At 56.6% G+C, this 69,029-nt stretch overlaps 2 protein-coding genes across 6 annotated transcripts; both read right to left on the bottom strand.

The window, feature by feature from the left end:
• Positions 1-13,775: 13,775 nt before the first annotated feature.
• Positions 13,776-35,707, bottom strand: MMEL1 (membrane metalloendopeptidase like 1). Its single transcript, XM_066265191.1, has 22 exons — positions 35,554-35,707; positions 30,882-30,941; positions 29,807-29,968; positions 29,474-29,554; positions 26,563-26,658; positions 25,929-26,047; positions 25,342-25,407; positions 23,951-24,085; positions 23,768-23,857; positions 21,457-21,593; positions 20,982-21,075; positions 19,604-19,732; positions 19,021-19,119; positions 18,503-18,586; positions 18,016-18,119; positions 17,678-17,736; positions 16,522-16,641; positions 15,455-15,588; positions 15,260-15,325; positions 14,626-14,721; positions 14,241-14,317; positions 13,776-14,155 (listed from the first exon to the last, which is right to left on the bottom strand). Exons 1-22 carry the CDS (start codon positions 35,705-35,707, stop codon positions 14,056-14,058), a joined length of 2,262 nt encoding a protein of 753 aa, XP_066121288.1. The 3' UTR covers positions 13,776-14,055.
• A 4,525-nt stretch (positions 35,708-40,232) lies between these two features.
• On the bottom strand, positions 40,233-61,359 carry TTC34 (tetratricopeptide repeat domain 34). Of its 5 annotated transcripts, none has more exons than XM_066270645.1 (9): positions 61,304-61,359; positions 59,676-60,501; positions 53,232-54,090; positions 51,658-51,883; positions 50,337-50,541; positions 48,931-49,097; positions 47,629-47,899; positions 46,600-46,814; positions 40,233-44,211 (listed from the first exon to the last, which is right to left on the bottom strand). In XM_066270645.1, exons 2-9 carry the CDS (start codon positions 60,454-60,456, stop codon positions 43,684-43,686), a joined length of 3,252 nt encoding a protein of 1,083 aa, XP_066126742.1. In that variant the 5' UTR covers positions 60,457-60,501; positions 61,304-61,359; the 3' UTR covers positions 40,233-43,683. The 5 variants fall into 5 exon arrangements, with proteins under 5 accessions (XP_066126742.1, XP_066126743.1, XP_066126744.1 ...); XM_066270646.1 differs by having other exon boundaries at positions 61,312-61,358; XM_066270647.1 differs by lacking the exon at positions 61,304-61,359 and adding an exon at positions 61,218-61,297.
• Positions 61,360-69,029: the final 7,670 nt, after the last annotated feature.

The following is a 69,029-nucleotide window of genomic DNA, read 5'->3' as shown; positions in this document are numbered from 1 at the left end:
CTTGGAAGGAAAGGTTCTGGGGTGTTGCCTCCACTGCTATCCTCCAGGTAAATATGAGGTGCAGGAGCCCCATGGAACCTCCAACAGGCATGGGGCTCTGGGCTGAGGGAGGTGAGGGTGACATCCAGCAGATGCTGGCCAGCAATGGGGACACCTGGTGAGTGGGAGTGGCCCAGCTGCAGGTACCTCCATTGGTCTCACTTCCTCACTGGTGAATCTGGCACCAGAACAAGGCCTGGCCTGAGAGGATGAGTGCTGAATAAATGAATGGATGGATGGATGATGGATGGTGGATGGGTGGATGGATTGATGGATGGATGGATGGATGGATGGATGGATGGTGATGGACATAGATGGGTCCATGGATGATGGATGGATGGATGGATGATGGATGGAGGATGGATGGATGGACGGATGAGTGGATGGATGGATGGTGGATGGCATGGGTGGATGGTGAATGGATGGATGAATGATGGATGGATGGATGATGAATAGATGAATGGATGGATGAGTGAGTGACTGAGTGGTTGATGCAGACACCTGTAATCCAGGTGTTCTTCCTGGTGCCAAGGACTAAACACTCCCTATGCCCTGAGTCTGCATTGCAGGGGCTGGTCAGATAAGAATAAACAGAAGAAAGAGAGTGGGATCCAGGGTGAGAGGGTGGAGGGTGGAGGAGAGGCAAGCATTACACTCAGCAATCAGAGAAGGCTTCCTAGAAGAGGTGAGGTTTCAGCAAAGACCTGGCACAGGCAGCACTTTGGGGGGGCACCCCTCACTCTTCAGGCCTAATTCAGGCATCAGCACTCAGGACCCAGAGGCTTGATGTTGGGGTGTGGGGGGGAGGGTGGGCAGGGCTGGGGGAGGGCAGAATGAGACAGACCTGCCACATCCCACTCAGGCTTAGACTCGCTGATGCCTGTGGGTAAGTCCTGCTCCTCTCTGTGCCTGAGTGTGTCCCCTGTCCAGGGTGGGGGAGAGATAAAATGATCTTTCAGGGTGTATCTGATAGGATGGGTGTGTTGAAAGTCAGAGGTGTGGGTCCTGGGGGGCCTCAGCAGGTGTAGGGAGAAGGCCCTCCTCCTTCTGGCACACCCAGCCTGAGGAGGATCGTAGGAGTTGAGAGGGGAATGGGGGTGTGGCCGGGTGTGGTAGAGGTCCCAGCACCCCAGAGCCTGTTCCTGGTCCCTGCAGGGCGCCCTCAGGCAGTTGCATGCAACTGGGGTTGCTGGAGCATCACACAGCTCCCACAGGGCTATTGGGGCTGTGTGGGTGGTACAGAGTGGGCATGGCCTTTCACTGGATAACCTGCTGTCCTGTGGACAGAGGAGTGGCAGGGTGGGGGACCCTCTCCCAGGCACAGGGCATTGGGGCTGTGTGGGTGGTGCAGGGTGGGCACGGCCTTTCACTGGATGCCCTGCTGTCCTGTGGACAGAGGAGTAGCAGGGTGGGGGACCCTCTCCCAGGCTCTAGGGGGTGGGGAGGGATCCTGTGCTGCTGGGACTCTCGTGGGGGCTCCCAAGCCCCTGGTCCCACTTGATATCCACTGTGCCCCGAGGCCTGGGTCTGCATGGCTGAGCTGTTGTTCATCCTCGGAGATGGTGGCCAGCAGTGGACCCAGCCTCTGAGCACTCAAAGCTCTGCCAACAGGACGGGGGTCATCCCCACCCCAAACCCCATAACAGCACCCAGGATCTCCTTCCCAGGGTCCCCAGAAATGAAATTAGGTAGCGACTTTGAAAATATTGGTGCAAAAGATAGTCCCTGAAGGGGTGCCAGGTCAGCCTGTGCTGGGCGTCCCACCATCTGCTATAGGAGGGACAATTCCTGTGTCTGTGAGGGTCCAGGATGAAGGTGGAGGCCAGAAGGCTTAGGGGTTCAGTGAGGTGGGAGTGAGCCTCATGCTGCAACCACAGATCCCCCCAAGTGAACCCCTGTCCGACTGGGCTGAGCTGAGGACAGATGGCATTGAGGCTGTCCCTCTGTGGGCTCCCCACTGCCACTGCCTGTGGAGGGGGCTCTCACTGTCCTGCCGCTGCCATGTGACCAGCCTGGTCTGTGGGCTGGGAACCTGTCTGAGGGCGCGTCTCCAGGCTAGGAGGCAGGGCGCTGCGACTCACCTTGGCCTGCCCCAAAGCTGATTTTGATTTCTTGTTGGGGCCCAGTTTGGGAGGTCTCAGTCTCCCCTAAAGGCCGGGACTCCTATAAAAAAGACTCTCTAGGCCCTGGCTAGTTGGCTCAGTGGTAGTGTTGGCCCAGTGTGTGGAAGTCCTGGGTTCGATTCCTGGCCAGGGCACACAGGAGAAGCACCCATCTGCTTCTCCACCCCTCCCCCTCACATTTCTCTCTATCTCTCTCTTCTCCTCCTGAAGCCAAGGCTCCATTGGAGCAAAGTTGGCCTGGGAGCTGAGGATGGCTCCATGGCCTCTGCCTCAAGTGCTAGAATGGCTTTGGTTGCAACAGAGCAACGCTCCAGATGGGCAGAGCATCGCCCCCAAGTGACTTTGCTGGGTGGATTCTGGTCGGGCACATGCGAGAGTCTATCTCTCTGCCTCCCTGCTTCTCACTAAAAAAAGTATACTAAAAAAAAAAAAAGAAAAAAAAGACCCTTCTGCCATCCCCCCTGCCTCCTGACTTTTCCTGTCTGCTGCTAGTCATGCCCCTTGGACCCTTTGCGACTCACTTTCTGTGACCAGCACCTCCCAGTAGTATGTTTTTTTTGGCTGAGCCTGGTATGCACCTGGCAGGGTTCCAGGTGGAAGCACTTACCAGTCCCCTGGTGGGAGCCCCAGGCCTGCAGGTGCTGTCTAGCCCTCAGCTTGGTTTCCTTCTGTGACGGGGAGCTCACCATCACCAGTGGCAGCCCTTGCTGCCGCTCTGAGCTCCTTCTCTGTGATCCCAGACATGGGCCTGGCGACTAGGCAGAATTGCACCAGCACGGCGAACACTGTGTGCAGCTGTGCCCAAGGCCACTTCTGTGTGCATCATGACGTGGATGACTGTGCCGAGTGCAGGCCCCACAGTGTCTGTGGACCAGGCCAGAGGGTGCAGGGGACAGGTGAGCACAGCACCTCTGAAGACAGACCCCGACCCAAGCCCAAGGGGTGGGGGAGGGCCCAGGAACCCTCTGCCTGACACTATCAGTTGTCAGGCACCGAGTTGTAGGACATGTTGTATGAAGACTGCCTGCCAGGCACTTTCTCTCCCGGTGGGACTGTGGAGGTGTGTCAGCCCTGGACCAGGTAGGTGATCCCGGGATGGTCTTAGGAGAGGGTTCCTCAGTACTGCCCTGGGAGGTAAGGGCCCTCCCCCAGCGGGGAGACTGCGGGCCTCACCTTGGCCACATCTGCATAAATCCTGTGACTCACACAACTCATCATGTTAGCTAAGAACCCATGTCAAGGATGCTACTGCTGAGACCCCTAATTCTGTGGCCTGTGGTGTTCCCCGGTGTGAGGGCTGAGGTGCTTCCCTGTGACTCTGGAGTCAGAAAAAGACATAAAGGAGGTTCTCAAAGTGTGGACCTCACTCTCCCTGCAGCAGGAACCCCTGAATGTTGATCCCCAGGTTCCAGCTATGACCTGGATGCTCCGACTGTCTGGGGGAGGTTGGGGCTAGCAGATGTGGCTGCCACAGGGGAGAGTTCCAGGGGTCCCCTATCTCAACCCTGCCCTGATCCTCCTTGTCCCCCTCCCAGGTCGGTCCCTCTCTTTCCGTCCTCCCCACCCATCCTTGTCTCCTCGCCAAGTCTCTCTTTGTCCCTGGCACTGACTTGAACCGTTGTTCGTCCCTGACACCAGCTCTGTTTTCACCCTTTGTCTGTTTCCTTGCTGTCCCTCTCCATGTCCTGATCTCTGTCACTGTCCTCCTGCTCTCTCTCGTGTCGTGTCCCTGTTCCATCCTCGTTCTTCTGCCTCTTCCTCTCCTCCCTCGTCTCCTTGGAGCTGTGGGCACGGAGAGTCGGGCAGACCTTAGTTCACCCCCAACAGCCACCCCATCACCAGGTCCCAGGGCAGCGGCCTTCACCTGTTTGAGCCCAGCAGTGACGCTTGCAGGTCATAGCGAACATCAGACCAAGGAAATGACCACATCTGCTGTCCCACGTTCCCACCGCTCCTGTCTCTTAGGTGCAGCGGCCCACTTGAGATGGAGGTGAACCCTGGGACCAACAGCACAGATGTCACATGCTCCTATAGGAGACATCAGCTCTTCCTGGGCCTCATCCCTGTCCTGTGGTGTGTCATCATAGGCATGGGAATGATAAAGTTACAAGGTAAGCAATAGCCCCTGGTCCTATCAGGGCGCAGGCCCCAGCACTAGTATTCTAGGCAGCCTCCGTGGCTCTGTTTCTCAAATTTGGGAGGGACCCGAGGTGTCCAGGAGCATGGGACCTCCCATCCATAGCACGGGGACCTCCTGTGTCAGCAAGGTGCCTGCACAGGCCGTGGACCTGAGCTCCTGATGCCCTCAGGGGACAGAGAAGCTCACAGGAGGGCCGAGTGTCATTCTTTCATTCCCTCCCTCAGCCACAGTCCCCTGCACAGGGCTCTCTGTCAGCCCTGGGGAGACAGGGCAGGCAGGGGGAGCAGGCACTGAGCAGAGATGGGCAGGCTGTCGGGCTGCTGTGGGCAAGTCTGTCCTGTGTCCTCACCCCGGGGGGATGTCAGAGCCCCAGGTTCTGGCCGCTGGGCAGTGTCCCTTCTCCCCTGTTTCTGGGGCACCTGCTCCTCTGTGAGGTGCTCACCCCTCTCCCTGGTTGATGGTCAAATTGGAGTGAGTTAGGGACCGGTTATGGCAGCTGGGGAGGTGGCAGGGATGCCCCATGTCTTTTCACTTGTCCTGGCTCCCCAGGCACAGGCCCTGCAGAAATTCCGTCCGTAGACTTGCCTGCCTCTGAGGGGTCCGTCTCTCTGGGAAAGTGCACAGGGAGAAGTAGGCAGCACAGGGTCCCCAGCTGTTTGGCTCCTTCCTGACATGCCTGTCTCTGTTTTGCAGGAAGATTTACACAAAGGCGATTCTATCCTCAGGTACTGTTGCTTGTCCCCACAGTGGCGGTGAGGCAGCTGGGCTGGGTGGGGTCTCGGTTCCCTGAGGGTACTGAGTCCTTAGTGTACAACACACTAACTCCTAACTCAGGAAGGGAGGTCACAGGAGACAGATGGGCCCTGGGCATGGGGCCCCTGCGGAGGGAGCCAGCCACAGGGTCTGTATGCTGTATGTGCCTGGCAGAGAGAAAGACAGCAGGCAGCAGGGGACACAGCAGCCACTCAGGCCCTTCCAGGCCCTCGAGTCCTGCCAGTCGTCACCACAGACCCCGTAGAGGAGACAGCACCTGTATTCCATGAGAAGACCTAGAAAGCTGATAAATGGCAGCAGGATGCAGCCATCTGAACCCACTGAAAGCTGCCAGGCGCCCAAGGATCAAATGTGGAGGCCAGGGGAGCCACTGGGACCCGTGCTCCTAGATGGCATAGCCTGCACCTGGCATAAGAGACATGCTACTGCTCCGCAGGCTTTGGGGACCACACACTTGCACCTTGCGGATCCAGCACCATGAGGATGGACCCTCAGGACACGCTTGCGTGCACTTTGGCCTGTTCCCTGGCCCTCTGAGCCTCAGCCGCTCTGCTGCAGGGTGGGCCTGTGGGCACCTCCCAGGACTGGGCTCCAAGGGCCATGAATATCAGTCTTGGGAGTTATTTCCAAATTGTTTGTGTGCTGTGTAACTTTTTCATTAATTAAAAATTACTTTGATAAGCTGCTGTTCCTCATCAGATTCCTGGAGAAACCCGGAAAGGTGAGGACACTGAGTGTCACTATGTCTGCAGGAGAGGCTCTGAGACTGAACAGTTCCATTTCTCACCTGCGTCCGTGCATTGATTTTCTCGCCTGAACGATGGCATCACACTGGATGACATTCACTCACTCACTCACTCACTCATGGATAGAAATCTTGATGGCCTCACGAGTTCCTATTTTAGTCACTGGGTTCTAACCTGTTACTCTCCTATATTCTGGTGCTAAAATTTTCCCAGCAGGAGTCACTTTCAGCTGGCTCCTGGATTCATAGAACACACCCCTCTCATTCCATGAGCCTTTCCGTAACTTCTGCCTAACAGGATGTTCCGGGCATACTTGGTTCTTCCTGTGCCTTTATCCCAGGCCTAGGCAAACCTCCAAACACAATCCTGACTGGGCTTGTGGAGAATGGTGTTTAGAAACCAACCTTAGTGGGCTGGGAGTGCTCACTGTCACCCGGGTGTCACCTCTTCTGGGATTTCACAGGGAATGAATTAGGATTGCACACCCACACTCTCTACACACATGTGTATCAGAGATGTCAGCACAGGTGAGACAGACCTGTGTACGCAGGTATACTAAGATACAGGTGAGCACCAGTTTCCTCTGCGTGGCCCAGTCCTGACAAACAACCATGTGTAGCAGTGGGTCTGCACTGCTGCTCAGGGGCCCTGAGCTCCAGGAATCAACCCTCTCTTTCCCTCCTGTCACCTCCTCTTTCCTGCCCTTTTTCCTCTCCTTTCCCTGACCTCCTGGCTGAGGCTTGCACTCGTCTTCTGTGAGCATCTCCTAAGGGCCCCAGGTAAGACCGTTGGGTTTGTATTTGTATAAAACAGGTGTCTAGAAGAGCTTGGGCTGTTGTAAAGTGTGTTTTGAGATGTTACATTTGACCTTTGTGGTGCTCTCAAAGGTTACAAAGTGATTGTAATGAGCACATTTCTAAAGACAGAAATGACACCTTGTTGGCTAAAATATAAGAGTCTCGCCTGACCTGTGGTGGCGCAGTGGGTAAAAGCATTGACCTGGAATGCTGAGGTCGCCGGTTCGAAACCCCAGGCTTGCCTGGTCAAGGCACATATGGGAGTTGATGCTTCCTGCTCCTCCCTCTGTTCTTTCTATCTCTTTCCTCTCTCTGTCTCTTTCTCTCTCTGTGTCTCCTCTCTCTAAAAAAATGAATAAATAGCACTGGCCGGTTGGCTCAGCGGTAGAGCGTCGGCCTAGCGTGTGGAGGACCTGGGTTCGATTCCCGGCCAGGGCACACAGGAGAAGCGCCCATTTGCTTCTCCACCCCTCCGCCACGCTTTCCTCTCTGTCTCTCTCTTCCCCTCCCGCAGCCAAGGCTCCATTGGAGCAAAGATGGCCCGGGCGCTGGGGATGGCTCTGTGGCCTCTGCCCCAGGCGCTAGAGTGGCTCTGGTCGTAACATGGCGACGCCCAGGATGGGCAGAGCGTCGCCCCTGGTGGGCGTGCCGGGTGGGTCCCGGTCGGGCGCATGCGGGAGTCTGTCTGACTGTCTCTCCCCGTTTCCAGCTTCAGAAAAATGAAAAAAAAAATAAATAAAAAATAAAAAAATAAAAAAATGAATAAATAAAATGTAAAAAAAAAATAAATAAATTGTAAAAAATAAAAGAATTATTATAAAAAAATAAAATATAAGTCTCCAGCCCTGGCTGATTAGCTCAGTGGTAGAGCATCGCTTGGCGTGTGGATGTCCTGTGTTTGATTCCTGGTTAGGGCACACAAGAGAAGCGACCATCCGCTTCTCCACCTCTCCCCCTCCCTCTTTTCTCTTATTCTTGTCCTTTACAGCATGGCCTGATTGGAGTGAGTTCATTCTGGGTGCTGAGGATGGTTCCGGGGGCCTTGCCTTAGGCACTAAAAATAGGTTGGTTGCTGAGCAATGAAGCAACAGCTCCATATGGGCAGAGCATCTCCTGGGGGCTGGCATATTTCAGCAAACACAGTAGAGATGTCGCAGATGTCTGCATCCTGAAGCCATTTATCAGCTGGTCTCTCCTCTCAGGGAACACGGATGATGCCTCCTGCATAGCCACAGTGAGGACATTTGGCAGGACCTGGGAGACCAGTAGGGCCTAGACTGCTGCGGTGACCCCTTCTGCCTGTTGGCTTTTCCGCTTCCTGTTCCATTGCTGGCCTCGTGTTTGCTCTCATCTTGGCTTCCCCTGCATCTGTGCCCCAGGGTCAAGGGTCTAAGTCGGAGACACTCTGTGTGTCACAGCGCTTGCGTGAAGAATAAACAAGACAAAGTCTCCGGGGTCCTAGAAGGCACTGCTGTCTGCTTCCGGTCCTTTTCAACCAAAGTCTGTGGGATGAGAGCCGGCATGAATGGTAGTGTTTTATGATCAGAACTGAGACAGGCGTGGAGATGAGAAAACTCGGCATCCGCGGGGATTTTCTTTTTTCTTTTTTTGTTTTTTTTTTTTGTATTTTTCCGAAGCTGGAAACGGGTAGGCAGTCAGACAGACTCCCGCATGCGCCCGACCGGGATCCACCCGGCATGCCCACCAGGGGGCGATGCTCTGCCCATCCGGGGCGTCGCTCTGCCGGGACCAGAGCCAATCTAGCGCCTGGGGCAAAGGCCAAGGAGCCATCCCCAGCGCCCGGGCCATCTTTGCTCCAATGGAGCCTCGGCTGCGGGAGGGGAAGAGAGAGACAGAGAGGAAGGAGAGGGGGAGGGGTGGAGAAGCAGATGGACACCTCTCCTCTATGCCCTGGCCGGGAATCGAACCCAGGACCTCTGCACGCCAGGCCGACGCTCTACCACTAAGCCAACCGGCCAGGGTGGGGATTTTCAAGCTGAAAAAAGACCGCGAGGAAAGGCTATGTCCTTGGACCCGTGCTAGGCGGTGCCCCGCGGGACCGGTGCCCAGGATTCCCGCGCTCCCAGCGGTGGCCTGGACGCCGGCCCGCGAACAGCGTACCACGGCGCCGCGGTCATCGCCCCTTCCTTCTTTGGGCCGGGCCGGGACCGGGATCCCGGGAGTCCGGCCGCCCTCCCTGCGCAGCACAGGCTTCCCTGGGGCATAAGGCGACCAACTTTCTTTTTTTTTTTTAAAGCTTAGTTTATTTATTTATTTATTCATTTTAGAGAGGAGAGGGAGAGACAGAGAGAGAGAGGAGAGACAGAGAGAAGGGGGGAGGAGCTGGAAGCATCAACTCCCACACGTGCCCTGACCAGGCAAGCCCAGGGTTTCGAACCAGCAACCTCAGCATTTCTAGATCGACGCTTTATCCACTGCGCCACCACAGGTCAGGCCGCGACCAACTTTTTTACAATGAAAAGGAGGACAAAAATAAATGGAAGAAAACAGTATCGTAAATAAAAGCAACATTTTCTTCATTGCAACAATAATACACTGTAATATGATAAATACATAATAAAAACGTGTAATATTTTATATTGTAATTATGCTTATCTGCCTATTAATTTTTAATAGTAATTGTAAGAAAAAAGTGCTCATTTGATATAAATACGTCACATCACACGCAATGAATCGACTCTGCATCGATGGAATACGGACATTTACAGATTAGTCTTCCAATATCAAAAGGGAGGACATGTAGGAGGATACTTTTCGAGGGAGGACGGAATTTACAAAACAAGGACTGCCCTCCCTAAAGGAGGAAGATTGCTCACCTTACTGTTTCAGCGCTGTGCGCAGGCGTACCGCCTCCGGCGGCGCGCGAAGCCCCGCCTACTGAGGCGCCATTGGCCGAAGTAACATGAATATGCAAATATGAGAGTGAGGGCCTTTCTGTGGCCAGAATAAGGTCTTGGGCGGGGACCCGGAGGAAAGGCGGGACGGAGCGCGGAGGCGGTCTGGGGCGTGGCCGAGCCTGGAGCTCAGTGCGGGTGCAGACCCGAGGGGAGGCTGAGGGGGTCCTGGCGAGGTCCACAGCAAGATCTCAGCGGGGAGAGGCTGTCACGAGCCCCGTGCACCTTCCTCGCACCGGAGCCTGTGTCCTCACACGTGTGGGGCCCGGGGAGGGGAGGGCGGACCGGCGCAGGATGTTGGGCGCCCCCAGGTACCTGCCCGGGAGCCTTGGTAGCGGCATCCTGGACCTCATTGGGAATATTGAGAGGGATGTGAGGAGCAGGGTTGAGGGGATTGCTGGCCGCTGGGGTGGATGCTCGTTTGGGCGGAGCTGGAAAACAGGGCGAATCTGGGGCCGGAGCTGCCTGGGAGCTCGGCTGGGCGGAGTGAGGAGGAGGGAGGACCTTGCAGGGAAGTCGGGGTGGGGTGGGGTGGGGCGCAGCGAGACTTGCGGGATAAAGGTAGGGGCACGAGCGCGCGCAGTGGTCCCTTAGTGGCCCCGTGGCGTCCATACACCTGCCCACATTATGTCGTGGAGCTACAAAGTCTGTGGCAAAAGCAGGGGCCCGTGGCGGCTGACCTGTGGAGCTTTGGCTGTGTGGAGTGTCACAGGATTGCCCAGGACCTCAGCATCCTTACGGGTCACTTGGACCAGCGTGGCCTGCACGCTAGTGGGTGTGTAGCCCGAGGACGTGGGTCTGCAGCTATCTGGACCAGGGACCCGGGTCTACTGCGCTGAAGGAGCCCGCCTTCCACCCCTGTCCTCATGAGGTCTCCACTCAGCCCCCCACTTAGCTCTTTCCCGCACTGAGGACATTAGCGGCCCCCTCTGTGCCAGCCCCTTCTCTCTGGGAGCCAGTGAACTTGGTAGCTCCTGTGTCAGCTCCCCTCATCTCTCCTGCGCGCTTCAGCTGTGACCTCGAATCCCATCCCCCGTCCCGATGTCCTTCCTAAAGTGGACCGACAGTGTGTTCCCAGTGATGACTGGCCTGGAATCCCCACCAGAGTCCTTCCTGAGTTGCCTGCACCCCCCTAATCTTCCACCCCAATTTGATTACTGTAAATAAAACCTTGAACATCCTAGATTCTCTTTCAGGAAGAATAGTTAGAACAAGAGGCCAGGCTGAGCTGCCCCCACCTCCACCCCTCAGGACCTTCTCCGAGCACCTTCTCAGACCCCAGGGCAGAGTCCAGGTGAATCCTGCTTTTTCCTTTTCACCTATCACCTCTGGGCATCCTTTAATAGTGGGGACACTCAGCCCTGCCTGCACCTCTATGCCCTGGGTGGGCAAGCTGGGCACTGAGGGTGGACAGAAGGCTGGGTGCAGGAGGATGGGACAGGGTGGTGGCAGGTCTGGGGCACACACCTGGGACCTCTGCCTTCCAGAGCTCTATCTGAATGAGAGCAAGGGGTTCTACAAGGAGCCGAGCTTCCAGTGGCCAGGGAGGGGAGCACAGGCCCACCGCTGATTCCTCTTCTCTCTGTTGCCCTCTCCTTGGGCAAGTGGAATATGGTGCCAGCCTGTCCACCTGGCCCTCCACTGGTTGCTGTCTGTTGGTGGGCTGTGGGCCACGCTTCTCACCTAGGACCTTTCCCCAACAGCCTGCTGAGGGGGCTTGGTCCCCAGAGTCCTAGTCAGGGGCCATCCCAGCCATGCCGGGTGCCTGTGCCGCAGGCTGGCTGTCATCTCCTGATTGGTGGTGCCAGCTGAGCCAGATCCCAGAGCTTACCCAGCCAGGGCCCTGTCCATAATTCCACACTCTTTCCAGGACCCTAAGCCTGCCAACCCCTGGCTGGGTGCTCCTAGGCTCCAGCAATGACTCCTGGCTGGGCAGGTGCTTCTGAGGCTGGGATGGTTTGCTGGTCTGGCTGCTCTGTACCCCCCCCCCATCCCCATGAGCCCTTGGTGATATGGGGTGTGGCCTGCTTGTGGAAACTGGTCTGTGTGTTCTGAAAACCTGGGGGCACCGCTGGGGCTCAGTCTTCACTGAAGAGCCAGAACCCCGACAAGCCCACTGTGTCTTTGCGGGTACAACAGTTTGAGCGACCTGCTGGCTGCCCTGGGGGACGCTGTCACTGATGTGCTTGCCAAGGTTTGTGATGGCCGAAGTTCTGTGGGACTTGGGTCAATGGGAGCCTCCTGTGGATTGCCCTCTAGGGCCAACTTGAGCCTGTTCTCCCTCCAGGCCAGGGCTGTCATCCAGAGGAGCGCCTGTCATTCTAGGACCTGCCACTGGAAAGAGGGCTGCTGGTGGTCAACAAGATGTACTGTGGCCTGAGGGATGTCAGGAGCAGTGCCTGGTCACCTGGGGCTCTAGGGCCACACCCTCCAGGGCGAGGTCTTGCTGTGCTGGGTGTGGTGTAGCAGATCAGCTCTCACTTCCATACCCAGGTGGGGTCATGGCCAGCCAAGCTGCCTCCCTCCTCCTGGCACACGGGCACCCTGGCCACCCCCACTGCTGTAGGTAGTGACAGTCTGCAGAGGTCTGTGCCAGTCTGCTGGCCTCAGGTGTGCTCCAGCTGGAAAGGAACTGCCTTACAACAACCCCCCCCAACACACACACCCAACTCGGGGTCAAGTGCTTCGCATGGTCAAGGGCTGAGCTGGACCTTGCAGCTTTCGTTTCCCCCAGGATGTCGGTGTCACCCTACTTTGCAGAGGGGAAACAGGCTCAGACCAGCGAGGGCCAGAGTCAGGGTGTCTGGGCAGAACAACAGGGCCTTCCCCAGGCGCTGCAGGTGGAGGAACTTCTCTTCCCCTCGGTCTCGGGAGGGCTGGGTTTGTCCGAGGTGACTCTAGGGTAGTCCTGCTGGCTAGTGGGTGGGCCCAGTGCTCTTGGCTCTGCGGGGTGTGGTTGGCTGGATGGGGCCTCTGCTGCCTCCACATGTGACAAGGGGGTGTGTTCGAGGTGAAGGCCCAGGCTTCTGAGGGTCCGGGAGATGTCTGCTGCCCTGGACACATGACACAGTTGGATATGAAGAACCATGGAATCTCTGGGCTGGGATGCTGAGCCCGCCTGGTCAGCGGGCAGCACTGAGCATGATCTGCCGTCTTTCCTTCCGGGCAGTTTCTCTTCATCCTCTAGGAACCTGTGTCCTCAGAACCAGCAGGGCAGGGATATGTCCCTGCAGCCTCCAAGGAGCACTCAGGCCTTGGGCACATGAGTGTCAGGGGACTGGAGGCAGGTCCAGGATGGAGGTGATGAGTGTGGGGTTGAGTTCCGTGTGATAATGAGGGAGCAGGGATCCCACGCTGCAGACAGAAGCCCGGGCTGGAGAGGTCAGGTCAGTGGTCGTGTCTGGTAGGAGCTAACTGGGCTTCCAGGGAGGAGGCGGTCTCCATTCCACCGTGGGAGTTTGGAAGACGGTCAGAAACTTTGAGAGAAAGGGTTCGTCTGCCTGCAGGACTTTCACTGATGTGAGAATGGTACTTGCCCCTGCTCGGGGTGGCTGGTGGGGGTTGTCTCGGCCCAGTTGGCTCCCCCTGCACACCTTCCTTAAGGGGTGCAACAGTACTGCCAACCTCACAGGTCCAGAGCCTCACTCCCACCTCTATCTCCTCAGGTGCTCTGGTCTGGGTGGGTTCAGATGTCCTTCTCAGTAGCTCCCTTGTACCCCTGGGCTGGGGCCTCAATGACCACAGTGACCTCCTAGCTGGCCTCCCACCCGACCTGCTGCTGGATCCAGTCATCTTCTTCCTCTTCCTCCTCAGTGGTCATTTAAAGGCCCAGGACAGGTGAAAATGTCCTCTTGTGGTTTTATACTCTCCAATGGCTTCTAGGTCCCCAATCCCTAAATCCAGCTTCTGGGCAGTGGCCTGGGTCTCCTCCACCCACCTCTGACCTCAGCTCCTTCCTGTGAGTAGCTTTGCATCTGAATGCGTTGTCCCTGAAGGCCAAGGGCTATCGCGGGGGTCATCCTGATCACTGCTGTGACCCCAGCGCAAAGGCCCTGTGTGGGGTTGTTTCCTCACTGGGCCACCATCCTGACCAAGGCCAGCAGCAGTCCGCAGCAGAACTAGATGCGGTGGGAAGACAAAGCCAGCGTGTATCCTCTGGGCACTGCCACCCAACACCCACCCCGCCCAGAAAGACAAGGATTCAGAATCTTTGAAGCGTTTACTTAGCTTATGCCTGAAGCTCATGGATATCTGACAACGATGCATTTGGAGGGGACAGAAAACTGTTAAAATGCATGCACCGGGCTTCCACAGGGTGGCGTGTACTCTAGTGGGTGGGCCAGCTCCACTCGCTTCCGGTTCTTCCGGGCGGGGCCTCTACAGTGAGATCGAGCTCGGTGTGGCTCCTGCGCAGGGGCTCGGGTCACACGCAGCTCCCCCTGCTGGCTGCACCGTCTCCAAGCAGACGTGATACCTTGGACCGCGGGTGGGCGTGCGCCACGCTGAGCGGCTCAGCCTTGGCTACCAGACGCGGCATCGCACCTGTGGGTTCATGGCGGTACCCTGGGCGCAGTGGAACGCATCCGCGAAGGCAACCAGGTTCTGCAGGGAGCCTAGCACCCTGTGGGCAGAGAGAGGTGTCCGAGATGGACGGCTGGGGTGGTGGTGGGGAGGACGCAGGAGCGTGGGGACGCCAGGGCACTTGCCTGTATTTCAGGGGACTGTGGACGTCCGTCTTGATGGACTGGACAGCGAACTCCGGTCTGTAGGAGCCGCACCACACCTGTGCGGGCATGGGGGGCTTGGCTGTGGGACTCAGGTGGGAGGGGAGGGCCTGGGAGGAGAGGGGCAGGTCTTACGGGGTCAGAGGGGACCTGAACAGGTGGAGGGCAGGGAGGACCAGACCCGATCACCTGACTCTTCCACCACTCCAAACTCCCCACCCCCAACCATTCTTTTCCTCTTGGGAGCCTTCCAGGCTGGTTAATTCTGGTTCTGCCTGGCTTGCCTGCCCACGGTGCACCTCGGGGGGCACTCTTCCCTGGGGGCCCTTTAAAGGTGTGAGTGGGGAGCCCGTTGAGGGGCTCCTACCTGGGCGAAATTGATGAAGAAGATCTGGTCAAAGGTCAGTTCCAGTCCTGGTAGCTGCTCGTCCTGGCCGCCTTCTGCTCTCCACTTTAGGTAAGCCTGCGGGCAGCAACCGGACGCTGGACCCAGCCTGCCCTCCCTCCTGGGGCCCACACAGCCTGGCCGGAATGGAGTGCTGGCTCCAGAGCCCGTCCGGTGGCATGGGGTGTCTTGCCTCTGCAGCTTAGGGCCCTTGGAGCACCGCAGGGCAGGTGCTCACTCCCTCAATTACGCAGTGGCCAGCTGGACACCTACGCAGGCAGGGCTCTGTGGCAGCTCCGTGCCCAGGAAGCCCCTCTATAGCGCCCCCCTAGAATGAGCTCCGAACGCCCAGTGCCGGGGCTGTAGGTGCAGGGGTGAGCAACCGCTATCGCTACCTTACTTGGAGATGGACAGACAGTGGCCTCCCCAAGGGCAGAGGCCTTGGTAAAGTGTGGGCAGAGCAGCCAGGGTGCTCGCCTGCTCATGGCCAAGCAGGCTCCCCCAGGGCTCTGCCACCTCCTAGTGTGGATGACGGAAGGTGCCAGGATGCCCCTTGACTCGGGCAGAGGGCAATTCCTGTCACTCTGAGGGCCCCGTGCCCACCTCCTGGACCCACCTTATACGCCTGCCGTACCCCTCCATTGTCAGCGATGTTCTCCCCAAGTGTGCTGAACCCGTTCACCTGTGCACAGGAAACAGGGTGGTGGGCAGCCGGCCTGGCTTTCCTTCCCTCCCCTCCCCGGGGCGAGGGCTGGGTGCCGTTCCCATCCCTCCCGGATGTGGCCGCACTGCTGGTGGCCCACCCGCTCACATTCTGCTGCTCTGCCAGGTCCCAGGTGTAGTTCCCATACTGGTAGACCATACACTGCGACTGGTCCTGGAAACGCTGTGCGGAGAAGTTACTCCACCAGTCCAGCATGTTGCCGTTCTTATCAAAGTTCCGGCCTGGGCGGGGGCAGAGGTGGGCTATCTGTGTGGCTCTGCTGCCCAGCCTGGGGACTCTCCGGCATGTCCTCCAGGAACCCCAGTGTCTGAGGTCATGTTTGTGAGCAGAGAATGGCCCCTGAAGGGCACAGGGTCTGCTCTAAGGGGTCAGCACGTTGTCAAGGGAACAAAGGCTCAGGCCTGGGTAGAGAGAAGGCTTTGGTGGTCTTCTATGCCACCTTCGAGGTTAAGGCTTGAGGGTCTCAGATTCCAGGGTCTCAGGGGCACTGTGGTTCAATGACTCTTCCTGAGGTCTAAACTATCTAAACCCCAGGTGAGAGTGGGCATGGTCCTGGGACACAAGGGTGCCCTCGGAAGGTACCCATGATCAAGATCTGTGGGTGAACCAGCATCCCTGGGTTGCAGCTACAGTCCCCGTGCCTGGTCACAGGCTGCTAGAACCAGGCTGGGGGGCCCCACCCAGAGGAGGGAGGTCAGAATATCGGGTCAGCATAGCGTGGGCTGGAGGCTGCTGGCCACCCTGGAATGACTCTGGGCTGAGCTCCGGCTAGACCAGAGCTCAGAGCGGCACAGGCGCACTGGGCTGTGTTCACAGGCCCAGGGAGGGGAGCGGCCAGTTACCGAGTTGGGGTCAGAATCAGGTCCTCAAGCCCTGTGTCCTCTCCTCCATCCCTCTGCCCGGAGCAGGAGGGCTGGCCAGGGGCCGAGCCTGCCAGGCACGACCTGCTCTGCCTTCGCTCCCCTGGGCCCTGGCCGGTCCTTTCCATGTCTTGGGCCTTGATGTCCCCACATATTCACAGAGGGGTTGGATGGACAGCAGGGGGCCCTTCCCAGCAGCCTGACTTTGGCCCTCGGTCTCATTTTGGGGCTGCTGCTTGGTGGAGGGGTTATATGATTTGGAGATGCAGCTGTGACCCCACAGCAGTCCCCTACCGTTGTCATCAAAGCCGTGGGTGATCTCGTGGCCAATCACCATCCCAAGTCCCCCGAAGTTCAAGGCCTGTGGCTGCTCCTTGCTGAAGAAGGGGGGCTGGAGGATCCCAGCAGGGAACACTGCCCCGGGGTGGGCATCAGGGGGGAACAAAGGATGAACTGTGAGTGAGCACCCTTCTAGGGGTCCTGCCATTTAACCTCCTAGCCTGGAAGTAGACACGCCCATTTTGGGACACAGAGGCCCATTTCACAGATGAGAAAGCTGAGGTGTGAGCAGAGCCGAAGGTGCATGGCTGGAGTGTGGCAGCTACAGGACCCAAGTCCGGGTTCTCTGTTCCTTTATATGCTGCCTTCCCAAAAAGGGTCTGCTGCCCCACCCTCTAAACCCCTCCTTGCCCTGAACACAGACAAGGGGAGGAGGGGTGTCCCCTTGGATTGGGTGACAGGGTGAAGTTTTACAGGCACTAGAGATGGCATTTTCTTTCTTTGCAAACATGACTGGGGGGCATGGTGGCCCCAGGAGGCAGCTGGGGCTGCTTGGGGTGGCACCAGGAGGCAGCTGGGGCTGCTTGGGGTGGCCCCAGGAGGCAGGCTCGGGCTGCTTGGGGTGGCCCCAGGAGGCAGCTGGGGCTGCTTGGGGTGGCCCCAGGAGGCAGGCTGGGGCTGCTTGGGGTGGCCCCAGGAGGCAGGCTGGGGCTGCTTGGGGTGGCCCCAGGAGGCAGGCTGGGGCTGCTTGGGGTGGCCCCAGGAGGCAGGCTGGGGCTGCTTGGGGTGGCCCCAGGAGGCAGGCTGGGGCTGCTTGGGGTGGCCCCAGGAGGCAGGCTGGGGCTGCTTGGGGTGGCCCCAGGAGGCAGGCTGGGGCTGCTTGGGGTGGCCCCAGGAGGCAGGCTGGGGCTGCTTGGGGTGGCCCCAGGAGGCAGGCTGGGGCTGCTTGGGGTGGCCCCAGGAGGCAGGCTGGGGCTGCTTGGGGTGGCCCCAGGAGGCAGGCTGGGGCTGCTTGGGGTGGCCCCAGGAGGCAGGCTGGGGCTGCTTGGGGTGGCCCCAGGAGGCAGCTGGGGCTGCTTGGGGTGGCCCCAGGAGGCAGAATAGGGCCGCTTGGGCTCACCTGTGGCATTAGAGGGTTGAGGGTGAGCGGAGGTTGGGAGGGGGAGCATACCAATCTGGTTCCGGTTTGGAGAATAGAATGCATTGACCACGGCGGCCCCCATGATCCAGCTGGGATAAGTGAGCAATCACTTGCCGTCCTCATCTCCAGGGACCCTTCTCTTTGGGGCACGTACTCGCTGACCAGACCCCACCCTGAGCGCCCATGCCGCAGTGGCCATGCTAGGGGACCAGCACAGCCAACAGCCACGACAGGGTCCAGGCCAGTCCAGGCATCAGGCTCCTCCCTGGGCCTCCCCCCCCCACACACACCCAAAGCAGGGTCAGCTGGCGGCCCTCCTCAGCTGGCCTGGTGCCCAGCCTTGCCCCCCAGGGGCAGTCCCCACTTACAGGTTCTGGTCCACCTTCTTCCGCAGCTTCCGGAGGCTCCGCTGGGCACCAGCCTTGAGGTTCTGCAGGCCGTTCTCAAAGTACAGGTGCTCTGAAAAGTTCAGCTACGGGAGAAGAGCTGTCACTGCCGTGTGAGCGGGCCCAGGGAGAGGGCAGGTCAAGGGCATCAGGGGACTGGCTTTGGGACTTGCTGGGCAGTCCTGCATGTGGCTACCAGGCTCTGGGTGCAGAGGGATGAGGGGTGTGTGTGTCGAGGGGGGCACCCCTGGCTCTGCACATTTACATGTGTCTGAGCAAGTTCCTTTGTCCCCCCGGGCCTCAGTTTCCCCATCTGTAATGGGGTAATGCTAGAGCCACCAGAGCCCTCCCCCTTCTGACCTTAAGTAATCAAGGGCCCATGGCCCAAAGGGGCCAGCTCAGGGGCAGATGTGGGTGGGCAAGGAGACAGGGGTCTCTCCAGGGGCCCCTCGTGGGGGGAAGGGCGCACATTGGAATACTCCTGGTCCATGTGCTTGTTCTTCTTGTCCAGAATGTAGCTGGGGTACCCAATCTGCACCCTGATGCTCATGGCCTGGAGAGAAGAGGGGGTGGTCCATGCATGCCCCACTGTGGGCATCCTGGCTTTGCCCCCGACCGTGTGGGTAAGGAGCTAAGAGACTTGGCCCTCCTTGCAGGCTGACTCTGGTGGGTCTGGGGCCGGGTGATGTCACTAGCTGCTGTCACACCGGCCCAGAGAAACTCCTGGTGGTTCCTGGCCTCACCTCTGGGCACCCTGCTCCCCGAGGCCATGGCCTCTCCACCCATTCCCGGAGTGCTGGAAGGGGGCGCCCCCAGGCTTGGTTTTCAGTTTGGTCTCTGCCCACAGACCCCTCCTGAGCCAGCCACCCCCAGCCTCGCTGTCCTCACTCTAACGTGAGTGTGATGGTGGTTGACACGTGCCCCAACCCTGAGGCTGCGCTATTCTGCTGGGAAGCCATGACCTCGGCACTGCAGCTGCCTGCCCACCTTCTCCTGGGCCTTCTTCTTGGTTGCCTTGTCCATCCAGCTCAGCTCATCCAGGTTGTCCACGAACACAGCCTGCACCTTGTCGATGAGCTCTCTGACCTGGGGAGCACATGGCCGCGTGCCTGGATGATGGGCACGGAGACCCTGCAGGGCTCCAGTCCAAAGCTATGGCTGCTTAGGGGGCTGCTCTGGATGTTGTGTGGAAGTAGGTGGTGGTGGCTCTGCTGGGACAGAGTCCCTACTGCTGTGGATTAGGGCCTCCCATCCCAGGACACGCACTTGAGCTCCTGCCCCAGCACCCTGCAGGGCCAATCAATGTCTGGCTGGGGGCCAGAGGCCCCGGCCGAGCAAGGCTCCCCCTGGCCTCCCCATGTTGGGCACCGGAGCGAATGTGTGCTCCCAGTTCCCTCCCCGCCACTAAACACACCCATGCTGCTGGGGGGCATGCAGGGCCCCCTTTCTGGGAGCTCTGAGTCACAGGGCCAGGTGGTGGCAATGCAACCTGCCCTTGACCTGCAGGGGCCTGCATCCCTGTGGGGGGCTTCCCAGAGCCCCCTGACCACATTAGAGCCTGAGTACCCACCACGTCCTTGCTGTCCCTGGAGAAGGCCTCCTTGACGTAGAGGGAGCCCACGGCGCTCTCCATGTTGCTATTGACGTAGCTGACACACTCCCGCCAGCGCACCTCCTCCGCTGTCTTGCCGTACAGCACCTGGCAATGCCATGCCATTCATTCATTCATTTATTCACTCACTCACTCACTCATTCATTCATTCATTCATTCACTTATTCATTCATTCACTCATTCATTCATTTATCCCACCACACTTAAACAAGCATTTACTTTGTCCTCAAGGTGCCCAGGGCTTGGTAGGGGACATGGGACGTATGCAGAGACTTGCTTTCTAATTTTGGGCAGGGGTGTGGGGAAGACAGAGTTTGCCAGGTCCCAAGATGAAAATGTGTCCCCATCCAAAATCTCGCCCCAATCTCAGCTGGCCCAGAGTTCTGCCCAGCGTCTTCCCCACCTTCCTGGACTACGGGGGTTTCCTGCCCCCTAAGAAGCCAATGTGACCTGTTCTCTCTCCTCAGAGTTTTGAACTCAGCTCCCTGCTGATGCTCAGCTAGCTGCCAACCCAACATGCCAAAGCAGGAGCCCAGACTTGCCCCAACCTGCTCAGCCCGTCACTGTCACAGTGGATGGCTTCCCCTGAGATTTTTTTCTCTAGCAGAGAACCTTGGAGTCCCTCAACTCTGGGTCCCTTATCTCCTGCATCAGTATATGTGCCTCGCCTGTCTGTCAACAGCATCTCTCCTGACCCCAGTACTGCCCACACCCTGGTCCAGCCTCTCATCCACCTGGGGGATGGTGCCAGCGTCCACTTTGCCTCCACTCCCACTCCACAGCCCTGCAGGTCATTGTTCCAGAACAGCCACTGTGACCACAAGGCTTCCTGGTGGGTCCTGTGCCTCCATTCTTCCCCCACTCCTGGTCCCAGCAGCCAGAGTGACCACAACAAGCAGGACATCAAACACCCCAAGGCTTTCATGCATATGAGCTCCATGCTTTGCTGGGGTCCTGGATGACAGCCCCTGCCTCCCTTCCAGACCTGATCTCCTTCCCTCTATGTAGCCCTGGAGGCCCTACCTCAGGACCTTTGTTCATGCTTAGCTCATCCTTGCCTTAAGCTCTCCAGCATCACCTCTGTGGAGAGAGCCTGTCCCTGCCCTCATCCCCGCGCTGTCACACTAGTTGGCTCCGAAACAGCTAATCTCTGGCTTGTTGACTGCCTAGTGTCCGTCTTCCCCAAGATGGCTAGTGCCTCTTTGGCCCCTTCCATCGCTCTGCCCCCAACACCTCGGTGCTCAGTCCACAGCTGGTGCTCGGTATGATACACTGGCTCAGGAATGATGGCTGGGCTCAGGGCGGGGCCAGAGTCACAGGTGTGGGTCTCACGCACCTTGTGGTAGTGTGCGCGTGCGTCCTTGAACCGCTGGCTCAGGCTGCTAATGCGATCCAGCACCAGGCGCCAGACCAGGTAGTTCTGCATGGTCCTGTGGGCGGGAGCAGAGGGCGGACAGGACAGGTGAGTGGGGTTTGCCTAGGGAGGGAGGCAGGAATATGGTTTATGGGTCCTCGGGCAGCAAGTTCAATCCCAAGCAGTGGTTTCATTCAACGTGGTGAAGAAAACTCCAAGACATCCCCCCACCCTGCCAGATATAGCCTGTCTGACTCCAGATGCTTGATCTGCTTCAAGGGAGAGTTTATGTCTCCAATGTAAGTCTTCTAGGCCATTAACACTTAGCCCCTCCTGCCCCACCTGACCTCCATGCCTCAGAGTCAATGCTCTGTGGGGTTTCTCTCCTGAAAGGAGGGTCTCTTGGGAGAGGGGGACAGATGTGAAGGCCTCCTGGGACATTTCCTGGGGAGCTTACCTGGCTGAGAAGATATCCATGACGTCTTCCAGGTTCTGGAGGTAGGGGACGCCATAGACTACCACCTCTTCATCTGGTAGCAGCTCGATGTTGGCAGAGGACAGCACAGATTGTATGAAGAGGGTCCAATTAAATCCCTGGGGGAGAAAGGAATGAGTGAGAGAGAGAGACTGGGAGACAGAGAGAGGTCGGCACAGCACCTGAGCATCCAAGACATCCAGCCCCACCACAAAATATCCAAGAAACTAGAGAGAAGGTGCAGACAAGCAGAGTCAGGAAAAAAGGTGGGTGACATTACTACAGAGCCTACAGATGATCAAAGGAGAAGAGATTATACCACTACGTTTGAAAACTCAAGCTGTAATGGTATGATTCCTGGAAAAAACACAACTGAGCAAGAACAACTAAAGAAGAAATGGGAAATAGTGTCCTACATACCGTATTTCCCCATGTATAAGATGCACACTTTTCCCAAAAAATTGGTATCTAAAAACCAGGTGCATCTTACACAGTGGTTGTAGATTTTTTACTTGCATTTCCCGCTTTTTCGCGCTTGTTTTCGCGCTTATTGTTGAAGACAGTGATTCGTCATCACACAGATGAGGACAAGCTAGTAGATGGGAGTTTTGACAGTGATGAGGAGTTGTATGAATTTTATGATGAATAAAACTTGATTTCAACAACTTTATGTAATACTTTTTTTTTCTTCAAATTTCAGGACCCAAATTAAGGTGTGTCTTATACATGAGAGTGTCTTATACATGGGGAAATATGGTAATAAGCCAAACTCTATTGTGACTTCAGCATCAGGCTGGATGTCCCAGCAGTAGGGCTTGACAGGGAAGAAATAAAACTGTTCCTTTTCACCAAGGATAAGAATTTTGTGTGCATAGAACATAGAGGTATTAAGAACTGAGGATGGGCATTGCATCAAATTGCTGGATACAAGGTCCTTGCTTCTGTATCCCAGCGGCAAAAAAGATACATGACGAAATGATACCATTTACAAGAACTTAAGTAACAAACAAGGAATAAATCTCATGAAAGGTGTGGAAGGGCTTGAAATAAAAAACTATAAACCCACGGAGAGAAATGTCAGAGAACATAAACATACCGAAATACATACTAGGTTCATGGATTAGAAGGCTCAACAGTAAAGATGTCACCCCTCCCCAATTGATACTTAGATTCAAAGCAGCTCATACCAAAATCTCCAGTCAGCTTATGTGTGGAATTGACACACTGTCTCTGAGTTTTGTAACAAAATGCAAAAGAGGAAGAATATCTCAAAGTTATAGCCATGGGGTTGGGGGTGGTTGGCACTTGGCAGACAAAGAAACTAGTGGCATAGAGAGCATTCAGACGCACAGGTACGCACACACATGCGACACATGATACACACACACGTTTGATTTTAAGCAGAGGTGGCATGCAGAACAGTGCCAAGGGGGTGAGGCGTGCCTTTTCAATAAATGGTGCTAGGTCACCCGAACATCAGAACCATCAAAACCGAATGATAGAAATGATTTCTACATTGTATATATAAAAGAATAAACTCAAAGCTGATTGTAGACTTCAGTCAGGTTGTGGGGGGTGTGCAGGGATAGACAAGGATTTCTCACGTAGAACATGTGCTGTGAAGAAAAGGTGGGGACGGACCGTGAAGAAAAGGTGGGTCCATCTTTGGTAAGTCGATTAATTGAGACTATTTTAAAACTCTAGTCTTGGGTTGGTCCCAACCTCTTCCCTGTGACTTGGGCCCCATCCCCAGCCATGCCCTACCCCCTCTGACTTGGCAGTGGCTGGCCATGGCTAGAAGGGCATTCCTGCCCTGCCGTCTGCAGGATGAGGACCCTCCTGAGCTCAGCCCTAAAGCATACGGTGTGGCCAGTGGCCAGGGGAGGGCTCGAGGATCTGGCATGGGGGGGCAGCCTTCATCAGGGGCAGAGGCATGCTGGGGTTTAGGGCAGGACTTGGGTGGGTGGCAATCTCCTCAGCTTGAGTCAGTGACCCCTCCCAGCCTGTTTCCTGCTCAGAAAACTGGGGTCATCATAGCACGTACTATACGGACAGTGTGGCCCCTGTTTTCAGACAGCCTCGTTGACACCTGCTGTCCCAGTGTGAAAATGTCCCTGTTTGGGTGGCCAGTTTCAGGGATCCCTGCTCAGGGTTGTGAGTATTTCTGAGGCTTAAATGAGAGAGGTAGGAAACAGAGAGGTCTGGGCCGGGTGTGCCCCTGGGCGGCCTCCTCCGGGCCGGCTGAGGCCCAGCACTACATGGTCCCCCCACAGCCTGCCCAGCCCTGTCCTACCTTCAGTCCAAACTTGTTCTGGAGCTCCTCCACCTCCATCCTATGGTACAGGGCGGTGACATCGTGCCTCTCTTCTTGGGGGACTGTGGCCTGCATCGGGGGCTGGGCTGTGACAGGGGCACGGTGGCCAGGGCCCAGGTGTGCCTCCCCACCTCCAAACTCCACCCGCGGGCCCAGCCTCACGTTGGCTAGCTGCGTCTCCAGGTTGAGCACCTGCACCATGTCCTCCTGCACCAGGTTGCTGTTCGTGGGTAGGTTCACGTCCGCCCGCAGCATTGAGGCCACCGACATCATGAACTGCAGGTAGGCTTTGCGCACCTGGGCCGAGGACCCAAGATGGAGTTGGGCAGCCTGGGCCCCCGGGCTCCCATGGTGCTCTCTGTGGGGTGGGTGGGGCATGTGACACGAAACGGGTCCCCAGGATGCTTGTCGGCCAACCTCAGCTCGCTGGCCACAGGGGCCAGTGGAGAGAGGGGCACTGCAGACTGCAGCGCTCCCTGGTCAGGCACTCGGCTGAGGCTCACGCTCCCCGACAGGCCTGCCCGGGGGTGGACAGGCCTGTCCCGTAGGCTGACATGCCTGCTTCATGGACCTGATCCCGGCTCCGGCTGAGGCCCCGCCCAGACAACTCAGGGCTGAATGCCCCTCTCCCTCCCTTCCAGCAGGAGATACCACATCCCTGGGCTTCCATGGGACCCGGAGGCCTGATCTGCTGGGCTGCCTGCCTGGCACACAGTAGGTTCTCAGTGAAGGCCCAGGGCCATCCAGGGCTGTCGTGTGCCAGGGTTAAGGGTGGGCTGCCCTCGCCAGGCTTGCCTCTGGCCGGGGATCAGGAATTGGGCCCTGAGGACATTTTTGCCCTGCGTAATGGGGCCTCTCTTCACTGCCGGCAGGAATGGGTCACTACAACTGCCTGTGACTGTCCTGTGTGAGCCATTCCCGATGCCCCAGACGCTGCTGCTGCTCTGAGTAGCCTTTCTTGCCTGGTCACCGGCCCCACGCCTCACTCCACGGCTCCCTCTTGTGGTCATGCGTGTCTTTTCTCCTGGCTGGGCCACCCTCCCCTGCCTAGCTCAGGGCTGCGGCTGTCTGCCTGCAGTTGGTCATTTCACACCTGCCCTTCCTTCCCGTCTCCCCTGCCCCCACTGGCCCTGGCCACCATGCCACTGTTTGGTCCCTCGGTTCTTCTCTGGACGCTGCTGGAGCAGAGTGGCTAAGGGAGTGAGTAGCCTGGGGCTTGGATGCCTGCCTTCAGGTCTCCATGTGCCCCACACAGGAAGCCCGCGGTGTGACAGCCCTGGCGGGCACATTACTCGTGGCTGCTGGGCTGAGCTGAACTTACCCCTGAAGGGTTGGGACACTCCCTACAATGGTGACAAATGACAAATCTCTCATCCCCAGCCCACAGTTCCAGGCTCCACCCACACAAGTGCTCACAAAGGCTGCTGTGGGGGCAAAGGCCAGTCAGACACACAGGGGAGCTGGGCCCTGAGTAGGAGCCCAGACTGGGGAGGGGCTGCAGGGAAGGGCCTGGGGGCCTTTCCTAGGAGTCTTAGGGTCTGGCCCAGACTCACCTTCTGGTTGCTGCCCTCCTGTAAATAGTAGTCTCGGGACGGCATGCCCAAGGTGGGCTGGTCTATCTGCAGACACAGAAGGCATGAGCCTGGGCCAGCTGCCGGGGCCCCACAGCCTGGCAGAGTGGGCAGCGGCCCTATCCTCCCCACCCAAGACCTAGACGCGGGGTGATGCTGGGGTGAGTGCAGGTGCCCTGGTGGCCAAGCCCTGCTCGGTGAGTGACGGGCAGAGGGCTGCCAGGGCTGGGCTGCAGGGCAGGCACATGTACCACGGGGGGCAAGGGTGTCTCTGGCTTTCTGCTTGTGGCCAGTTGTGGCTCTTTGAGGTCAAGCCTCCTGCCCAGGTGCCAAAGGACTGAACAGCTTGTCCTGAGAACCAGCTCGGCCCACGGGCCTCTGATCAGGATGTGCGTTGTTGCCAGCTGGTCCCCCAAACTGCAGCCCTGGATCAGCGTCAGGCCCTGGGAACCCAGCCGGGGCTCGTCTCCCTCTCGGGCCCTGGCCCTGGCCGTCTGTCCCCCTGCTGCCCTGTGAGAGCCCCAACTCGGCAGGGAGGCCCGGCCCCTAGCCCCTGGTGTGGCTTGTACGTAGATAATGTGCCGGCTGGAGTTCTGGTCGTCGTTCCAGACGAAGAGGTCGATGAGGACGCGTTTGTTGAAGTGCGAATTCATCACTGCCAGCTGCTGCTCCAGCTCCCAGCCGAAGCCTGGGGAGTCAGTCAGGGCCCCCTGCTGGAGACCGCCGGTTTCCTGGGGTCCCAGCCCAGTCCCTCATCACACAGTGGGTCCCGGGCTCCTAAGCTCAGACCTTGGGGGTCACAGAGGACCCCTTCTGCATGGTTCTCTGGTGGGCCTTGGGGGGCCGGGTGACGTGGGGGATGCACTTCCCTCACAGTCCACAGGGCACAACAGGGTGTGTGATGGGGGCTGCCAGCCCTGGGGACGCATGGGGCCCACCCTCCAACTTGGGGCTGAACTAGATTGCAGAGCGCAGAGCTCACGCCCCTAGAGCAGGGAGCCCCAGGCCTGAGTCTGGGAGATGAATCTTTCTTAGGGGTCTGGAAGGGATGACCCTATTCAGAGTTGGGGGGGGCAGCCACAGGGAGGCTGCCCACCACTGGTGCAAAGTCCCTAGCATGTGCCTGGAAGGCCTCAGCGGAGAGCTACTCCAGGCTCTGCCTCCCGCCCCTTAGGGTAAGTTGTCCCTGGGCCCTGGCCTTACCTATAGTGTCATTCCACTTGTCCATGGCCACCGGCCAACCTCCCACCACCTCTAAGATCTCCAGCAGGGGCCGAGAGTCTCGCTTCTCGATTATGTCTGGGAGGGGAAGGCGTGGGTGGTTATTCAATCAGATAACTGGTGGGTGTGATGTCATGGTCACACAAACCCGTGAGGACGCTGCACATCCAGTTCAAAGCCGGACCTTGCCATCAGACTCGGCAGCACAGGACACAGACAGAAGCCAGGAGGGGAGGACAGGCTTGGGAGCCGCAAGCAGGTCAGCAGAGGTGGGTGACCCAGTCTGAGGGGGCTCTGGGGCCAGGGGCAAGCATGGGTCGGAGCCCTCCCTGGGGTACACTGGGCACCCCAGCGGGGTCTGGGGACCAGCCTGGGGCAGACTGAGCACATTGGACAGAGAGTAAGGCATCCCTTCTCCAGGGGGTGATGAGCTGGCAGGAAGCTTGGGAGAACTTGACCCAGATATGAGGTGCAGGTGGGAACGCAGAGCGTGGGAATAAAGGGAGATGCCAGGGTGGAAAGCACAGGGATGTGGGGGCAGGCAGGGGAGGGGGGCGCCTCTGGCGGAGAAAGGGCCTGGGGGGCTCGGGGGAACCAATATCGTGTAGCATAGTGTCTGCAGGATGGACTAGGGGCACCCTCGGCTCCTCTGGGAGGTCCTGGTTTAGAAGTGGGGACAGAACTTAGGGGGCTGCTTGTGATTGATGGAGCCCTGCCATCTGGGGCCGACTGGGACAGGTTAGCGTGTGGCTGCCGGGGCTGGTTCCCGAGAAGATCGATGGGCTGGCTTCCTGGCGGAGACTGTGGGTCAGAGGTGGGCTTTTATATACGGTCTGGCCATCAGCCTTTTGTAAATTTTGTCTCAGGCCAGAAATTTTGTACAGGTGGGAACACAGGAGGAAGTCCCCTTTAACTGGTGGGGACTGACCACATTGGAGGAACAGACTGTCAGTGTCCATGGGAGGAGCGGAGACAAGGCTGGACCTGCAATGCCGGGGGCTCAGGGGGGGCCACCCATTCGGCTGGGGCTCAACGAGCCTGCCCTCGGGCACAGGAAAGACAAACCCGCCCCCCGAGAGACCCCTAGAAGGCAGCCAGCTCTGAACCCTGTGTCAGGAGGGGGAAGATGGCCCCCAGAACCCTGACCCCTGAACAGGGACTTAGGGGACAAGCCAAAGGCTCCTAAGTGTATAAATGCTCTCAGCAGACACTGGAGCACCAGGAAATCCTGCAGCACATCTCCATGGTGCACGCACCCACACACACACAGAGGCATGTACACATTACACACAGACATGCATATACGTATACATACGCACATATGCCTACATATATACATATATATGAATATACACACAGACATGTATACACATGCACATATATGCATACAGAGCCACATGTGTACATATACAAACACACATATATCCTGCCACATACAGACACACATACACACATACACACACAACACTCAGACATTTGTATACATGTGTGCCTGCACATATACGTACACACATGCACCAAATAGACATGTGTACACACATAGGCATACACATATGCACAATACACAGACATACCTACATATAGACACATATTTATATATACATACATAGGCATATTCATGTGCACACAGAATGCATATATATATACACACATGCACAAATACATACACAGACACACACAGAGATATGTGCACACACCTGCACACACACCTGCACACACACCTGCACACACATATACATGGACACACTTACACTTTTTTTGACCAGACCCCAGTCAGGCTCTGGGGCCGTCTCCAAGGCCCATTGGTGCACTCCCTTATAAAACTCAAGCTCAGCAAGAACCCTGCTGGACTCCCAGCCTCCACGTCTGGTAAAGGTCTCTAGCCCCCTGTCTCCAGGCGATGTCTGACCCCCCCCTCAAGCCTGCATTCAGCAAGAGCCCCATCGGGCTGGTTTAGGCAGACTCCTACCACTAACGTCTCCTCTCCTCATGGTGATTTCCTGTCCACTCACCCAGCCCACTCCTAGGCTGCAAAGTCCCCACGTGCCCAGCCAGTATGAGGAATGGAGCACACCTCCCTCCCCCCTGCACAGCCCGCTCCTGTTCCTGTTCAGCCTTAAATAAATCTGCCCCACCTCGCCACCTGTGTCAGGAGCAAATTTTTCATTAACACCTCCACATACACACTCATGCACACATATACACACACCCACATATACATATATACACACACACATATACACATGCTCACATATACATATGCACATAAACACATACACATATACACATACACTCATATACATATACACCCCCACACATGTACAACCCCCACATATGCACACATATACAACATATACATATACTCATAAACACTCACTACACACATATACACACATCCACATATACATATACACTTACTCATATATAATACACACAGACATATACAATCATACACATATACGTACACACACATAAACATATAAGCACATACACCCACCCACCCAGGCACATACACCTATACACACCCCCACATATACACATTCATATACAATACACACATGTATATGCACATACATACAGACATATAAGCTCATACACACATATATGCACACACATATATATCATATACACATACACATATATACATATGTACACACATCTATGCACACACACATACACATACACATATATATATATATGCACATACACACACACTTTTCTGGAAGTAAGTCTGTGCCCCATGGGGAGCCTGGGCACAGTGTGCAGGTGGGGACACAGCACACAGCCCTCTGATTGAGCCCGAGTGGCGCCCACTTCACCACACTATGCTGCAGGTGGGGGTCCTGGAACTGCAGCAGGTCCAAGCAAGGGCAGTCCCCACCACATGGCTCACCCTTGTTCATGCATGAGCGGTACAGCGTCTTCGCCTTCTGCACGGCCGGTCGGTCCTTGGTGGTGGATTTCTCCAGCACCCCTGTGGGCCCAGGAGAGAACTGGACAGAGGCCTGGAGCGGCTGATGGGTGGGGGCTCAGGTCAAGGTTCCCCCTGCTCTCACCACACTCAGCGGCAGGTGGTCCGGCTGTCCCCACTCGAGTTCCCCTCCCCCCAGGACCCAGTGGATGGAGGAGGGCTCAGTGGGCTGTCCACATATGCCCCACTGCCAACCTTGAGAGGGGCAGGTGTACAGCCTCACTGGGGCCCACCCCCAGGTCCCAGCCAGCTCACCTTTGAGGACAACCTCCAGCTTATCCCTCAGGATGTCAAAGACGCTGTACCGGGAGTTGGTCTCGGGGATCACGTGGTGCCGCAGCCAGCCGCCGCATGCATACTGGTAGAAGTCGTCACACGGTTCCTTGGATGGGTCCATGTTCTGGAGAATCCTGGCGGCTGCACGTCCCCAGGGGGTGGAGAGGAAGAGAGGAGACGCGGTTGTGGACGCCTGGTGGGCTGTCCGATATTCACTGGCTGCTGGGCATGCTTTGGAGCGTTCACCACCCTCTCTCAGCCCCAGTAAAATTGGAAGCAGGAGATTCAACGTTGAGAGCTACCACATATCAGCCATGTGACCTTGAACCCCTGAGACCTCTCTGATCTCTCCATTCCCTCATCTGTAATTTAAAGAGGCCAGAGCCTGGCAAAGAGATGGTCTGAGACTGTAGGCTCAGAGGTTTGCTCTTTCCTCTGGGTGGGAGGCGGGGTGATTTCTATTAAAGGAGATGGCTTTGAGCCCATAATCCCCAGTGTGCAGGGACAGTGGAGCCCTGCTCTGGGCTGACCGCTCATGTAGACGTGGCTGAGCTAGACCCCTCAGGACGCCCTCCTCCTCCTGCCCCAGGACTCTCTTCCCCGTGGCTGGCCCCTCGCAGGAAGCACCACCAGCAGCACCCACAGCCCCACTGCTTTTCCACTGGGGTTCCCTCACACCATTTTCACTTGGTAAAATCTGCAACTAGTAGCCTAGGACCGCCATTTTGGAGACCATTCCTGGGAGAAAACCTGATCGAGGCTGTGCACATGGGTGACCATTCTCTCTGTAAATGCAGGAAAAGGCCCCCTGGGGTCCTGTGAGGCCAGGGGCCTGAGCAGGCAGGGGTGGCCCCTAGGAGAGGGGTGAGGGTGGGGAGCAGAACCCGGGCTCCCCACCCACTGTACAGTCCCAGGCTTGCAGAGACAGGGCCTGCCTTCTCCCAGTGCCGCATCTCGTGGCTGCCCCCTCAGCCCCGAGTGGGCCTGTGCCAGCGTCACCTGCAGCCCAGTGCCTGGGCAGGGCTGTGGACAGCATGGAGAGAAGGGGGCTTACCTGCTAGCACACAGCCAGGGGTGTTGCAGATCTCACCTTTCTCCTTGGGTCCTTTGATGGCTGTGGGCAAAAAGCAGTGTGAACCCCAGGGAAGTGAGGTGGGCACGGGTGGGGAGCAAGTGAGGGCTGGCAAGGGGCAGGGCCCAGGAGGGAGTGAAATGGTGAGACCTGGCCTCCGCACCATCTCTAGTCCCTGTGATGGGTCCAGCCTAGGGCCCTGAGGGGAAGTCCCACAGGCAGCCACGCATGTAGCCCCAGGTAGTCCAGGCCTGAGGTCTTGAGTGAGGGTGGGCCTCATTTTTTCTTGACCTTTGCAGCTGCACCAGGCCCCCAGAGCTGAAGCCAGCTGTTATGCCTTCCTGCTTGTCTGCTCTCAGCAGCTCTCCCCCCCATCAGGTGCCACCTCCTCCAGGCAGGCTACTTGTGCTGCCGGCTCTGCACGCCTTGCCCTACCAGCTGGTTGCATAAATGTGCCCCAGCCTGGCATCAGGGGCAGTGCCCAAGCCCGGGGGCAGCATGACTTGTGTTGGCTCCTGGTGCCCAGGAGCACCTTGCATCCAGCAGGTGCTCACGGCTGCTTCCCCTCCATTGTCCTCTCTTTCCATGGGATTCTGGGTGTCCAGTGCAAGGCCCCACCCCCTGCTGCATGCCCTAGGCCTGCAGTGGACACAGCCTGGCTGTGGGCTCCCTGCCCTTCCTTCCGCATAGGCCAAGCCCGTATGGGCATGTCTGGTGGGGAAGGCGAGGCTACCTCGGGGTTTTCGTTTTGGGATCTTCTCTTCCTGGGAAAAGCACAGCCGGCTGGTAAGTAGTGGCAGCTGCTTCCCTGAGGAGAAACACAGCACACACAGCTCTGGCCTCCAGCCACTGGCTCCCAGGGACCTTAGGGACAGCTTGGGAGGGTGCTGGCATTCTACTGCAGTGCCGGAGTCCTGGGGAGCTACGGGGGCCCTCCTCAGTAGTATGGGCTGATCCTGGGGGAACCAACACACAGGGACCCCAGCAAGACTCATTTCTGAGCAGGAGGGAGACAGGGGCTCCCCTGACTTGCCGGCTCCAGTCCCAGGGTCCCCCTCTCTGGAGTCCCCCATCTGCCGGGGCTCAGACTTAAGAGCTGGGGTGTTAATCACAAACGTGTGCCTCCCTTGATCTAATATGATCATAGAGGGAGGGCTCCAAGTCTAGGTTAAAACGTGAGCAGTCACCCAGTCCAGGGCCTGGCAGTATTTCTCTGTGAAGGGACAGATAGCAAGTATGTGTTTCGGATTTGTGGGCCATTGTCTGTTCTCTTAGTCCTGGTAACATGAAAGCATCCACAGATAATACATAAATAAATGGCACAGCTGTGTTCCAATAAAACTTTATTTACAAAACCAGGCCGTGGGCCACAGTTTCCTAGCCTCTGCCCCAGAAAACAAGGGGGGGGCTGTTTTTGCAGAGCAGAATTCCAGGGTGGGCAGGAGTGTGGGCATGGGACTGTACTTCCCACTGTAATTTTATTTTGTCTTTACAAAAGTTCTATTTATTGATATGAGAGAGTGAGCAAGAAACATGAACTTGTGGTAACACTTATTTATGCCTGCATTGGCTGATTAGTACATGAGCCCTGTCTAAGGATGGGACCCGCCACCTCGGCATATCAAAATGATACTCTAACTGACGGAGCTACCCGGCCAGGGCTTCCCATTTTAATTTTAATAAAAACCATTTGATTTTTCTGAAAAGGGTTTATCTAGAACTTTTAAAATAACAGATGTTAAAAGAAAATTGGAGATAACCATGAAAAAGGGTAGAAATGATAAAGCTTCTGAGCTAGTTGACGGAAAACGGAGTGAAAAATAATAAATCAACCCAAAGGAAGGCAAGGAAAGAGAAAAAAAGAGACATAAGAAGCGTCCAAGAACACATCACAATATAGGGAACACGCACATTTCAGTCATCGCAGTAAATGCAAAGAGGCTACATCTTCCAGACAAAAGACAGAGACAGAATCCCCCTGTACTCTTGGTTGCCAGAGATATAGCTGAGGCTAAAGACAAAGAACTTCAACAACAACAACAACAACAACAACAACAAAAAGATTGGGGAAAAATAGATAAAGTGAATGTTTGTGAGCATTTGTGTTACTATGTTCATAAGAGACAAAAGAGAATGTAAACAAGAACAGAATGTAAGGCAAACAACATTGCTAGGATAGAAAGGCTCAGCACATGCCCTGGCCGGTTGGCTCAGTGGTAGAGCATCGGCCTGGTGTGTGGAAGTCCCGGGTTCAATTCCCAGTCAGTGCACAGAGGAAAAGCGCCCATCTGCTTCTCCACCCCTCCCCTTCTCCCTTCTCTCTGTCTCTCTCTTCCCCTCCTGCAGCCAAGGCTCCATTGGAGCAAAGTTGGCCTGGGCACTGAGGATGGCTCCATGGCCTCCGCCTCAGTGCTAGAATGGCTCTGGCCTCAACAGAGCAACGCCCCAGATGGGCGGAGCATCACCCTCTGGTGGGCATGCTGGGTGGATCCCGGTGTGGCGCATGAGGGGGTCTGACCGCCTCCCCACTTCTAACTTTGGAAAAATACCAAAAAAAAAAAAAAAAAAAAGAAAGAGAAAGAAAGAAAGAGAGAAAGAGAGTCAGCACATAATTATAGTGTTCAAAGGAAGACTAATTTTAAATTTGTCTATTCAGGTAACAGTGTAGTCTTAGCATAAGCAAATTGGTACTTAGTTAACTACAAGGAAAACTGATCGTTTTCTAGTGCAATCTTTTTAACACATACATACACATCTTTCATTAACTGAAAGGTCAAGAAAATAAAAAAAGCAAAACCTAGAAGACTTGACTTATCTAATGGATCTATTTGTATCTATATCTGTGTCTGTATCTATGTTCCCACTTTCATCTCCCAGTGATTGGCTGTCTTCCATGAGCACACTGGTGTTATTTATAAAACCGACCATGTGTTAGACCTTTAGCAAGCCTCAGCAAATATCAAAGAATCAATACCCCTGAAGTTGTGGTTTCTGACAACAAAGCAATTACATTAGAAACAAATTTTAAAAGGTTAACTAAAAAAATATGTCCATGAATCTGGAAATCAAAATTTTAAAAATTTCTGAATGACTCATGAATCAATGAAAAAAAAAAATCATAGTGGAAATTAAAAAGAAAAATATTTAGAATAAATAACATTATGTCTAAACCCTTCCACCAGCTCAGCCTGAGGCTGGAATAGGCTGTGGGATCATTTCTGGAGGTATGGGCACAGGGGCTCTGAGCTAGAGCCCTGGCAGAGACCCGCACTTGTAAATATGGGACGGGCTGAAGGGGAGGCAGGCTGGACTGGGAGGGTCCCTCTTCTTGGGGTGAACTTTGCTGCTCCTCACTACCCAGGAGAGAACAGGCCTTTTGCACAAACAGCTGGGTGGGTGGGGTCAGCCTTGGTCACTGGAAGCCTCTAAGTCAGGTGTTTGCAGAGTGGGGAGCTCTGGATGGAGGTGCTCTGGGGTTTGGGCTCCCGATGGCTCTTCATGCATGGAGAGACGCTCTTGTCCCATGTCCATGGGACAGTACCCATCTACCCTGGCAAGAGACCATGAAGGGCCAGAGACCACAGCAGCTTGGCACCTGGTCAGGCAGGGAGCAGCCCTGGTGGGGGATGCCCACCACATCCATAGGCTGAGCCCACTTCTAGCCCTCGGAAGCAGCCTTGCTCAGGGATGGGTGGATGGTCCCACCACACAGCACAGGACTCTAGCTAGTGAAGGACCCTTCTGGTACAAAGGCTGTGGTCCCCTATTGTAGTGAGAGCTGAGAGGTGAGTGCTTCTCTCGAAAGATCTCCTGAGCCCACAGGAGAAGCACAGCAACTGCCAGCAGGTGCACACGTGATGCAGATGCCCCCCAAGGGTGCAGCTGGGATGGGAGCAGGGCTGCCGGCTGCCCAGGTGCATGCACATGAGCCTCTCCACTTCATCCCCTGACCTGAGAGGGGGACAGTCCCCGTTCCTCCACATGATCTGGGAGGGGGCGGGGTGGGCACTGCAACGGGGTGGGGGGGGGCTGTTTCTTCAGGGCAGCCCTGGTTGCGCCTCTAGCCTCTCCAGGACCCCAGTCCCTCAAGCTCTCATCACCTTGCAATAACACAGCCTGTGTGGGACGCCACCAGGCACCTGTGACCTGGGTCTGTATGGGGAGAGTATCCCAGCAGGTTCTTTCGCAGGGTGGCCTTGGAGGCGGCAGGAGGCGCGCGCGCGGGGGGAGGGGGGGGGTCCCTGCGCTGGGGATCCGGCTCCTGCTGCCGGGCCCGCTGGGAGCTGGCTAGCGTGGTGCTGCGAGGGGAGGGGGCTGCGTGAGGGGCGGGGACCTGGCATGCCGCATCCCAGTTTCCTGAAGAGGCCGGCTGGCTCAGAGCCTGAGGACGGGCCACACTCCCGCCAGCACCTGGGCAGAGCCCTCGGGAAGGGGCCTTACCCACCCCGCAGGTCAGTGACCTTCCCGCCAGCAGTCCGCAGCACAGCCCTGCAGCCCGCGGTGCCCCGTGCAGACCCCCACACGCCGCGTTTGACCAGGCTGGCTGGCTCCTCCCGGGAGGGCAGAGAGCGGACCCTTCGGATGGCTGGGGCAGGAGCGGCCGCCAGCAGGGTGCTCGGCGGCGGCGGGCTTGGGGGAGGGCGCCCTCACTCACCTCTGCTGTGGGCGTAGAGGAGGCCCAAGGCCACCAGGGCTCCCGTCACCAGGAGCAGCAGGAGCAGCAGCCCCCACTCCAGAAAGCCTGGGCGCGTCTGCCCCGTCCGGCCGGTGATCTCCACCGTCCCCATTGGGCTTTCGAGCTTCCCCATCACCAAGTCTCTAGACAGGAATGGTGCCCAGTTGAGCAAGCCCCAGGGCAAGGGCAGGGGCGGTGTCCACCCAGGGCAGGGGCAGCGTGGTGTGGAGCTTCTGAGACTCTGCCTGAGGCTGGAAGGGCCTGGCACTGGCTGGGAGCAGGTGCCGGGTGCCCTTGGGTGCTCAGCCCTTCTCTCCATCACCAACCCCACACCCTGGCCCTCCTCGCACCCGAGCCTTAGCTTTCCACACCCTTCCTGGGCGGGAGTGTCTCTGGGTGCTGGGGCCCCTCGTGTGGGGGGTGGTGCAGCCTGTTGGCCCTGATGGCAGTCTCCTCTGGAGACGTTGTCGGCCTCTCCAAGCCCTGTGTCTGGCAGGGGTTGGTCCGGGAACCACTCTGCTCACAGCTTGGGGTCCACATGCTAGATCCAGGAAGCCCAGCTGCCTGTGTGAGTCAGGGGGTGGTTGTAGTGGAGCCTGCCTGGGGCCCACTCACACCCATGCACAGACCGACAGACACATTTGAGCTCACACATGTGCTCTGTGTACATGTGTGAGTGTGTATGTAACCACACACATGTGTCTGTGTGCATCTGCACATGAGCCACACATGTGTATATACGCACCTGTATGAGCATGCACGTGTGCATGTGTGCATATGCACATGCGTGCATGTTTGTGTGCGTGCACCTCCTTTGCTGGTACTTGGAGCTCTGCCCCCAAAGCTGTGTGGGCACCTGGGAACAGCTGGTGCTGCCTTCACTCAGGACGCACACATGCCTGATGTCTGCGCCCAGTGCTCAGCCCTGCATGAGGTGAGGCTGAAGTCTGGGAGAAGCGTGGGAGCAGAGACCCAGCCCTGCCCTGCGCAGTAAGCATCTGGTGGCCGAGACCACCAGGGCAGGGGGAAGTGTTTGCACCTGCCAACACCAGGGGTTTGCCTGAGTTCTGTCCTGACTCATGGGGGGTTTGAGGTCTCTTAACTTTCTGGGCATCACCTGCCACCTGTGCCAACTTGAGAGGAAAAGCCACACCTGTTCTGATCTCAGGGTGCCCGGAGTCCCCCCTCACCTCTCACTGTGTCCCCTCTCATCCTTCCTGCCCTGGATCCCCACCTGCCGCCCTTTACACCCAAGAGTCCCTGCTCAAGGTCCCTCCCAGCGAGGCCTCCCTGGGGTCCATATTCATGCAGCCGACCAGCCCCCTTGCACCCCATACTTAGATGTTTTACCACCACACACCCACCCTTTATTTCTATTTCCACTTCCATCCCCCTCGGGAATGTCAGCACCACAGAGTGGGGGCCCCAGCACCTAGACTGGGGCCAACCACTCCAAGGCATCCATCAACTTTCATTGAATGAATGAATGGATCAATGGTGAATGAATGAATGGTGACTCAACCGGAGGACGGGACAGCTCTGGGCCTTGGCTGAGCACCTGTGGCTCTGGCTTTAGCAGCAACATCTTATTTTAATCAGGATGGACAAGACCCCCTCCCATCCTATTAAACCACTTCCTCTGTCCCGCTGACACACAGTAACAGCCTTCACACAGAGGGCTGGGGGCAAAGCCACGCTTCCTGCTGGGCACGCAGCAAAGGGGCCACCGTGGTGGCCAGGCTGGGCACCCGAGGTCCTGTCTGCGGCCTCTCAAGGCTGCTGCAGCCACAGAGATAGGGGTCTTTCCGGGAAGGGGACTGTGCCCGAGAGCTACCTGTACAGGTGAGGCTGCACATAAAATGCCCTGTCTGTCCCCGGGGAAGAGGGAGGGTGTTCTACAGTGCTGCCTAGGATAGTGGGCTCGGCGGGCAGGCCCCTCGATCAGCTCACCTTCGGGTCACTCAGGAGTGGCTGTCACCTGCGGGCAAGTCTGAAAGGCTGGGTCAGGGTGGCCTAGAGTTCTGGTGAGCAGGGCCAGGTGGAGGGGCCCCCAGGGGCAAGAGGGCAGTGACTTCAGGGGCACCATGAGGCGTGTGGCTTCCGGGGCCCCTTTGTGATGCGGGCACGGGTTCCGTGGCAGTGCGGACCCTCCCTCCCGTTCACAGAGTTCTATCTGCGTTTGGTGTGGGGGAGGGGGATGAGCACAGTTCTGGGGGGCACCAGGCTCCCTGCTGAGTGTGGGGGGTTCCTTCTACGGCCTGTGGCCTGGCCTCCCGACCCTCTCCTCCTTTGCTCCTTGACACCATCAGTCCGAAGGGGCCGCAGAGAATTCTGGGAAGGAAAGCCAGACCCTTCTTCCACAATGCCCACCTGGCCCGAGAGGCTGAGAGGTCAGGACCAGAGCGGCACATTGGTGGAACCTGCAAGTCCCTGTTGTGAGGCTCCTTTCCATTCAGTCTCCAGTGGAGGTCCTGGGGTCCTGGCCTCGTGTAAGGGGAGGGGGGGTCCCTGCTTATTATGGTGGGAGTGGGCAGGGCTGCCAGGGAGGGCCCCCAACCAGACACCCATGTTTGGCTAGTGTGGGGATTGGTTGCCTCCCTCTGCCCCTGGAGCCTTGAGGCTCAGACCCCCATCCCCAGGGGCCCAGTGGCCCTGCTGGGAGGGTGGGGGAGAGGCTGTGGGACTGGGGGCTCTGAGCAGACTTCCCTCCTTCAGGCCTGACTGGGCTACCAGCATGGTTCTGCTTCTGCTTCAGAATCCCACGGAATGAGTGGCCCCCCCGCAAAGTAGCCTCCTCACCAAGCTGAGGGTTGCAGGTTACAGGTGACAGCCCATTAGAGAGGCTAGGCCATCTTTTCTGAACCCTGCCATTACTACTTCCATGATCCCCGGCATTAAAACGTTTACCCTGGTTCCATAATCAACACCTCCAGAATGAACCAGCAATTCTTTATATTAAATCAGGGGTCAGGAACCTTTTTGGCTGAGAGAGCAATGAACGCCACATATTTTAAAATGTAATTCTGTGAGAGCCATACAATGACCTGTGTACCTTACGCATTATCCAATAAAAATTTGGTGTCCTGGAGGACAGCTGTGATTGGCTCCAGCCACCCGCAACCATGAACATGAGTGGTAGGAAATGAATGGATTGTCATACATGAGAATGTTTTATATATATATATATATTTTTTTAATTTTAATTTTTATTTATTTTTATTTTTTATTTTCCTGAAGTTGGAAACGGGGAGGCAGTCAGACTCCCGCATGTGCCCGACCGGGATCCATCCAGCATGCCCTCCAGGGGGCGATGCTCTGCTCATCTGGGGCATTGCTCCGTTGCAACCAGAGCCATTCTAGCACCTGAGGCAGAGGCCATGGAGCCATCCTCAGCGCCCGGGCCAACTTTGCTCCAATGGAGTCTTGGCTCTGGGAGGGGAAGAGAGAGACAGAGAGGAAGGAGAGGGGGAGGGGTGGAGAAGCAGATGGGCGCTTCTCCTGTGTGCCCTGGCCGGGAATCGAACCCGGGACTTCTGCACACCAGGCTGACGCTCTACCACTGAGCCAACCGGCCAGGGCTGTTTTATATTTTTAACGTTATTATTTTTTTAATTAAAGATTTGTCTGCGAGCCAGATGTAGCCATCAAAAGAGCCACATCTGGCTCACGAGCCGTAGGTTCCCGACCCCTGTATTAAATCTTCGCTATTTGACTCTCTGGTGTGATTTCTGTCTCCTGAGTGGACCCTGATGGATAAGACTTACATGGGTATCAGGAGTGGTCCCTGTCTACCAGACCCTCAAGATAGCACTTGGGGGTGGGCTTGGCCACGTCCTGGGGCCTCACTGCCGGGCTGAGGTCGTCAGAAGGGGGTCCGTGGTGTGTAGCAGCTTCACAATTGGTGGAGACGCCAACTGCATCCAGGGCCCAGGTACTGCGGCCTGGGTGTCAGCCCAGCAACGGCGGCCCCAGGACTGTGCCATGCAGCCAAGCCTCTTGTGGACCCTGACGCCCTAATGGGAGAGAAGTACTCGCTTAGAAACCTGGGACTTCTGCGTGGGAACGGAGTCAGACCAAAGCAGAGGGGATACCCTGGGTTGGCTTTGCTAACATGGGTACACCTGCCGGAGATGCTGAACATACTGCGTCAGCTCACATCAAATGCCCTTAGTGACTTTAATGGTCCACCCAGGGATCAGGACTCAATGGTGGTACACCATTAATGGAGATGCCGGAATGTCCCAGTGTTACGTAGAGAAAGAACCCAAATGTGCAGGTAGATGGCAAGCTGGAGTGGATTTATCATGTGGGACTGGTGCACCTTATAGCAGCTCCCCCCCACCCCCATGAGACTCATAGGACTTCTCTCTCCTCTATCACCACGATAAACTGCAGGAACGCACTTCAGATCGATGCATTGCTCACGGTGTGTTACCCTTTGTGCCATCAGGTCTGGGTTTGTTGGTGTTTTGCATTTAGCATTTTTGAAGCTGCACTCTGTAAATGAAATTGGTTGCGGCTCTCATTTGGTTGAGGTCATGTTTTCTTTAAAAGAGAACTTGGAAGCCTTTTTTTCTTGGCTCTGACGTTTAAAGTAACCTGCAATGGACTGTTTTTTTTTTTTTTTAAATGGAAATTAAAAAAAATTATTTATTTTTTACAGAGACAGAGTGAGTCAGAGAGAGAGGGATAGACAGGGACAGACAGGAACGGAGAGAGATGAGAAGCATCAATCATTAGTTTTTCATTGCACGTTGCAATACCTTAGTTGTTCGTTGATTGCTTTCTCATATGTGCCTTGACCGCGGGCCTTCAGCAGACCGAGTAACTCAGGGGTCCCCAAACTTTTTACATAGGGGGCCAGTTCACTGTCCCTCAAACTGTTGGAGGGCCGGACTACAAAAAAAAACTATGAACAAATCCCTATGCACACTGCACATAACCTTATTTTAAAGTAAGAACAAACAAAATGGGAACAAATACAATATTTAAAATAAAGAACAAATAAATTTAAATCAACAAACTGACCAGTATTTCAATGGGAACTATTCTCCTCTCACTGAGCACCAATGAAAGAGGTGCCCCTTCAGAAGTGCAGCGGGGCCAGATAAATGGCCTCAGGGGGCCGCATGCGGCCCGCGGGTCGTAGTTTGGGGACCCCTGGAGTAATCCCTTGCTCAAGCCAGCGACCTTGGGTCTAAGCTGGTGAGCTTTGCTCAAACCAGATGAGTCTGCACTCAAGCTGGCGACCTCGCGGTCTCGAACCTGGGTCCTTCTGCATCCCAGTCCGACGCTCTATCCACTGCACCACCTCCTGGTCAGGCATGCAATGGGCTGTTCTTTAAAGGCTGGTCCGTTTTCTCAACACCCTCTGGACCTGGGCCTGCTCTGGGGTGTGTGTGTGTGGAAAGCTACCTCGTCACTGTTTCTTTTCTGCTATGCAATTGTCCTATGTGACTTTTATGACAATTTGGGAGTCTCTGTAGTTATATAACATTTTCCTAGGGACGAATCCATTTCGTGCAGGCCTTCAAATTTATTCGCACAGAGTGGAGAGAGGTCATCTCTTCTGCTTCCTCTGATTTCCTGTTACTTTGTCCTTGCCATTGTTTTAAACTTTTTTGTCTGTAGTGTAAGTGCTTGACATTAAGCTTTCAAGTGCCATGTCAAAGGAAAGCCGTCTCAAATAAACTGACAAACAGCTGTGTGATACAGTCAAAGGCAAAACCATCAGATAAGGAACTAGGCTGCCCCCACCCTTGAAGTTCCCGTGGTAGAAAACTCTAGGGACCCAGATAACTGACTGCTGGAGGTGACCCTGCCTCCAGGTTTCCAAGACCTAATTCCCTTTCTTATGTGCCATATCGGCCAATAGTGAGGGATCCTACAAAACCCTAGACATCCACCCTTGACCCCAATAAAGGCAGAGCTCTGGGCCCAGGAGCTCTCTCTCGACCCTTGACCTTGCTGTGTGGCCCCGGACATGGCCGTGCACCCTCCTGGTCCTGTGAGGAATCAATCTTGTTCCCCAAAGTTCTCTGATGGCTTTGGCTGAGTTGCCTGCCTACACTACAGTAACTACAAGGGCCAGACGAGTCCCAACAGTGGCTCCAAACAGGGACATGCCTTCCAGAGGTAGTACAGGCCCAGGTGAGTGCCCTGGGGCCTTCCTCGCAGGGAGCATCCCTATGAACAGGTTTGGATGACCCATGTGACTTTGTGCTTTTTTTCTTCATGGTTTGCTTTGGGCTCATCTATTTTTCTGCATTTTTGAATAATCTTATTTTGGATGTATTCATTCCTCCATTTTTCTCTTCCTAATTTGCTAATTCCCACTTTTATTCTCATTAATCCCTGCCTCCTGATTTCCTCCATTTACAGTCTTTTTCTAACTTTGCTCATTTTCGTTGTGTTGCTGAGATGGTGACGCTCAGGCCCGAGCCTCTGGTGCTGTTCAGGCTGTATCCCAGGCTGTGTGTGCTTCCCCATAGCTGCTTTTGTTAATATTTCTCCCAAGTCCTGCAATCCCAGATTTGATGTCCTCTTGAACCCCAGGGCTGTTTCCCGTGCAGGGGACGGAAATGCTGACTTATATAGCATCACTGACTAAAAGTCAGACAAGGCGACCCACACCATCTGGCGAACATGTTCTCAGAAACCTCACCTGTGGCAATGTTGCGAACAGCAGGCGCTGCCTCTCTTTACGGGTCAGAGCCTGACTTCATTCAGTCAGACCCACGCTAGCATTCTGCTCCGGACGCTGTACAGGGCCTGCTGGTTTCTGTCCACTTAAGTGCATGGTGTAAGGTTGGCATAATGGTCAGACCCTAACTCCACCTGCAGTGGGTCTAGAAGCATCCCCGAGGCAGGCTGGGCGGGAGGGAACAGGGCAGGACAGACTTTGCCCAGGGAGCAGGGGAGGATGAGCCCCTCTGCAAGGTCCCCAGGCTGTCTTCTGTTGAGGAACCTGCCCCAAGCCGAGGTGTGGCTCCAGTTACCTGCTAACCTGACTGTGACTGTGTGCTAATTGTTGGACCTTTCCAGTCCCCACTTTCCAAACAGGGTGAGGCTACTTCATAGGGTCTCTAGGGAGAAAAAGAAAGTAGTAACCCACAGGGAAAGGGTGGGGTGGGCCCAAGCTGCTTCGGGATGTGAAGGGTGAGGAGGGAGGGCTGGCTACTTCCCAGCCTGGGTTCTTAAAAGGCCAGTGTGGGAGCTGAACCCGTGGACCTGTGATGGGCAGAGGAGGAGACAGCCAGGGAGGGAAGCATACTAAGAGGTAGGAGAAGTGGACACAAAGCCTGGGGCTGGTGGCCATGGCCTCATCCCTGTCTGTCCCCCAGGCAGAGTAAGGGAAGGGTTCCAGGTACAGATCTTTTTGGCTTGTCCAGCATGGCTAGTTCATGCACCTGAGAGAAAACCCATGACTCAGGCCTGGCATCTCGTCTGTGAAACGACCCTCCTTGGCTCCCTGAAGGAGTGAGAGTTTTCCAAGCACACAAAGGGCTAGTTTAATCCACAGAGGAAGTCTTCTTCCCATCCCGACTGCTTTGCCAGACCAGCCAAACAGAAGCCCAGCCTACCTGCTCATTGGGGGTGGGGGTGGGCGGTCCCTCTCTCTTCGCTTGACAGAGGGAGAGGCCACAATGTTCCCATGGCTGTGGTGGTGGGTTTGGGGTCCAGAGGAGCCTTATGAAAGCATAGGTCTCAGCTGGCAGGACCCAGTTTGGGAGTTTTGTCCTTGGGGGAACCTGCCTGAGGCTTAGGTCAGGATCAAAGGCCACTTAATGCTGAGGGAGGGGCTGCACCATTCCTCCAAGGGTAAACAGAGGCTGGCTTTAATCCTGTCCAACCTGCTGGTCCCATGCCAGGGCCATGAGGGGCTAGCTCTGGGGCCAGGGTATCATTGCAGCAAGGGGCTCTGGGCCTCCCAGGATGGTTGCTCCAGGAGAGTGGGATTCCCTTCTCTCTGCTTCCCAGGGCTGGCTGTCTGCTGCTGACCCACCCACCTGGGGGCTGGGAGGGAGGGAGAGAGGGAGGCCGGGGTGAGCACCTCCCTGGTTTTTGGGAGAAAACCCAAGCCTCTGGCTGGGCTTGCTGAGCACAGGCTCAGTGGAGCCGGCAGCCCGAGGCCGCCTCCCTCCGGATTCTTGCCTTCAGCCTCTTCAGGCCGCAGTGCTCAGGGTCCACCAGGAGCCCGCTCTCGGCTGCTGTCCAGGCCTCTGCGTACTGCTGATCGTCCAGGCAGCGCCGTCCATGGCACAGCAACACTTGGGCGGCAGGGGCCCGGCCTGGCTGCTCCCTCAGGCTGCTCTGGGCTGGGGTGGGTGCCAGCTGGAGGGCCTGGGTAAAGGCCCCTGCGGCCCCAACCTCATTCCCCAGGCTCAGGAGCAGGCGGCCCCTGCAGCACAGGTCCTCCACTCGCACTCGGAGGTCGCTGTCTCCTGCACCCTCCCGGAGCACGAGGTCCAGGTCTCTGAGCGCCTGGCCAAACTCTTGCAGCTCGGCCAGGCAGGTGGCCCGCAGGCGCAGGTGACGGGCACCGCTACCCCCAGCCAGGACAGCCAGCGAGCAGTAGCCCAGTGCCTGCCTCGGTTGCCCTATGGTCAGGAGGGTGCGGGCTTCCTGGGCTGCAGCCTGCAGAGGGGACAGAGGAAGGGAGTGCAGGTCAGCCTAGAATGTTGCAGCCGCTTTCTGGCCCTGCACACCTGTCCTGCGCAGAGGAGCTCCCGGAGTCGCCTGTAGGGGAGCACCTCCCTGCAATCCCACAGGCCTGGGATTTTTGCAGGCTGCTCAGAGGTCCTCCCCTCTTCAGAGCTCCACTACTTTCCTCACCTGGGAGATCTCATCTCTCCCTCCTCTCTGCAGGTCACCTTCTTTACCAAAGCTGCCGGGTCCTGGGGACAGTAGTAAACGCCGCACACTGCCTCTGCTCAGCCTGGTCCTTATGCCCCCTCCGTGGCCCAAGGTCAGGCATTACCATGGTCCTGCAGAGCCAGTCACAGGTGGGGACATGCTGCTGCCGCTCCGTCCTCCTTCCTCTGCTGCACCTGACCCCAGAATCTGCCAGCGCGATCCGGGGGCTGCGCTGGCTGTCTGCCCTCGAATCACTTTCCTTCTCTGAGCGTGGCTGAAGGCCACTCTCTAAGCCTCTCTCCAACATCCTGCGGAGAAATCCGCTTCTCACCTGGCTCCTCCAGGATGCTCAGGGGCCCACAGTGGTTCCCCAGTGAAGAACAAGGCACATCTTTTATTCTGTCCTGCTGTCCCCCTCTCCCTCCTCTCTATGCAGCGGGCTGTACCACGCCCCCTCCGCGCATGTCCCCAGGGAATGCACCGAGCACCCCAACACTCAGCAGGGACACCGTCTAGGGACACAAACACCAGGCTGGGATGCAGATATGCGCGCTGGGGAGGGGGAGGAGGCCTGGCCGGGACCAGAGCCCAGTGTCCGCGCCGTTGCCGCTGGGGCTCCTTCCCACCATACCGACAGTACACAGCGCGGGCGGGACAGCCTGGGTCCCGCCGGAGGTCAGCTCGCCTTCCTGCTGAGTGACGGGCACCGGTGACTCCACCTCTCCACGCGAAGCAGCCTAGCAGGTGCAGCGCCCTCCCGATAGGCTCTGCGCGGTCTCGACTCAGCAGCGGGCCCACTGGTCGCGTAGGCGCAGTGCCGCCGGAAGCGGGGCGCGATCACTTCCGGTTTCTTTCCCGGGAGGGGGGGGGGTCAGCACGCGTCGCTGGGCAACGGGCGCGCGTTGCAAGGATGCTCCTCGCCGCGGAAACCAGCGAGCAGGCGGGCCCAGCACATCCCGCTCAGTGCTCAGAGACAGCCCAGCCCGACCCTCCTCAGAGATCCCCCGCTCTGCAGCCCCTCCTGCGATCATGATGCCCATGACACTGTCAGTCCTTGGTTTCTTCAGCCCCAGGGGGCAGCGTGCCTCTGCATTGCCCACTGCTCTCTGCTCTTTGCGAGTACCCAGCTCTCTGGGACTGGCACCCCTCGGTGGAACACCTAGTGTTGTTTCTCTTCCGGGAGGATCCCGAGTGCTACAGCCCACCGGGGCCATGGGCGCCCTGGGCCACACCCACCCCACATCCACCGCCTCCCTAAAGGCTGAATCGAGGGTGCGCAGGGAAGGCGCTGCAGTTTCCATCCCCACCTGCTGCGGTCGCCTTCAGCCAGCGGAGGGGTAAGGTGGTCAGACCAGAACCGAGGACACCCTGCCTCCTGCCTCCTGGCCCTGCCCCACTTGCTCCTGTCAGATGGTTTCCATTAGAACACAGGCCAGAAGTCTCTCCCCCATCCGAGCCCCCACCTCCACTCCACTTCAGCGGCGCCGTTTTATCCCGTTTAGTGTATATTCTGAGCTCTGTCCTCCATCCAGGTCGTTGCCTTGGCCTGTCTAGCCCCACCATGGTTTCCCCTCTGGTATGATCTCTCTACCCTGCTGACCTGTTCTAGGGTCTCTGCAACACTGACACTCTCTGAAGTGGGCCTCCCACGGTCTCCCTGGGCCACAGGGCCGAGCTGTGACTCCACACAGCACCTGGTGGAAGGTGCTCATACCTTCTTGTTGGTTCAAGAGTGGAATGAAATATCAGCCATGGCAAAGAGGCAGCTACCGGAGCCCAACATCCCTTCACAGTCCTCTCTCAGATTACTACCTGCAGGAGCCACCTCCCCACCTGTGCTCTCATGGGGAGGGATCCATCTCTCCTGGCCTGACCGGGGGTTGGGTGGGCTTCCTGTGAGAGCAAGGTACTCCTGGTTGGTTCTGCCCAGCTCTGAGAAGGTGGTCCCCTCCCTCTCCCCCTCCCCAGCTGCCTGTGCCTCATGCAAAGAAGCTGGAAGGCCGCTGAAGTTGTCCGAGCTTGAGATGGGGATACCTGGGTGCCTCCTGCTCACACCCCCACATGACCCACACCCAGCTGGAATCAGCACACAGGGAATGTAAAGCTGCCCGTGAGCCCGTGGTGTTGGGGAGGGGCTGACATGGGGCCTTCGTGGGGTGCTGCACACACCTGGGCCAGGCTCTTTCGCTCTGAGGCCTCCAAGAGACGCAGCAGGAAGCCAAGGTCCCCGGTGTCTGTTTCCACCAGGCACTGCAGGTCCCGAGCGGCGGCTGGCACGTCTCCCTTCTTGAGCTGGAGCAGGCCACGCCGGGCCCGTGCCGCCTCCGATGGCTGGGTGGGGTGCAGGGCTTCTTGTAGGCGGGCACCAGCCTCCTCATAGCTGCCTGTCACGGATTCGGGAAGGACAGTCAGGGTGGCGTCAGGACAGAGGTGCAAAGAGGTGGGGCTCACTGACCACTATGCTGTGGAGCTTGCCACAGCCTTTCTTGCTGTGTGCTGGGAGGCACAGCCAGGAGCAGAGGGACATGGTGATGTCATGCTGGTCACACGGGCTTGTTGGCTACCAGTCCCCCACCTGGGGTGGGGGTGGTGGTGTCACTGGATTCCATGACCCCCAGGCTGAGCAGCACAGCTCTGGGCCCCCTCACCATGTCACCACACGGTCTGCTCTTTCCCAGGCACGCAAGAGAGCAGGACAGCATGGGGAGGGATCAGCCCTGGTCCCTCTGAAGGCCTGGGTGGGGGCACCTCTCAGGAATAGAGCTGAGGGTGTTGGGAGGGCATGCAGGCTGCACAGAGACCTCCTCTTTCAAATTAGTACTGAAACATGTTCCGGATATTTCAGGAAAGGCTGACATTTTGGCACACATGGGCCAAACCCTGCCATGTTGGGACCTGGGTCCTGGGGGCGGTCACCTGATCAACATCTGCTGAATTAATGCACGAGTTACTGAGGAGGCCTGAGCCTTGTACGAAGCCACAAGTCACTGCTTCATTTCTCCATGTAGGTGATCGGGAGCTAGGGACACGTACAAACTAAGCCTGCACGGGGACCAGGTCCCAGGAACTGGGATTCAGGTAAATGGGACCTTGGAAGCTACTGAGTCTAGGGGCTCTTTTCTGTTTTACAGAAGAGGCTCCAAGGGTGAGAGGAGCCGGGACAGACACCATGTTCCTCACACCCAGGCTGTGGCCTACCCACGGCGGTGAGTACGTCTGCCAGGAGGATGTGCCCACTTAGCTGCCCTGCATCAATTCTGATCAGTGCCTCCCCCACGGCGACAAGGCCTTGAACGTCCCTCTTGCTGAGGGGGGCCCTGGTGTCCAGCAGCTGGCTCAGGAGGGCCCGGCAGTGGCACACCAGGCCCTGCGTGATGAGGGACTGAACCTCCGGCTTCAGAGAGCGGATCTCAGGGACCGTCATGCGTGGGTCCAGCTGCAGAGCCGAGAGGATGTCGTCCACGGCCTCCTGCAAGGGGAGGGCACAGGGTGGGTGGCAGAAGTCATTTCAGCTGGGTATTTGTCAAGTGTCTGTTTGTCTTCCCATTGTCTGGGCACTGGGGATACCAGGAGGGGTGGACGCCTAGCTCCTGTCCTCTCACAACTGGGGTGGGTGGCCATCAGCCAAAATAAGGAGCTAGTGGCATGTGGAGAGCACCCAGGGGTCCCCCTGCGGTGGGGCCCTTCTGGCCAAATCCCATTTCTGTGTACTGGGCTTGTCCCTGCGAACCACAGATGCTTGCCCAGCACAGAAAGGACATCCAGAGGGCTGGGTTCCTTAACCACATGTGCAGCCAGGAACAGACACCAGGCTGCCAGTGCCCTTGGAGGAAAAAGAGACATCCTGACGGACAGACACAAGCTCTGCCGGAGAGCTTGGATAGTTTTCCCAGCTTTCTAGGACACCAGCCATTAAGCAAATGAAAGAACCTGACAGGCAGGTGCCCTCCGGGTTGCTCTTTTACCCAGTGAAGCTTCAGGCAGAGAGCCAAAGTCAGTCACTTGCCAGTGACATTGCTCTTGGCTGAGAAGTGCCTTGTTCAGGGCCATTCAGCTGTGACTGCCTCTGGGTACTTCCTTCCTGTGATAAGTGCCTTCCCTGGGCCCCGACAGTGGGCCCCTCTTGCCCCACCCCTGCACACTGCTGATCCAAATCCACAGGCCCTGTGTAGACAGCTCAGGGAGGCACTCAAGATGGCAGCTGAGGTGTCATTATTTTAAGCTGGGGGGGGGAGGACTGGTAGCCTGGAGGGTTTGCACATGTGGCTAGGAGGCACAGGAACTCCTTAGATGAAAGGGAAAGACTCCTGCAACTGGGGATGGGACAATGAGGTTCCCGTGAGCTCCAGGGTGGGCGGGGTTTTGATGGGTGTCTCACAGTCTGGATGGCCTGATTCAGCTAGCTCCCTGTCTTCTCAGGGGTTGAGAGGGAAGGCAGCACCTTCCACTCCACTTTGTCTGGTCCCAGGTGGGGAGCATGGGGTGGGGATGGGGGCATACCTTCTGCTGCTCTAGGGCCAGGTGCAGGAGCGCCCGTCCACACAGGGCTTGCACGTTCCCAGGCTCGGACCGCAGCACGGAGTTGAAGTCAAACATGGCTGTCTTCCTTTGGCCCAGGAGCCCATAACATCGGGCGCGTGTGAGCAGGGACTCACTTGCCTGATTCCCTGGAGGAAGCAGATGCGTGGTATGAAGACTGCTCACTGACCACAGGTAGGCACAGTGCAGCCGTCTTCCTCCAGCATTTACTGCACCCCTCCTGGTGCCCGATAGGGGTGGGAGGACCAGAGGGTGCACCAGCTGTGGGCACCAAGACACACAGGGGGGCAGTCTGGCTGCAGGGCACAGGGAGTCCAACCAGGAGGAGTGGCATCTGGGAGGTCAGGGGGACAGTTGGAACAGGCTTCCAGGAGAAGTAGGCACAGCAACTGCGTCTGAGGTGAGGGGGGGCAGGAGGGGGAAGAGTCCTTAGGGCTGGGCATGCAATGGCCACACGCATGAAGGTGCCAGGAAGGCAGGGAGGAGCCCTCTGAACTCTGGGCATAGGAAACCCTTTCCCAAAGGAGTCAGCACCACCATACTTCTTCCAAGTGCATGTCCAGTGACAGACACAGGTGACAATGCTCCAGGCTCTGCAGGATGCTCTGGGTCATGTCCCCTTTCCCGCTAACAGGTGCAAACTCTGCACCAGGCACCATCCCTGGCTGTCCACGAATTAGCTCACTCAGCCCTCAGTCCTACCCGACTCAGGATTCGGGTATTTCCTCCATCATCCCACTCGAAGAGGAGGTGCCCAGTAAGCACAGAGCCAGAAAGCCACTGGCATTCAGATTCCAAGTCCACACCTAGTCCTGAGCGTCCCAGGAACTCACTGTGCGTCTTCGGGAATATTTCTTCCTTTGTCACCTAGTGACCCTCTGGCCAGGCCCCTGCCCAGCACGCAGAATGGGGCCAGTGGGTTGGCTGAGTGAGTGAGGTCAGGTGGTCAGGTGCGCACACACAGAAACTCCCCCACTATGTCCAGAAAGGGCCTAGGGAAGCTGAGCCCTCACCTCGCATGCATGGTTGGAGGGAGAGGAGCAAAGCTGGTAGAAGAGCTCCAGCTTGACCCCCTACCCCCGGGGCCCTGAGTGTTGGGAGGGTCCAGCTCAGGTCCTAGCTGGTCTGGCTTCTCTCCTGGGCTTTAGCATGCTCACCTGGGCTGCCAGGGCCTGGTACAAGACGACCTCAGCAAGTGGTCCACTCCCTGCCCAATGGATGTTCCCGGGTTGCACATGCATCAGAACCCTTGAACCAAGGCCATGGCTAGACTCCCTGGTCCCCTACCACCAGGTAGGCAATGGATCCCCATGCCACCAAGTATCTAGCACAAGATGGGGCCCTGTGGGCGAACAGGCAGCTCCTACCTGCAGCAAAGATGGCCAGAGAGAGGTAGGCGATGGCTTCCCTGGTGTGGGCCTCGCCCTCGGCCCCTTCCGGTTGCGCCCGTAGGATGGCCAGGGCCCGCGCGTGGCAGTGGCCTCGCAGCAGCTGCCGATCCTCCCGGCGGAAGACATCCAGGGTGGGCTGAAGACAGGACGTGTCTCCGGACTGGACGACCTTCTTCACCAGCTGCAGGGGCAGAAAAGTCACCGCAGTTCTTCCCAGTGCCCGGTCCATTCCACCTCCATGCTCTGCGGGGCTTGGCTCAGAGGGGTGTGGCCAACGGGGCGCAGCCCACAGGTGCTGGCAAATGGGAGCATGGCTTTGCAAGGGTGTGCCCATCGAGGGCGTGGCCTTGGGAGGCTTCGCTGAGGGTGTAGTGTGGCCCGAAAGGGAGTGGCTAACACCGGCGTGGCTCTTGGGGCATGGCTCATAGCAGGGCAGGGACTGCGTGTCCCCAGCTCTGAGCACAAGGAAGGTTGGGGTCCCGGAGGTGGGAGCTCCCCTTTGGGCTGCTCCGCTCCACGGTGTGGCAGGGGGTGGGTGTGTCCCAATGTCCCTAAGCCGCGCCTCCTCCTCCAGACATGGGAAGTGGCGGAGCAGAAGTCCTGGGACCAATGCCGCTCTGGTGGAGCGAGACCCCAGGAGGACATGACCTTAGACCTCAGAGAAGCTCCTCCCCAAAGAGACCTGATGGTGCCCTTGCTCACCGCTCGCTTCGAACACATGCTCCCAAACATCCTTCCTTCCCACCCGTACCTCCCAGTTCAGGGAGACCAGATACCCAAACCAGGTTCGAGGGGAATGTGGACTCGGATGGGCCACACAGCCTCTGTCCCAAAGCTCAACACCTTCTCCTGGAAGGTAACCTTCCAACCACGTTCCAACAGGAAGCCTGGATAACACCTGAGGGAGGTGAAGTTTGCTTTTCTTGGCAGCGGAGCTGCCTTGGAGGGAGACAAGCAGGGACTGAGGGTGTGGGACGGCCACTCCGCTATCCCCATCCCCTGCCTCCCAGGGCAGGGTCACATCCGAGCCAAGTTTACATGGGAGATTTGGGACAAAGTTCGGCCCACATTCGACTCGGCCCTTTTTCTTCACGACACAGCAAAAGCAGCTCTTCCTGTATGCTGGGGGCCTGCTGGGACCCGGGGCACTTACTCCAGCTAGCTAATTCCTCTGTCAATCCGCAAGACCCGCAAAAGCACAGAGTAGGAGCCTGAGGGTCATAAAAGTGAGCGACTGGCACAGTGTGTGTGGGGGCACTGGGTTGTGGGGTGCAGAGTGAGGGGCCACCGACCTTACCTGGTTGGCGTCATAGAAGAAGCCCCTCCGAAGCTGCAGCAGGGCCAACCGCACCAGCACAGGGGTCGCCTGGGGCCTCCAGGAGAGGGCCACCAGTAGTGCCTTGTGGGTGTCATCCAGGCGGTCCAGGCGATACAGGGCGTCTGCCGCCAGGAGGCGCGACGCCTCATCTTCCGAGTCCAGCTCCATCAGAAGCGTGGCCAGCTGGTACACGCCCTGGGCGTCCCTGTAGAGAGAGGAGTGTGGATAGGGCAGGCCCCTTCCCTACACCCTTTAACCTCCCCACCCCCACCAGGTAGGCTGGCCACAGGCAGGTCCTATCCCATGCACCTGGCCCGGGCAGCTCCCTTTTGGCTGGGCTGCAGAGACCAAGGTGCTGGTGGAAGGATCCTCACCTGTACCATCCCCAGAATCGTGGCCCTCACTCCCTTTCTCTCCTCCCACCATCCCGTGGGGGCAGGCACCTTACAGAGGGGAGAATTGAGGCTATGTGCTAAGCCCAGCCAACCCTGCCTTTCTTTCCGTTTCTGTAAAAACAGGATGACAATGTCAACCTTGGTGGGCTCAGGCGTGTGGTAGGCAGAGCTAGGAGACACACAGGCCACCTGTTACGCTCCTGGAGCCTTGGGCATGTGAAAATCCCAAGACAGAACAAATACAAAGGGCCCCAAGCACACATGTGAAAGTTTCTCCTCATCAGCAAATCAAAGCAATGCAAATCAAGCAACCAGGGGGCAGAGGAAGTATGTGTGTGTGTGTGTGTGTGTGTGTGTGTGTGTGTGTGGTGTGAGAGAGAGAGAGAGAGAGAGAGAGAGAGAGCGCGAGCGCATGAGCGCATGCACTCGCGTGCACATGCTGACATCAAACACACCCCTTTGGAGGACCCCAGTTCAAAGCTTCTTTAAACAGCTGCTGAGTCACCACGGGGTTGGCTGGCAAAGAGTTTGCAAAGGAACCTCAGGGCAGGATTTGGGCCCAGATAGGCAGGCGTCAACTCCCCAAGTTGAGGACCTCATCGGGGCCACACTCCCTGACCCAGTAACGCCCTCTCTGCTTTCATGTTAAGGGCAGAACATGGTGGAGACAGGATGGTGCCCGGGATGTATTATAACTAAGCAGAAGCTATGGGATGATGGCATGGTCATGGATGGGCTCTTGAGCCGTGGGAACATATCTAGCGGCAAAGAAAATGTTCACCATCTAATGAGTAAAAAGAAGTAGGATATAAATTGCATGCACAGCAGAATTCATTTTTGTGTACTGTGTTTTACATGCACAAAGAGAACTAGCTAAACAGGGATGCTAATGGTGGGGGTGATGGGTAAGTTTTATTTTTTCGTTTCTGTGTCTGAGTTTCCATTTTTCTCTGAGTCAGTCCTTAATGCATGGCTGTTAAGGACTGAGATCTGGGCCCCAGCGCTAAAACTGCCACCAATGACTTAAAGGAATCAGCCAGCCTCTTCCTGCCTCACTTTACTCTTCTGAAAGACAGGAAGAAACACACCACGGCGCCCATGCAGGAGCCCAGAATGAAGCAGCCCCGGAAACGCGCGCGCGCAGGGCTAAGTTTTTACCCTTCCAGTGCAGCGGAGCTGTCCGTGCCCGGGGCCTGACTCCGGCGGCCCTGCGCGCCCATGGGTCCCGGGTTCGGCCTCCGCTGCAGCATCCTGCGGCCCTCTTCCCGCAGCACCGTCAGCAGCAGCCCCCGCTGGTTCCAGGGCACGTAGGCCTTGGCGACGAGCAGAGCTTCATCGGGCCTCAGCCGGCAGGCGGTGACATAGTCCAGAGCTCCCAGGAACGCGCTGCCGGCCAGCACCCGCAGCAGCCCGCGGCCGCAGAGTGCACGCACACAACCGCTCGGGTGCGGCGGCCCCTGCTCCACCACCTCCTGGAAGTCCTCCTGGGCGCTCCGCGCATCGCCGGTGTGCAGCGCGCAGAAGCCGCGAAGCGCCAGCAGAGACGCGCGGTCCTCGGCACGGTCCCCGGCGCGTTGGCCCGCATGATCCCTGGGGCGCGAAGGCCGCAGCAGGCGCTCGCACAGCGCCCTGGCGCCCGCCGCATCCCCGGCCAGCAGCAGGCACTCAGCCAGGCGTGCTCCCAAGACCGGGCGCGCCCCAGGTGCCGCCACGCGAAGTAGGACACGGAGAGCGCGGGTCACCGGGGCCAGCAGCTCGCGGCCCGAGTCCTCGCGGAGCTCTGGGCGGCTTCGGATGGCCTCCTGGAAGTGGGCAAACCCCACGTCCGCAGCCTCCCGCACCTGGGCCCGCACGCGCTCCCGGTCCTCTGCCGAAAGCACGGCCTCGAATTGCCTCCGCGCCCCCGAGGGGCTCTCGCGGAAGGCCTCGTGCAGGTCTCGGAGCAGGTCCTGGGCCCCACTGTCCAGGAAGAAGGCTGCGGCTGCCCGGGTGACCAGTAGAGCTGCCAGATGCTCACCTGGGGAAGAGAACAGGGGACATGTTGGGCTAGGTCCTATCGCGGTTTCACCCATAGCCCCCTAATTGTCCAGTGGTTTGTACCCTCTGAAGCACTTCAGCTCGTGGCATGTCCCAGGACACTGCACCACCAGGGGAAGCACTTGCAGGAGGCAGGGAAGCTCTGGCAGCAGGACCAGAAGCTGGCGGGGCAGACCCTTGGGCTGCTCCCCTGGAGGCCTCCCCAGCCTTGTTTTCTCAGTCTGGGTTCAAAGTCAGTCTCATTGCTCAGCCAACATAGACATTCAGTTACAATACCTCTTCCCCAGCCCCTCACCTTGACCTTTGAATAATGGATTTCAGGGTTGAATCTCTCTTCCAGGGATCAGCTCCAGGTCAGAGCTGAGGCCTCACTCAGCCCCATGACCTTGATAAGACCTGATGCCACTGTGGTGTCTTTGTTTCTTGTCTCCTTTGGGCCACATTGGGCTCAATACTTCCCTCTCTGAAACAGAAACCTCCCCCTTTAGGTCCAGGAAAGAGGGGATGATGCGCTCAGTGCTGTCGACAAGAGTGGGGACTTGGGCTGTTTCCTGAACTCCCGTGCCTCAGTTTCCTCTTCTGCTTTATAACGGGATGACATGGTCTACAGTCACAGAGCCATGAGAATGGAATAGATTACTGTTCGTCCAGTGCCTGGAACAGGGCCTCTGGGCAGTACTGCTACTCAGTGAGGGTTCACATCAGTGCAGAAAGCCACGCCAACCCATCCCCAATGGCACCCCAGGCAGGAGCAAACTGTTAAGAGAATCCCAGAAAATTCAGTGCAGGGGGTGGTCCAATCACGGGTGACTCTCCCACTCCTGCATTATTACAGGTTAGGAAAGTGTTGTCAGAGGGGAAGTTCTCAGAGCCCCAGCATGTCTCCATCCCAGGTCTTAGACCAGAGTCCTTCAGAATTCTCAGAGCTTTTCCTTGTAACCTAATGTAGTCGCCACGGCAATAATACTCCTTTACAATGAAAGAGGAGCAGGTGTGGTAGCAAATCTGCCTGTACCCTGCCCTGTTACCATTGTGGGCAAGCATCATGTCACAGCCCAGAGCCAAGTGAAAAAAAATATCTTGCATCTTGCGATCAACCAACAACCAATGAAGCAACCAATGGCAGGGTGATCCCATCTAGTTCTGGTGGCCAAAGTGAAAGAAACTTTGAGCCTTTTCTGTTGGTTACTAACTTTTGACGAAATAACTCTATCGCTGATTTGACTACAATAGTAGTCACAGCAGGTGGAGAGCCCTTGGGGTCTGGGGGAGTGGTTATTTCTTTACTCACATGGAAGTGTGTCTTCTACTTTGCTTCTGAGACTCCAGTCACACACATTAGACTTCCGTATATCACAGGGCACTGAGGCTTTGTACATTTTTCTCCTCTTTGCCACATTGGATACTTTCTCTTCTAAGGTTAAGCTTATTGAATCATCTGCGGTCTCCAATATGCTATGATTTTTTTTTTTAAATTTCCGTTATTGTGCTTTTCAGTTCTTGAATTTTTATAGTTTCCATATATTTGCTGACATTCCACATATGGTCATTCATTGTGACCACATTTTCCTTTCGTCCTTGAGTATATTATGAATTGTTCCTTTAACGTCCTTAGCACGTTGACACCAGCACATAGATTATCTTTCTTTTTTTTTTTTTTTTTTTTTTTTGACCGAGACAGAGAGAGATCAGAGAGAGGAACAGATAGGGACAGAAAGGGAGAGAGATGAGAAGCATCAATTCTTTGTTGCGGCTCCTTAGTCGTTCATTGATTAATTTCTCATATGTGCCTTGACTGGGGGGAGGGGCTATAGCAGAGTGAGTGACCCCTTGCTCAAGCCAGCGACCTTGGGCTTCAAGCCAAGACCTTTGGGCTCAAGCCAGGGACCCCTTGCTCAAGCTGGATGAGCTTGTGCTCAAGCTGGTAACCTCAGGGTTTCGAACCTGGGTCCTCCGTGTTCCAGTTCGACGCTCTACCCACTGTACCACTGCCTAGTCAGGCTGGGTCATCTTAAGGTTGGTTTTTAGTGATGTTTTCTCCTAACTGTGGCTCACATTTTATTTTCTTGTTTCTTTTCATGTCTAGCAATTTTTTAAAAAATTGTATGCTAGGCATCTGGTTGATGCTTTTTAGATACTGGATTCAGTTACGTTCCTCTGAAGAGAACAGAGTTTTGTTTGAGCAGGCAGTTAAACTGGACAGAATCAAATGCTATATTCTGCCTATTTGGTGTGTAGCAGCTGAAATCTTCATTAGGTTCTTGAGTTTCCAGCTCCCGCGTGTGCGCAGTTTGGTGGTCAGCTGAGGATTTAAGTGGGCTTAATACACAGATTTTGGGTAGCACTCCCTCTGTGTCTCCTCTGGGAGTTCTTTTCAGCCCTGAACTCTGTCCTGTGACATCACAAGCCGGTACATCTGCTTGCTGCTTTCTCTTCCACATGGATAACACCTGAAATCGAGGAGTTTCCTCAGGCAAAAAACTACAAGGATGCAAATCTTACCTCCCCCAATCTTCCTATTCCAAAGTGTCAACTCCCAGTTTCTGCCTGCATTTGGTCACTCTTCAGTGCCTTCAAATGGTTGCATCTTATATTTTGCCCAATTTCATTATTGCTTTCTAGGGAATACATGGTCTAATCAAGCACTACTCCACCATTATTGAAAGCCAGACTCTTGTTAGACTTAAAAGTTTTGGCAGTCCTAGGGAAATATAAAACGCTACCTCATTGTTGGTTTTAATTTTCATTTTCCTGATTATGTGTGAGGTTCGTTTATTTAAAAATATTCCCCCCCCCCAATCTGGTGGGTAGAAAGTGGTATCTTGTTTTAATTTGCATTTGTATCATTACAGTGATGTTGGACATTTTCCACACGTTCATTAGCCATCTGTGTTTTCTCTTTGGGGAAAGGCTTTTTTTTTTGCCAATTATTACACCAGATTATTTTCTTATTGACTTGTAGGAATTCTTCAAATACTCTGGGTACTAATTTTTTTTGCCCGTTATATATTTCATAAACATTCTCTCTCTGTTGTGTTGTATCCTTTCTTTTTCTACAAAGTGATGGGAGGGGTAAAACAGAAGTTTAAACAATTTTTAATTTTGTCAAATGTATTGACTTTTCCCTTTACAGTTTCCACTTTTTGTATGTTAAGAAGCTGAGCTGTTCACAGAAGTCTTAATGATATTCTCTTATACCCTCATTTCTGTGAAACTTAGCTATTAGTATCATCCCTGTGGACTTGCCTTTTTTTTTTTTTTGCATGGTTTGAAGTAGAGAGTCAGCTTTGTCCATTGAATAGGCCTCCTCTTCTTTGCCTATCAATTTGCAATGCTCATGCTTGACCTGAAACATCTCCTTCGTGTGGACGATTTCAAAACCCCTTCTTCACACCAAGCACCCTCTCGTCTACAGGCTCTTGTGTCCTGCTGTCTGACAACATGTCCACTTGGTTGGCTCAAGGGGCATCTCTGAGCACTTAGGGGTGACACCATTTTAAAGGTTTGATACACATTTCCTTTTTTCTTTCTTTCTTTCTCTTCCTTTTTTTTGGAATTCTTTTTTTTTCTTTTTTCTTTTCTTTTTGACAGAGAAAGAGGGACAGATAAAGACAGATAGGTAGGAAGGCAGAGAGAAGAGAAGCATCAATTCTTTGTTGTGACACCTTAGTTATTCATTGATTGCTTTCTCATATGTGCCTTGACCGGGGGCAAGGGGAAGCTACAGTGAGCAAGTGACCCCTTGCTCAAGCCAGTGACCCTGGGCTCAAGCCAGCGACCTTGGGCTTCAAGCCACCAACCACAGGGTCATGTCTATGATCCCATGCTCAAGCCAGCCACCCTGCACTCAAATCAGATGAGCCCGCGCTCAAGCCAGCAACCCCGGAATTTTGAACGTGGGTCCTCCAGTCTGATGTTCTATCCACTGTGCCACCGCCTGGTCAGGATCTTTCTTTTTTTTTAACACCTAAAAATTCTTAGTTTATTAATCCTGTTATGAAACCTTTGCACAGTGATTGCAGAGAAAGCCACTTTGCCAGCCTCAACCCTGGTGCTGTGGTCCCTGGATATTCCTCATCCTGTTCTTGCGTCCTTTTCACTGTTTTCCTGAGGTTCTCCTCTTCCCTCAGGGGTCATATCTTGCAAGACTTGTGTCTGGCTTTATTTTTCTTTATGTAATCCGAGGCATCATGAATCATGCTAGCGCCAGCTCTCCGGCCACCAGCTAAATGGGTCTGAATCCAAATACAACAATGATGACATCTGGAGTGGCCTTATACATTTTGTCTGGTTGGTTTTCCCGGATTTCTGTCTTAGGTTACTGTTGCCTTCCCTGGGTGAAGGGTGTTGATGACCATTTGCTTCCACTGAAGTCCTCTGCTGGTCATGAACTTCCTGGTCCAAACAGTTACTGTGCTCTTCCTGATGGCGGACAATCTTCAAGCATCCGGGGAGGGAAAGAGTTTGATACACATTTTCACTGAGTCCCCGCAGCAATGCTCAGAAGTGGGTGCAGCCTCCAACTCCGCATGCACATGGGGCGGTGGCATGGACAGGCCACGAAGCTGTGGGCGAGCTCTGAGTCCTCGTGGTAGGCTGGAGTGTGGCTCCTGGGTGCTCTTGGACACCCACCCTCCACTGCCTACCCCCACCAGAGGGAGGTCTCAGCAAAGGGGCCGCAGGAGCAGCTCTCAAACAGGCTGTGTGTAAAAACCCTGACACCCCCTTCTTGTGTCTGCTCCCTCTGCCTTCTGCCTTCCAGTTAAAGGTAAGCTCTTAAAGTCATTCGTGACCTTTTTCCATGCCCCTCTTTCCACCATGATCTCTGCCAACAACCTTGTCATTTCTAATTTAGCGATATCTCAAGCCCATTGTCTTTCTCTAACTCTTCCCTCTTCGAGCTGAGACTCTGCCACCTCTTACCTTCCAGCCTCCCAGCCTGATCCTCCCCCCAGCCTGGTCCTCCCCCTGGCCTGCCCCCCCCACAGCCTCCCAGAAGGTTCAGCTTTCCCTTTGGCTCCCCTTGGCACAGTCTGCACACAGCAACCAGAGGAGACTACAAACGGAACTCAGAGTGTCTTCCTCCACACTTTAAAACCCTCCATGACTCTCACTGCTCTGAGGGTAAAACCTGACTACTTTCGAGGCCAGGAAGGCTTAGTCAGGGCTACTGTCTTCAGGTCATCTGCTTGTCCTCTGTCCTCTCTCCCCTGACAGCCACCCCAGCTCCATTCAGTGCCACACATACCCCAGTTCTTTCTCCCTCAGCAACCTGGCATGCTCTGTTTCTGCTGTTTGGAATCCTTGTCGCAGCTCAAGTGACACCTCCTCCCAGGAGCCTTCCCTGGCCATCTGGCTAGAGGCACATTTCTCAAAGCACTTAGGTTGTTTGCCTCTTTTCCTGGGTGTTTCATAAGGGCACGGGCCTGTCCACCTTGTCACTGTGGTGTCCCCGGCCTCCGCACAACCTCTTGCTCCCACCAGAAGCAGGAATTAACTGTGCTGTGAAGGAGACTAGAATAACTTTTCACCCGGACCCATAAGGAGACGTGACCGCACTCCTACCTTGGGGTCTGCTGCCGGTCGGGTCAGACTCAAGGGCCCGGTTGCATGCTGCCCGGCAGTCTTCATACCTGCCTCCGTGGAGCAGAGCTTCAGGTGACAGGATGTTGCTCCAGGTGCCTCCAGGGTCCAGGGCTGCCAGGAGTCTCTGGCCATCAGTCTCTTGCTGGCTGGTGCTGTCCCCAGCCTTCTGGCTCCTCAAGATGTGGTCCTGGAGGGTGCTGACCAGCACGGGGAGGTAGGGCTGCTGGTGGGCAAGGATGAAGGCCACAGTCCGGTCGGCCGTGGAGGTGAAGGCCTGAAGGTAGTCAGCCAGGCCAGTGTCCACCTGCACTCCAGAAAGGACCCAGGCCAGGGCGCGGGTCAGCCGCAGCTCCAGGGCTTGCTGGGAGTGGGCGTCCAGCAGGGTGCTACAGCGCCGCACCACCTCCCCATGGCACCCGTGGGCCAGCAGGCCAGCCAGAGAGTGCAGGACTGCTGCCGGGTGGTCTGGGCACAGGGTGGCCAGGAAGGCTGAGGCCAGGGTCCCCGTTAGGGACACCACGGCCATGCCGTCCCAGTGGATGGCTGGGATCTGGCTGTCGCCTCGGCACCAGGCCTCCAGGGTGGCCACGACGGGTGCACCCCGAGCCTCGGCCAGGGCAGCTCGGACACTCCTTACTGCCGAGGGGGCATGGCAGCTGAAGGCAGCCAGGTAGAAGGCCGTGGCCAGCGGGGGCTCCCCCAGGGCCAGGTGCTGGTCCCCCTCCCGGCAGAGGCAGGCCACAAGCTTCTGGGCCGACATCACACCTGTGCCACCAACGGGTCCATGTCCAGTCCTCAGGGGCACCTGCGGCAGGGAGGGACATGTGGTTAGTGCTCGAATAGCCATCAGCCTTTAGACCCTGTGGCCTCCAACCCCGCTCCAGAGCAGCCTCCCTGCCCCTCCCCACTGAGACCCCAGGGTCAATGCTGCACCCCTTGAGTGGAAACAGGGTGAATCCAGCTGTTAAGGTGGTGTTTGCAGCCGGCCTCCATGGGGCTGGGGGTGTTTACCAGGGCATGCCTGGGCAGGCTCCCACTGTTTGCCTCTGGGCCTCAGCTCTCCCCTCTGCAGAATGGGCTGTGACCCTACTCAGCAACTGATAGGTTGTGGATGATGGCCCCTGAGCACCTACGTGGGGAGGAGCTGGGTGGCCCGAGGGGTCAGGGGCCCTTACCCCTCGCTCCACCTCCTGCCCCTCCTGGCACAGACCCCTCAGGGAGGTGGAACCCCACCCCCCAATCAATCCGGGTCACACAGGCGTCCCCCAGTCTTCTCAGCACTGAGACTTAGCAGAACTGTCCAACCTCAGAGACACACTCCTGCCTACCTCCCACACCTGCACAATGTGGGGTGGGAACAGGGTGCCAGGTTAGTGAGGGACACCTGTCTGGCTTTTGGGTGGGGGTGGGGAGCAATTGGCCCAGGCCAAGGGGCCGTCAGTTCTGAGGTGGGTTTGGGGACTGGCCTTAACCACCCCCTCCTGCAAACCTTCTGGCCTGAAGAAGTAACTACGTACTTACAGCCCTTTGGCTCCTGGCTCCCCAAGCGCCTGTAGACAAGTTCCCACCCAATAAATGCTCGCTGACACCCACGGACACACGCTTACGCGCTCACATCTGTATGTGCACACACGGTCACACTCGCTGTGCTCGGAGGCTGTGCCAGGCACACAGCAGAGGGCAAAGCCGGCACGACCCAAACTCGCCGGTGGCAGGTGCAGCAGTGATGCCCGAACTCCCTCTGCGCCCGCCCCCGCGGGCTGGAGCGTTTCCCGGGAGAGCGTCAACACCCCGCCTCCCGCTGCTCAGCAGTGCCCCTAGCGGCCGGCCGGGAGCCCCTGCCTGCCCAGCCCCTCAGCTCGCCCACCACCCTGCCCCCTGCCCTGCCCCCGCCCTGCCCCCTGATCCCTTGGGTCGCTCCACACAACCTAGCGCAGAGAGAGGGAGGGAGAGCCACCCTGGAAGGGCCAGGCTCCAGGCAGCTTTGGAGCAGACTGTGGGGGCTCAAGGTGCTGGGCACCCTGGACACCCTGGGGGGAGCTGCCTGTGTTTTAGGGCCACGCCGCACCCCACATTCTCATCATCCTCACAGCTGAGGAAGGAGCTCCAGGGAAGTGGGGGACCGGGCATTGCACACCCAGCCTCTTTCCTGCCTTCTTCCTCCCTTCGGACCGGGGCCTGTCCTTGGCAAGAGGCCCAGAGGTGGCTCTAAGGAGCCGTGCGACATGAGCCCGCAGGCTGGGGTCACCTTGGCTGTAGTTGAGGAAGGAGCTGCAGTGTCAGGTGATATTTTAGGAATCCCTCTGCCTCCACCTCCAGCAGCCGAAGGAGAAGGCCCTTTATAGGTAGCTGCCCTAGAAGGCCCCTGGTGCTGCTTTGGGCAAGGGACCCTCCCAACTCAAGATGCCAAGGGCCCAGATGCCAGGCAAAGCCCTGGACCTCTGCAGGGCTCAGGGAACCAGGTGAGGCACCCACTGTGGGGGACGTGGGTGCCATAAAGCAGGGCTGGGAGGCCACTGGGAATGTGGGGAACTGTGCCCTGGTTTCCTTCCCAGGGTCTGGGCCTCCTGGAGGTGGCATCCCAGCCTGTTAGGGAAGTCTGGGGTCAAGGTCTGCAGCGGGCAGGCAGGTGTCATCATCAGGGCCCAGTCTTCTTGTCTGGCTCCTGGCCTCTCTGCTCCTGGCCTTGAACTTCACAAAGGCACAGCACCCGCCCGATGAACGCAGTGGTGACATTTTATTAAGAGATCTCCCATTGCTTTGATTACTCTCATTTTAATTACCCTAATTAGGCAAGAACCATAATGGAGCGAGGCTGTCACACTGGCTGTGGAGAGGGCCTGGGGGCCAGGAAACGGTGGGGCTGCCCCACATTCACAGTCACATTAGCTCTGATGGGTCCCCCGAGCTCCTGCCCAGCACACAGTGCCTGCGCAGCCGTAGGCACTGGCCAGATGAGCCCGGTGGTCTCGGCATGCCATGAACTGTGATCGCAGTCGCCATCTTGAGCAGCGCACCTGGTGCAGGTAACCCCAGGGCACCTGCTTCTTGCCACGGGGGGGGGGTGTGTGTGTCAGGCGGTCTTGCATCTGTTGCTTTTGGTCCTGGTGTGAGGACTGAATTCGGAAGGAGCCTTTCTTCAGCAGCCGTGGGAGCCGTCGCCATGTCTGATGGGCATCTGGGCAGCCAGTGGAGGTGATGGCTGAGTTCTTGCCCTTTGCACTGCTGTGCCCATCAAAACCTTGACAGATTGGGATGGGTGGCGTCTTTGTGGGAAGTTCACAGCTTTAGGGACATACGGGGTTCCGTGGTGAAGGAAGCATTAGGCTCTGACTGAACTGTGCCAGGAACCCAGTAAGAGTCCACCCGGAGTCCAGGGCCACGGTCACTGCAGACCCGATGAGAATCTGGGCCCGCGAAAGTGGTTGCGAGGCCTCCCGGGGCTGCCCCTTCTTCTCTGGTGAGTTCTGTCAGCTGGTGGCTCCGGGATATGGGGTCAGACCTGGCTAGGGTTAGGGGACAGGGTGCTGCCACCAGCCCCCTGCAGGAGTTGCCTGCACTCCCTGAAACGGCCGTAAAAAGTCAGCCTGAGGGATGTGGGTGGTCCCAGAAGGAGAACGAGGTCCCTGTTGCAGACGCAGTTGTCCTCACACCCGACTCTGGAAGGAGGGCTCTGAGCACCGTTATCAGCATTTTCTTTGGAAAGGGAAGTAGTTTATGAAAGTGGACAGTTGGCAATGGCCTTGTGGTGACTGTACATCTTAGGGGCTTTGTCCTCATGTGCAGTGTGTGGGTGGGCTGCTCCAAGGGCCTGTCCGCAGATGTGCAGGGTGGTGAGGTCTCCTGCCCGGCCGAGGAGCTCATGCTGAACCTGCATGACCCCTCAGGGGCTCCCCGAGGGGAACTAGAGGCCATCAGGGCGGGAAGTCCACTTTGCCCATCACCTTCACAGAAGGAGGTGCGTTCTCACCTGGCCCACTGCCTGCCCCCCAGAGACCTAAAGGCTCCCCCGCCTCAGGTCTGATTCCAGCGCTGGGCCCAGAGACCAGGAAGTGGGTGCCAGGCGAGGTCCCTGCCTGCAGACCCTCCCAGGCTGCCCTTCCTCGGTTGGAAGAAGAGTCTGAGCCCTCCTGACATCCACAAACCAACGTCACTGCCGGGGTTCAAGGCAGATCTTCCAAGCCCTTGGCACAACCACGGAGGCCAATGGCTTTGCACCCACCTTTCCCCCCCTGTGCCACATGAGGGAGGAGAGGGCCCACACCATCCCAAGCCTGAGTTTACGCTGTCTCCCTGTGGGCTCCGGGGGGCACCCCACCCTTCTGCCTCTCCACAGGTACTCACCGAGGAAGGCAGACTCATCTCCTCAGCCAATCCCATTAGAAAGGAGAGCTCTTAGCACCAGCCCATAACTGTACCCAAGGCCTCCAAAAGGTGACCATGGATTGTCTCAGGGGTGCTTCCCTCTTCCTGCTCCCCGGGAGCCCGGTGCAGCTCTCGCCAGGTCTCTGGGCACAGCTCCCATCACCCTGGGGCCCCCCGGGCGTGCTCTGAGGGTGTGTGAGCTCACCCAGAGCCCCCTGGCTGCCAGCATTCAGAACACCCCCCACAACTCCAGGCAGCCCTCCGGTCTGAGTGTGGGGGGGCTTACCTGTGTCTGCAGTGCCTGGACGCCTGCAGGGAGTCTGGGACCAGGGTGGGCGGGTGCCTGGTCACCACCAGATGAAATTTCAGCCTCTGGTCCCTGCTGCCAGACAGGCAGGAATTGCAGGCAGAGGACACACAGTCCTGGAGGTTGGGGGCAGTAGGGTGGGAGGGCTTTTCTCTCAGGGCCTTTTCTCCTCACCTCTGACCCTCACGGGCCTGAACCCCTCCTTCTGCCTCTCTGGCTTCTCTGAGCATCTAACAGGCCTGGCAGCAGGCGAGTGGGCAGGGACACACCTGTCATGGGCTGCTCTCCTGGTCTACCCTGATCAATAATGCAACGGAGGAGGAACGCGCCCCCCCCCCACCTGCCCACCTGTTGCTCTGGGTGTGCTTTCATCTCCATTACAGGGCTGGTGGCTTCCTGAGGGCCACCTCTGCATGAGGGGTGCTGTTGGGGGTGATAAGCTGCTGTCTGGGGGAGAGCAGGATTGAGAAATTATGTCCTACTGCTGTGGAGATGGCCCTTCTGTTTTTATTAGGTTTCTGGGGCTCCCCTGAGCTAATACTCCTATCTCACCCTCTTCTGCTCGTCTCCCAGCACCCTGGCCCCTCAGCCCAGCTGCACTGCCCCTTGCTGTGACCACCCCCACTCTGCTCCCTGACAAGCCTGTTTCTGCCTCAGGACCTTTGCACTGACCCTTTCCCCACACTTCCTTCAGGTCCATTGTCCCTCCTTATAGAGACCCTTGTTGGGCTCCCTTATCTAAAATAGTTCCTCTCATGAACAGACACTTCTCCCAGGAAGAAATACAAATGGCCAACAGATATATGAAAAGATGCTCATCTTCTTTAGTTATTAGAGAAATGCAAATCAAAACTGCAATGAGATACCACCTCACATCTGTTAGATTAGCTATTATTAACAAGACAGGTAATAGCAAATGTTGGAGAGGCTGTGGAGAAAAAGGAACCCTCATACACTGTTGGTGGGAATGTAAAGTAGTACAACCATTATGGAAGAAAGTATGATGGTTCCTCAAAAAACTGAAAATAGAACTACCTTATGACCCAGCAATCCCTCTACTGGGTATATACCCCCAAAACTCAGAAACATTGATACGTAAAGACACATGCAGCCCCATGTTCATTGCAGCATTGTTCACAGTGGCCAGGACATGGAAACAACCAAAAAGCCCGTCAATAGATGACTGGATAAAGAAGATGTGGCACATATACACTATGGAATACTACTCAGCCGTAAGAAATGATGACATCGGAACATTTACAGCAAAATGGTGGGATCTTGATAACATTATACGAAGTGAAATAAGTAAATTCTAAAAAACCAGGAACTGCATTATTCCATATGTAGGTGGGACATAAAAGTGAAACTAAGAGACATTGATAAGAGTGTGGTGGTTACGGGGGGAGGGGGGAAAGGGAGAGGGAAAGGGGGAGGGGGAGGGGCACAAAGAAAACTAGATAGAAGGTGACAGAGGACAATCTGACTTTGGGTGATGGGTATGCAACATAATTGAACGACAAGATAACCTGGACTTGTTATCTTTGAATATATGTATCCTGATTTATTGATGTCGCCCCATTAAAAAAAATAAAATTAAAAAAAAAAATAAAATAAAATAGTTCCTCATTCCTCTCAGCTCCCCCCCCCCCCACCCATTACCTTGTTGGCTCCAAGAGGGCAGGGTGGGGCTGCCACTGCCCAGCAGGCACCTGGCAGGTGAGAGGGGGAGGAAGAAAGGAGGGAAGGATGAGGAAAGCCGTGCATCCCAGGACCTCGGAGCTGCCGTTGAGGAAGGTAGGACCTGGACTCCCCCTCTGAGTTGTCGGCCTTGAGTCACAAATCTCCCCGAATTCAGCACCTTAAACAAACACCATCGGTCACTGTGGTCAGAGCCGATTCTGAGGAGCTCTAAACCCAGGACTTTCGGGAAGTTCACTCCCCCTCACCCAAGCCGCCCAACTTTCTCCTCCGCTGTTCCTTTCCTCTCTGAAACTTGGTACCCAGCAGGGACCGGAGATTAATGGGGCCGAGCCTGCTGGCGGGTCTGTGTGTACAGAGCCTATATTGGTTTGTACTAACAAAGTTTATCAGCCAGGCACGGAACCATTAATCACCCAGAAAAATAACACGGCAAAATGACTTTTCAAAATGTCGTCGGTATAATTATTATCGTGCCCATTACAGTAAATGCCGCCATTTATATCTGCGATGTTAAGTATGCAAACAGTAATTAACGTGGTAATGAACCGGGGGCCCCGGAGCCTCCCTTCCCAGAGCTCATTTGCATGTTAATTATCATTAGTGACCAGGGAAACAAGTTATAAACAGCCTAATTAGCAGCCAGATCATTTTTACAAGAAATGGCTTGCACTTTGACATGCGAGAGCGTGTTAGATTAATGGAGTCAGGCAAGCTGCCTCTCCTGGGGGGTGGGGGGGTCCTCCATGTGGTGGCTTTTGGTGGCCTTTCTGGCCTCGGTGGCATCACCAGCTGGGCGCGGTCAGGAGTTGGTGCGGCTTGTTGCAGCGCTCGTGGGCGGGGCGCCCTCAGAGAGTGTGGATGAGGCTGAAGAGTCAGGCTGTCCCTGGCACTGTCCAGGGTGCAGGTCTCCTTCTTTGACTTGGGCTGTGGTCTCAGGAAGGACGGGAGAAGCAGAGACTCTAACCAGGGCTAGATGAGACCAGGCAGGTGGTCCCTGTTAGAGATAATATCATTCTGACACTTGTGGACACGTTAAGGAAGTCTTTATTCAAGACTATTGCGGGAGGGCCTAACCAGGCGGTGACCCAGTGGATAGAGCGTTGGCCTGGGACGCAGAGGACCCACGTTCGAAACCCCATGGTCACTGGCTTGAGCCCAAGGTCGCTGGCTTGAGCAAGGGATCACTGGCTCTGTTGTAGTCCCCGGGTCAAGGCACATATGAGAAAGCAATCAATGAACAACTAAGGTGCCGCAACAAAGAATTAATGCTTCTCATCTCTCTCCCTTCCTGCCTGTCTCTCTCTCTCTCTCTCTCTCTCTCTGTCTCTCTTGCAAAAGAAAAAGAAAAAAAGAAAGACTACTGCAGCAGGGAAGAGTGGGTGAGCCCAGCTCTGTACCACCAGGACTAGGGGTCCCCCCCCAGGAACAGGGGGAGGGCGTCAGTGGATGTAAACTAAAGAGCAGACATTAGGGTGGGGGGACTCCTGCTGAAGGCGGGGCAGGGTGATTGGACATCAAGGGTGTGGATGAGGAGTTTGATCCCCCACCAAGGGTCCAGGGAGTCTGGCCTGAGTGACTTAGCACTACTTTCCCCACCAGTGGATTCAGCAGGCTGAGGTCGGGGCCCACGGACGGGGCCCAGTGGAGAAGGGCGCTCAAGAGCTTGTCGCAGGTGGGGTCGAGGTCCATGTTTCCGGCTTGGCACCTGCCCCACTCCTGGACCGCACGCAGCCCCTTTGCATGAGAGGTGACGTTTATCCAGCTCCCGTTAGACAGGGTTAAGTGAAGGGTTACACAGGTGACCAGGAAAGCTGATGTCACAGAGGAGAGAGGAGGCCACGCTGCTGGCTTTGAAGATGGAGGAGTCTCCCCTGGAGCCCACTCCTCACATTGCTCCCCTTGCAAGTGTGCTCACCTCCCATTGGCCAAAGCACATCATGTGGCCACGCCTGACTTCCCAGATGGGAACCTCATCAAAAGCCAAGGGAGACCAAGGGACACCCTGGTATTTGATGCCCACTTTCTGCCTTAGGGAACGCGGGAGGAGTCTAGTTGCAGGGGCTGGGGAAGAGGTGAACGTGGCTGAAGGATGCAGCCGGTGCCTGTGTGCAGAGCTGTGCAAGGAGCACCAGGCAGCTCTGCTGCGGGGACAAACCGGTGGCCCTCCACAGCCGTGCATTTCTTGGCCACAGGACGTGAGGACAGCGGGTTGTCTGCCCCTCTGCTGGTGCTGACCAGTTTAACTCGGGAGGGGGGGTCAGCCCAGGCTGGGTGAGGGTGGCCGACCTCCCTGGAGAGGAGCACTAAAGGACAACCAGATTTAAACCCCAACCTTGGACTGTGAGACCAGCCCTTTTTAGGAGCCCGTGGCACAGTGGCTATAAAAAGCTGGGCTCAGATCATGAGAAAGGTCAGAAGGCGGGTGGGGTGGGCAAGTCATTTCCCCGGGGAGTCACCATCCTGTCCCCTTGGGGACTGCAGTCAAGCAAAGAGATGGCACAGCCATGCTGTCCTAGCCATGCTTGTTAAGCGTAGAAATAACTTCTCCATAATGGGTATCGCAGGTACTTTGATATGAGAATTTGGCCTGTAAGATTCTCTAACAGCCTTTTCTCCCTCTCTTCTTTTCCAAGTGAGAGGAGGGGAGACAGAGAGACAGACTCCTGTATGCACCTTGACCGGGATCCACTCTGCAACCCCCGTCTGGGGCCAATGTTCTGCCTATCTGGGGCCATGCTCGCAACCGAACTATTTTTAGTGCCTAAGGCGGAGGCTCCAGGGAACCCTCTTCAGTGCCAGGGCCAAAGAGCTCGAACCAGTTGTACCAGCCAAGCCATGGCTGCAGGAGGGAAGAGAGAAAGAGAGTGAGGGAGAAAGAGGTGGGAGAAGAGTGGAGAAGCAGATGATTGCTTCTCCTGTGTGCTCTGACTGGGAATCGAACCCAGGAGATCCACATGCCA

This window comes from Saccopteryx bilineata, chromosome 3 (assembly GCF_036850765.1).
Source record: "Saccopteryx bilineata isolate mSacBil1 chromosome 3, mSacBil1_pri_phased_curated, whole genome shotgun sequence".
In the NCBI taxonomy this organism is placed as follows: domain Eukaryota; kingdom Metazoa; phylum Chordata; class Mammalia; order Chiroptera; family Emballonuridae; genus Saccopteryx; species Saccopteryx bilineata.
Note: the sequence above shows the minus strand (reverse complement) of the source record. Positions and strands in the feature narration are given on the sequence as shown.

Coding starts and splice junctions, on each gene's coding strand:
- MMEL1 (XM_066265191.1), bottom strand. CDS start 35,707: ATGGGGAAGCTCGAAAGCCCAATGGGGACGGTGGAGATCACCGGCCGG. Junction 29,969..30,881: donor CCCTGGCTGTGTGCTAGCAG/GTAAGCCCCCTT, acceptor GGGGACGTGCAG/CCGCCAGGATTCTCCAGAAC. Junction 26,048..26,562: donor CAAGTGGAATGACACTATAG/GTAAGGCCAGGG, acceptor CTGACTCCCCAG/GCTTCGGCTGGGAGCTGGAG.
- TTC34 (XM_066270645.1), bottom strand. CDS start 60,456: ATGTCGGCCCAGAAGCTTGTGGCCTGCCTCTGCCGGGAGGGGGACCAG. Junction 46,815..47,628: donor AGACGTACTCACCGCCGTGG/GTAGGCCACAGC, acceptor AATCCGTGACAG/GCAGCTATGAGGAGGCTGGT. Junction 44,212..46,599: donor AGCGAAAGAGCCTGGCCCAG/GTGTGTGCAGCA, acceptor TCCCCTCTGCAG/GCTGCAGCCCAGGAAGCCCG.